This window comes from Patiria miniata, unplaced genomic scaffold (assembly GCF_015706575.1).
Source record: "Patiria miniata isolate m_02_andy unplaced genomic scaffold, ASM1570657v1 HiC_scaffold_22, whole genome shotgun sequence".
Lineage (NCBI taxonomy): Eukaryota > Metazoa > Echinodermata > Asteroidea > Valvatida > Asterinidae > Patiria > Patiria miniata.
Window position 1 is genome coordinate 18,875,927 of NW_024037061.1, and position 72,089 is coordinate 18,948,015.

At 39.7% G+C, this 72,089-nt stretch overlaps 1 protein-coding gene across 2 annotated transcripts; it reads right to left on the reverse strand.

The window, feature by feature from the left end:
• Positions 1 to 13,079: 13,079 nt before the first annotated feature.
• Positions 13,080 to 58,143, reverse strand: LOC119729938 (protein bicaudal C homolog 1-B-like). 2 transcript variants are annotated; one of them, XM_038202726.1, is made up of 18 exons: positions 57,769 to 58,143; positions 44,875 to 44,921; positions 40,281 to 40,350; positions 29,377 to 29,456; positions 28,864 to 29,076; positions 26,580 to 26,813; positions 25,091 to 25,297; positions 24,204 to 24,335; positions 23,647 to 23,815; positions 23,140 to 23,295; positions 21,478 to 22,386; positions 20,889 to 21,222; positions 19,991 to 20,211; positions 19,247 to 19,407; positions 18,619 to 18,775; positions 17,171 to 17,361; positions 16,655 to 16,754; positions 13,080 to 15,957 (listed from the first exon to the last, which is right to left on the reverse strand). In XM_038202726.1, exons 1-18 carry the CDS (start codon positions 58,004 to 58,006, stop codon positions 15,821 to 15,823), a joined length of 3,756 nt encoding a protein of 1,251 aa, XP_038058654.1. In that variant the 5' UTR covers positions 58,007 to 58,143; the 3' UTR covers positions 13,080 to 15,820. The 2 variants fall into 2 exon arrangements, with proteins under 2 accessions (XP_038058654.1, XP_038058655.1); XM_038202727.1 differs by lacking the exons at positions 40,281 to 40,350; positions 44,875 to 44,921; positions 57,769 to 58,143 and adding an exon at positions 30,281 to 31,142.
• Between the last annotated feature and the right edge of the window lie 13,946 nt (positions 58,144 to 72,089).

A 72,089-nucleotide genomic window follows, 5' to 3' on the forward strand; every position in this document is an offset into this window, starting at 1 on the left:
CCACGGAAAATGAACATACATCACGCTGGTTTCCTAATTAAAACTTGATATTAAACTCAGTATTTCATATTATTACCAACCGGCACAGTTATTAAAACAGCCATTGTGTTACATCTCGCATGCTAGCGTAATATCACTCAATTCGTCAACCACACGCTGCCTCACAGCTTATCTCAAGAACCTTATAAAATAATACCACTTCGGAGTTATTCAGTAAACGTACTGGAATTTGAGGGCCACTCGCGAACTCCACCGCTGCGATTAATTAAAACTATATACAACACCGAGCACAGTGTATGTTAGAGTCGAGACTTCCGAGTATTCAAACAATGATGTCAGGAAAAAACACAAACATTAAACTTTTGTTTAACTTACCGAATTGTCTTTGCTGTAGATGCCACGTTTCCAGTGTGTGGTGCTGATGTGGTATTTAAAAGATGCCGTGAAGTAAAGTCCTGTTCCGCCCCCGAAAAAAATTGCATCTGAAGCTTACCAGTGCAGTCTCACGGTTAATTCACATGTGAAGACAGATTTTGTGATTCAGAAAATGAAGTATTGAGTAGGCTACTCGTCCTCGTAGCAGGCTGCAATGTTTGGAACCCGCAACTGCACACCAACTCTTGGTACCACACACGGGCTATCAACATCACCAGTTTCAAACATAACTCTGGAGGAGTGGTCCGAGTGATTGAAATGCCTACAACATGTCAGTCGCTGTTTTCCAATCTTCTGTGTCCAAGTTTTGCCCAGTTGTACCTAAAGTCCATTGCAGATCACTGGTTTAACCAAACAGGCCTATCAACTGGGCAAACAGGATTAAGCAGTTCAGTACTTGTCTGAACGTTAGCTGCCCATCCCCTCCGTTAGTACAGTGCTGTATAGGCTCAGTTCACGTGTTTACTGCACGGACATAGCCTCGGAAATGCAGCCAATGCACCGTCCGTATATATACCGTATACGTTTAATAATGAAGGCTGGAGGAGCGTATCCATAATGCACGCTCGTATACGGTAGTGAAGAACAAACACTCAGTGCGCAGGAATTCCGGTGACTGCGCCTAGCAACGGCTGACTACTCCAGGTGATGGAGAACAAAAGCCGGGTTGAACTTTGCGTACACTTAGACCCAGAAAGATTATCGTCAAAGTTAAAATTACAGGTGTGTCTTTCATATCGTCAGAACAAAACATCAAACTAAATCCATATCACAGCGTCTCTTTGAAAAGTGCGAGGCATTGTAGGTGTTTCACCACTGGAATTCCGTTCATGCAGCTGTGTAGTTAAATAGCGATTTAGTTTGAATGGCACAACGTGCAGTAAGATTAAAGGGCAAAGCACGCAATGTAATTTGTTTTAATGCAACCCTTTGGACATGCACCTTTGTGCCCCATTTAACCCTGTTTTCAATTTTCATTTTACAATTTTCAAGGGTATTTTAATGCATTTTTTGATTTTATGCTAATTTCCACATTCATGAGAAAGTGAGATGTCATTTCAGGCAGAAACCTCAATCTCAACTACTTTAGTACCAACATTTTCCAGAGGTTTTGTTATATCGCTGTCCTAGATTTTTCCGGGTGATTCGTTGTTGTGTCAGTACATAGCAGTAAGCCCATGAACAAACATTTTCTCACAAATATTTTCAAAAAGCACATTTTGGGTTCACAATTTGAACAGAAAACCCCTACAGTTAATAGTGTCTCCCTGAAATGACATCACAGCAACAGCGCCCTCAGTTGTCAGGAAAAGCATTGACAATTCTAAATGTTTAAAGAAGAGCACTTTTCAATAAAATTACCCCAAAAGGGATATATCCGGATGTCAAAGAGTTTTTATAGATTTTAAGAGAAGTAGAAAGGTGCACAAAACATGTTCACTTCATGTACCCTTTAAATATTTTCGACTGTTGATACCGGACACTTGGTTTTGTGTAGGGTCATACAGGAACAATGCATCAGTGTATAGCGTATCTTCTACTGACCCGCGAAATAAGTAGGACAAAATAATGAATGAAAAAAGATTGTGATGTACATTATTATTCTTTCTGTAAGCGCGACCTAGATCGTCATCTCACTGGACAAACTACATGCTAAGAAGATCAACTTGATAAGGTACAGACCAGCTAAACGTCGCGGAGTGTTGTCAAAATCGCAATTGTCACAAACCTATATGATGTTCAATCCAGTCCACATTGAACACCATGTCTCAGATGACTGTTCCCCCTCCCCCTGTGGCGAGTGGGTAGCCGGAAACGTCCAACCTGGTTACGTTTCTATCGGGAGTGGTCTGTCGGCAATTTCTGATCCCCCCCCCCCCTCCCCTGTTTGGTCTTGTGACGCCGTGCGCGTATCTAATGCTGTAACATCAAGTTTGATTTTGTTATAGACTGAAAAAACGCGAGAAGTGTGTGCATCAATATACCTGTCTCTGCTGAATGCACGGTCGTACATTCATTAATTTTCCGACTCAGAACAATGTCTTCGAAAGAAAGGGTTCCCACTCAGAATTCTGTGAGAAAAGTGCATGGTACTATTTTATTATGTGGGTGGGTAGGACTTTTAATGTTGATGCGAGATTTTATTAAAAGTCTAATGAAGGGTAATGAGTTTACCTCCCCGTCCAATAGTGTTCCAGTCCTCACAGCATTTGGAACCTTCACCGAACATGTTTTGCTGCTTTTAAGAGCCGTTCTGTTTACCTCATACACAAACCACTCCGCCCCAAAAGGTCAAATAGAATCATTTATAAAAGTTGATTTTGGATTTTGGGTAAAACAAAACTTGTTTTGATCAAGCCCAATTTTCTGTCCAGTCCGATAAGCACAGATTATGAAGATGTAATCGGCCGTTTGGGAAAACGTGAAACGTCAGTGGATCATCTCGCCCAACTGGAAATGTTTTATAATGCCCAATTGGTAATGCACTGGAGGAGATTACAATTCCCTGAGGGTGACATTACAGGGGGAAAGAGTTGCTCTTCGGACTCGTGCTGGAGGTCTTAATGGTGCCTGAGGGTCGTTACGCGTCAAGGGGTAGCCTGGGAACCAGACCTGTGGGCAGCACCCCCGCAAGTCGCAAGACCACTTAGCTGCGTCATCAGGTTTTGTTTTAGTCCCATCTATGTTATCTCGCCCGATCAATGTATCAACCGGTGATAAAATACTTGTGTTTCAGATGGAAATGCTATAGTTGAATGTCAATGTCTTCGATCTTTAGAATAATTTTGATTGTTAATTTGCTGTCGCTGGTGAAAGCCCAGAACACAGTAGCGGATCTAGAGCGGAGGTCGAACCCCTCTCCTCGTACGTTCAACCGCTAACTAATGTTATGAAACTATTAAATAGGGCCAAAAATAATAACTGGTATGCTAAAGTTCGTAAATGTATTCTCAGATTGCTTTAAAATTAAGGAGAAGGCATCGTAGATAAAAAAAAAAAAAACCTCTATAATTATATAGCAAGGCGTGCTTTCGCGCCACCTTTGCTCAACCCACACCTTTATCAAGCTAGATCCGCCCCTGAAACAGCACAGGAAAGTCCATTTTCAAAATAATAAAATTACATGTTTCGCATTTTTAAAGTTTGGGGTTTTTTTTTCTCCTATTTTTCGGTCATATTTTCAAGCCGGGTCTCTATTTTCATGATTTTATTTTCAAGCCTTTGCAACTCTGATTGGCAGTGACATTCGGCAGACCGAAATCTGGATGCTGTACCGGTGGGAAATCGGCAGGTCTGGACTGCAAGCACTATCTTGAAAATTCGTTTTGGGACTAAATCCTTTTTTGCGCCTGCGCCGTTTGCCCAGTCGCCTTTGTATTTGTTCGTCCTGCCGTCTGTCTGTCTGTCCAGCAGTTGCGGGTTACCAGTGTGTTTTTCACGCTCCTCTCGTGTTAATTTACAGGCCATCTCTTTATTAATTTCGCGCTGGTAATATGAAGCCAGTTTTCTAAATGTCATTCGTGTTGGAATGCATTATATTTGCCCATCTTTGCCCGTTGGGCCATAAGGCAGGTGAAATCCATCGCTCAATAAAAATCAGCATACTATCTTTTTAGTCGGTTCGCTGTGTGGATATTGCAATTTCTGTATGTCGCTCTAGTTGAAAACATAATGATACACATTCACCATCTGCAAAGGGTGATTATAAGTCTAAGATGTATCGCTTCGTATTTCTTATTTTGAAAGGTTACCCTTGACACGTTTCTGTGAGATATGTTATAATGAAATTCACAGAAACAGTAAAGAGCGACATTGTATCGCTTGTAATCTATTTCAGCTAACCCACTATTTTCGTCGCTTAGCATGCAGGGCGAGTAAAAATAAAGGAAACCCAAATGGTGCCGCTTATTTTATTTTTTTTAAAAGAAGTTCTGCATGTAGCGCTTTCCAAATCTAGGATATGGAAGCCCAATTAATGAGCTTTCTTTTAGTGAAAGAATAATTCAAATCACTATTTTGAACACAAACACCTTTTTAAAATCTTGTCCACGGATCACACTTAAGGTAAGTGATATTTCAGCAAAACGAAAACTATTCACATATATCAAAATCACATCAGAACACTCTCATAACCATGTCAACTGGCACTTATCATAACATTTATTTAAAAACCTGCTGCTTCCAAAGATAAAATAGCATGATTTATAATGTCAAGAGTTTGTAGTCTTGCCCTGCCTTCTACTTGGCTACCCCGGAGACATATCTCTGATGTCATTTTCAGGATACGACATGGTTTCATTTTTACTGAAATATCACGTGCCTTAAATATGATCCGTGGACAAGGTTAAAAAACGGTGTTTGTGTTCAAATATCATAACTGGAAAATTACATGAGTGATTTGAATGATTCTTGCACTAAAAGAAAACTTATTAATTGGGCTTTCATATCCTAGATCTGGAAAGCACTACATGCAGAACTTCTTTTTAAATAGAGGGCACCATTTTTTTTTTTTACTCAACCTGTATTTCCATAAAAGTGTCTTCGTGGTTCCCGGTGTGTTAGATGAAAATCTGAGAAGATGGAACATTCCACAATGCCGGTCTGACAGAAATTAATGTCTTGTCACCATAATGGATATCAATATCCTTCTAATTTGATAAGAATACATCCTAGCAGCGCATAGCCTCCAGATTTAGGTTCCAGTGTGTTTCTCAAATAAATACCCTCAGGTCACCAAATTTAAATAAACTTTTCACTGTCAAAATTCGTCCAATTTAGGATTTCCGCTATAAAAATTATGATTTGTTCATGATATTTCCAAGAAATATAAACCTCAGGGGCAATTTTGACTATATGGCATTTCCGTGTGACGTCATGGCTGAGACCTCACCACACAGAAAGTGGTATGTAGTAAATCACGTGACTCAAGAGCCAATCGCACTGGTTGACAAGTTTGAAGATGAATATTTACTTTTAGCAAGTTGCTTCATGCATTATCCGCGGAGTCAGTGAACCGGCGATCAGTGTCCCAGTCTGTCACGTTTGCGTCGTCGTCATCGCTTTACTTTTAATCACGCGCTTGTCTGTATTTTTAAAATCAACATCATGTCTATATTTTCGTTATTTACACAACTTTTCCGTGAACTGTCACGTCTCTCTGGCGCGCACCGAGCGGCGTGCAACCGTCTTAGGTAAAGGAAGGTTATGTTTTTCCCGTCAAATGAAGAGCGAAGTGTGGTAAACGATACTCTATACGAGGTTTGAAGATATTGACAGCCTTTAGAAGAACGAAATTCTAAAGCTTTTCGAGCAAATAATTTAGGCAAACGTCGGGGAACGTCTTGACGGCTCGTGCAGTGATGGGTACTCGTTAATAAATGACAACTTGCGAATATCATCGTCATTTTGGACCGGAAATTCCGTATTCGAAGTCTCCGTGCAGAGATATGCATCCGTATTTCTTTACTCTACACGTCCGGTGTCATATGAAGTTTTTACTTCTGTGAAATCTGGTCTCTTTTACCTATGGACATTTTATCCTCTTCACGATATACCATCAATGAAACCGTATTTCATACGTCACACTACCCTTGTCTCAAAATGATGTCACATTTACGAATCTGACTGGAAGCTGTCCCGCATGGGTCAATTCAACTTTAGTCTGGTTCCCACCAAGATAACATGACCAAATGATTACATCACTATGAAGAATTCCCCCTGGTTCCGAAATTGTTCGAAATGTTTCAAACTCGTACTCATATGTTTCACATTTATAATACCTTGGGTCGGTTAACAACCGACACAAAACTTCCAAAAGATGTTCTGTACCACGATGTCCCACATACAAACAAATCAACGGTAAATTCGACAAATTATTAAAAATTCATCAGCTTCCGTATCACCACACTCAAATAATCATGCCTTTTCTTCACAGCGTCAAAAGGCCTTCGTATTTTGCCTAACCGTTTACACTGGAAAACGGGGTAGTCTTAAATCTTCGATCCATCCGTGGAATTCGAAGAGTGAAAATTTGCAGGCCCGGCTTTAAATAAAATCTCCTAAAATCCTTTGTGACATCCTCGTGGATGTCACTCACTTCTTCCGCAGTCGCTGCCGGCATTTCCTATAATCTATATACTTCACCGGATATAGGTGCTAGCTTTTGCCTGTGTCGCCGTTTGCCGTGTCCCCGCGCGCTGTTTGCTAGCCATCCACCGACAACCATCTTGCCAGGCTAGCTTTGCGGCAACCTTTTTCCAGGAGGGCTGACATTCAGCCGTGGGCGGTCCGGTGGGGAATACTGAAAAGATGCATAAAATGTGTGATTTTGAGGGTTCGTATCGGGATAATTCGCAGTTTTGCCAGCATGCCGGCGGAGCGCGGGCGAGATGTAATTGCATTCACGCCTAGGAAAACACGCCGCATTTCCCCCCCCCCCCCCAAAAAAAAATCCTTTGGTTTGCAGCAAACTGCATGGCGAAAGTAGCTTGGTTTTAAAAGTTTGGCAGGATCAGTTATGGGCCGACGTTTTGCATTTAGCATGCAACACTGCGAGCTGAGCCGTTATAAGGAAATGGTTTTGGATTCCTCCGAACTTGTGAATAAGTGGGGACGGGCTGACGTCATCCGATGAAAACATCTATTCATTTGCACACCAGTTTTCATCGGTTGCTATGTGTTACCATTCAGCACTCCAGACTCAAGAACCATCGAGTTTCAAGAAAATAGGTCTGGGAGCTAGATAAGCCAAAGTAAAACATTCCCGGATGTCAACGCCTACCTCCTTGGCTCAGTTCCAAGTCTAGATGCTCCGTTTTTGTGTTGACTAATGAATGTTGCCTCTGACACGCAATATGTCTTCTTGAATATTTTAACTGAGTACGTGTCGAGAAGGGTTGGAACCCGCCATCCATCATTCGGATGAACTTTTATCTGCAAGATCTGGGGCTGTGTATGACAGTTTCATCGTCTCGACTTGATAGGGGGAGATAAAACACAGAATCTGATCGTTCTCTTCCTTAATAGGTTTCATTCACGAGTCGACCATATTAAATTGAAAGCGAGGTAAACTTCATTTTTGGAACTTGCAAGTAGAAATGAAAGCAATGAAATAAAAGTTCATTACAAATTAATATTAGTCTGCTCTGATGAATAATTTAGAATATGTGATTAAACATAGGCCTACCTTAATGTTACCACATTTAAAAAAAAAAGAAGGAAAGTGAGGCTTGGAACACAATCCAAACATAAACTAGTCTGGCACCATCCCCTTCAACAGTTTACAATTTATAGAATAGATTCAGGGAACACGATCGAAAATGACTTCCTCGTGAATAAGGTTTATACACCATGCATGGCGAACAAAATGCTGAACACTAAAGTCTCCACTGACTGTTCTGATAGCGTTCACAATATAGTTATAATAAGTGGGCGCGGACATCCGGGAATGTTTTACATTGGCTTATCTAGCTCCCAGACCTATGTTCTTGAAACTCAATGGTTCTTGAGTCTGGAGTGCTGAATGGTTACACATAGCAACCGATGAAAACTAGTGTGCAAATGAATATATGTTTTCATGGGATGACGTCAGCCAGCCCCCACCTATACGTCTGTGTGTCTGTTCATCCGCCATTTTTTCCGGTATCTATACGAACGTTTTTTCTTTTTGACTTACTGATGATGTACATGCTGTTTTTTGAAGGTTATTATCTAGGGTATTCCATGCCTACTCTATCATACATCAGCTTCTGAAGATTTAGAAGAGGAAAAAATGAATTTTACCAACACGTAGAAGTCACGCACATCTTACGCTACGGCGCAGTTCACGTTCTGTTTTATTTCGCAAGGGGAACCATGGGTGTTTGTCGAAGGCGGCTTTAATGGGAGACAGGCATCCCTAAATGTCAGGCATCACTTCGGGTTTAGTTAGCTGTCCACGGGTCCTTCCGCGCCGCTATCTCTCCATGACCGGACGGCGGCCGTTTGCCTGGATAAACCGAGTGGGCGTGAGCCGGGCGCAGCTGATGCAAAAGTCGCCGAGACGAATGGGTCACTCGTTCTTTTTGGCGCAAAAATGACGAATTTTCTTTTAGTGTTTGTGCAAGCGTGGTCTCGTACTACGTGAAAGTGTAACGGCCCCAATATATCCCTGGTAGCCTATGGTCGAACCGACAGCATGCCGGGCTGTGCGAACCAGCGAAATGTCGCCGCCTTATTGGCGCCCTCTTTAGGCCTCCACTGAGCAAATGATCAGATACAACTTGGGAAATTAACATTATTTTCTATGATTTAATCAATGAGGTAACTTCGTAACCTTAAAATAAAGACAAAGTACCCAGCAACATTGAAATTCATTTAACATGTTAAGATGCCCGTTAATCGACTTCAGAAAGTAGGCCGTGCGATTGGGATACAACACGGCCGGCTGCTCATGCATGCAGGATCCGAGTTCGGCCTATTATCCCAAAGTGCCAACACTGCAAATTGCATTGACACCCGCATCCCGTATCCTATTTCCATGTTGTGCCAAAAACAACCGATGTGGAAACATACCGTGTGGAATGTTGCTGGGTTCATCGCATGTAGACTGCAGGCGCTATGTGCCTTCATGTGTTACTCGTCTATCGGGTGGAGACGGCTCATCATCCATCAACTCATGATCGTGTTCTTAGAGTTCCAATCACCCTTGAGATATTAAGATCAATCATTGACAAAAGCTTCTCCCAATGGTACATTAAGATGTGAGGGCGAAACGTTGCATCTAAGATCGGGATGTAGTCGAGCCCATCACAAGTCCCTGCAAGTCCATCACAAATCCTCGATTCGATTCCTGTCAAGGGCAGATTCAGCAGCACCAATCAAATATCCCATACGCAGTTATTATAATACTATTTCAAAAATCGCACTCACTGCGCATGCGTCAGACATATCACGTAACTGAAGTCAAGCACCACGTGGTTTGAGGGATAAACGTTTGTGTAATCTGATTTTGAAGACAAAGGCAAATGAGGATGCCAAAAATCATTCAATGATTGAAAACATGTGTTTTTATAGTTAGGGAAACTGGGGATTTGTAGTCGGCAGTTCGGGCGGGGCTTGCAATGTTTCTCACACCAGTTACACATCATGGAGTAAGTAAGCGGTACGGTATTAATATTCAATTACGGTCTTAAATTATTTTTTAATTACTTGTCTAGACAGAATTTCAGACAAACACAGACCTTTTTTGGTTATCACTCAGATATCATGTAAAATGCATACTATTTGCCGTTTTTACACAATATTTAACTCAATGACAAGACAAGACATGCTAAAATATTAAACATTTTGAATTTTATTGTCTAATTACCGTGTCCTTTTCCATCCTCTCGCAAATGACCGAAATTTAAACTTGATGGCTACGCTTCTCATAAAAAAAATTACCCTCAAAGTTTAACTAAAAGGAAATTTCAAGACCCCTTTAAAGCCTGATGTGACACGGGTCACTTATCTCGAGCGCTTCGCATCTGCGCTCTGAATCAAGTTAGAGCCCCGTAAACGCTCGACAACACAGACCTGGGCATCGATGATAGCTCAGCACAGCGGATCCGTTACGCGTATGGCTAGACGAAGCTTGTATATCATCAGAATAAATAGCATGTACATAACTATGCATGAGCGACGGGACAGATGGGGCCTCTTGGGGGAACATTACCAAATTTACGGTTTTGCTTTCAATCATTAGATGCAGTTTGCAGACTGATGCGAAACCTTGAATGTTACTATCAGATCATGCATTTAGGGACTGTTACAGTAATAACATCCGAGTTAGGTTCAGCGAATTATATCCCTTTATCGTCAAGTGATACGATTAAAATACAATCGTATACACACCCCCTAAATTATATTTTGTGCCTAAAGCAGAGCCCGCTATTTTTTCCCATGCGGTTCCTGCTGGACAACAGAGGGCGCCCTCTTCGCGCATGGCTTTTGAGAATTTATGAATACATTTCTTAAAATTGAGACTGGGCTTGTGTTGTCAACATTTAGATATGCGTGAAAATGGACCAATTAGAAAATGGGAAGCCCTATCGTGCCAGAATCGCATGCATGCCTGTGAAATACTGACCATCTCAACGTGATGTTGACAGGTTTCTTCCCCGGGAGCTGAATGCCCTCAGGCCCCGCCGGTCTTGCAGGGCCGAGCACGCTCCCAGTCCTCCCTCTCGTATCTGATTCACCAGCAGGGCCAAATGTAAAATCTAATCAAGATGCCTCTCTATGGAAACTGACATGCCGCGTGCGGATGGCTGAAGCCCGTTATTCGATTGCTAAGATTGTGGCTGAGGTTTTTATTAAAAGTAGACGAAACAAACTGAATACTAATTGAGGATGCTGGATACTCGCACCGCAAATGGGCCAGTTTAACGAACTTTGTCAAATTAATGAATGTCACGCCAATAGAGGGCGCTCTCTCTGTTCAAGTGTAGAGGAATAACATTTTCTGCTAGTCTGATTCCCTGTCCCCATTGTCCTTTGGACTTTAAATATAAGAGGGGGCCGGGAAACAGTCTAATTTTCTGCAACCAAGTAAAGTCCATGACCATTATGCGCATGCGTCAGAAAAGTTTAAATTTAGGACTTTAGTAAGCATGATAAAAGAGATAAAATTCACAATTGGGGGAGATTGCAACACGAAAGAAAACAAATTGCCACCCGCACGCCGATGACAAAAGTGCATCAACACTTTGACTACAATTATAAACCAGAAAAATACTTATTATTGGGCTCACAGAGTATTTTTTATTCACCAAATACTCTGCAAGATAATTATAACCTTCCATTCTCATCATCATTAAAAATTCTCAGATTTAGACATAAATTTCGTTAATCGGTGGTCCAGTGCTTTCTGCTAAGTCCAGACCGGTAATAATTTATCTTTTGCCAGTAAAATAAGTACATCGCAACAACAATATGTTTACAGGTGGGTGTTAGTTAAACAAATGAAAAGGTCTGACACTGCACAAACTTCGTTTCAGTTCGTGGGTGCTGTCAAGTTGCGTGTAAAATGTATTCCTACCCTTAAATAATATTTTTAAAATAGCACTCATATCAAGTACGTGATTTGTTTACGTTTGTCGACAGTAATAAACAAAACGGCCCCTGAAAACAAAAAACAAAAAGAAACAAACAAAAACAAATCGTCCTAAAACAAAATAAGCACTTTTCATCCAAACTTAAACACAAAAACTAAAACAAAAACCCGTCAACGTTTGAACTGAATCCTTTCCACTGTAACATTTGATTACAATTTACTTGTGGTTACGAGGTAAGGTGATAGTTGATAATGTACCAATTTAAATAGTTATGCTGCTTGCTTTTTTTTCTGGAAACAGTTTATGTTAGTGTGAGCATTATTGCTCTGTCTTTGATACGGACATGCAATTTTTTTACAACTGCTTACAAAAAATATAATAAATTAAGAAAAACAGCGATTGTCCATCAGGTTTTAAACCGATCATAAGAGTTTGAAGAGTAAGATTCTCTGGTTTTGAGTTTGGACGAAAATGCAAACTAACGTTGTTTTCCTTGTTTTCATCGTAGAATACTACATTTCGTACGGAGCTAATTTTATGACTAAAGCCACAAACATATTTAATTTATTAAGCAGATCGTAAAAGTTATTTCGGAATTCAATACAAAAAAAAATACCTGTGTTTGGGAATACAATAAAACAAAGTCCGTTATAAACATGATCAACATATTTTCAAAAAGGCGTCTTGAAAAACTGAAAAGACGACTTTTGCTTCGGTTCTCAGTTGTAATAACATTGTAAAATAACTGATCTAACTGACAATGTAGAAGTGTAAAAATATCCTTTCATTAACAAAAAAAAGAAAGATGATTTACAAAAGCAAACTATTTTACATACAAAATATATGTACAGTTCATCATATAGAAATATAACACAAATAGTACACAGAAGTTTCCTTAAAAATCTTTGATTGTTCATACAAATAAGTTGCTAAAAATGTCTATACTCAACCCCCCAAAAGTTGAGAATTGCATATATGATTTTCATCTAATGAACAAAAAATAATAAAGTTATCAATAACATTAGCACTCAAGAGTAAAGCTTGTCTACTTTAGAACGAGAAAAACTACAAAGGCATCGTTTTACTAATTCAAAATTCAGCTGGCATTCGCAAAACTAATTCTAAAGATTTCACACTTTTTTCGCATTTGGCATTTGGGCGGTTCTATATGTTCGTTGACGTCACGATTAACCTTTTGCACGTGACCACTGTCCCTAATGGTCACGTGACAATACTGTGGGAGTATTGTGTTATGTACTGTATATCGTTCAAAATAATCTTCCCAATGTTAAAGCAAAAGTATAGGCAAAAATAAAAACAAAATAAAAAGATTTGTACTTGTGAAAAGCTGTTGGTAAATTTCTCAGAGCAACGAGATAAAACATTTTTTCAAGTAGAAAGTTATAAAAAAAGACTCAAGCAATTCTCACTTGTCACCGTGGCAGGCAACAAATTGAGTTTAACTGGTAATAACTAAGTCATTATCTTAGATTTTATACCAAAAAAAGTCGTAGTCATACTCTCTCATGCCTTCATACTTCAATTACAAATGTCTTTTTTTGGGGGGGGGGGGGGGGGGGGACGATATTGTCTGGACCACGGCCAGCCGTGAAAACTAAAAACAAACTTGGGGTGCTAGCATCATTCGACACCGGGCCGCTGTCCAAAATCTACACACATGTTTAATTCGTACTGTAGAGCCGCGTTGCCGTTGCCGCGTTTTAGGTCCATTCCATGCACTTTTACTAACACAAAATAGCTAAAACTGCTGTCTTGCCCTTGGGTTTTTCCCATATTTTATTCCACTTTTTCCTTAGTCCCCTTAGGGTGCATGAAAAATCCTATTAAAATTGAAGGATTTGGGTAAATTATTCAAAAATTGTGCCACGGTTCCATCTATTTTTAAAGAATATTTCATAAATGTTTACTTATAAAACTGTTTTACTCTGCATCCTGCAGAGAAAACGGCATTTCATTTACAGTATGGAAGCGCCTGAAACTTTTCTGTAGAAATTCTTTTCTACAATTTCAGATATAAACAGGAATTTCTGTGTATTTACTAACTAATTCTACTGAGTGTGGACGACACATTGACAAGGGTGTACAAAGAATGTGTACAGAGGACGGAGAACGGACTTGAACTAATTTCAAGACTATATTCACCTTTTACAAGTATGTCCCATAATACATCAGTGCTAGGCATTTTTTTATATCTCCTATGAATAATTACATTTCCATAAATAAAATACATACTCTGCTTCAACTGTAACACTAAGAACTTCCCAGTTTTAAAGCAGGGGGAATGGTTTTCCGAGTTGGGCTTTGAATATTTAAATTTAAATATGGAGTTACTAAAAAAATGTGATGCATGTTGATGCTACTCAAATAGTCTTCTTAAATGTTTGTCCCCTCTATAAAAAATGTTTTCCAAGTATTTGTAAGTCAACTCAATCAAAAAGTGAAAAGTCACCGTCTGCAAGAACAAACCCAAGGCAATCTTTTCAAAGTTTGGTTCGATTCATACACTACTTCTGTAAGTGATGAAAAATCGGTGTTCATGGAAATGGACATGAATTGCATGTTTTCTAAAAATGATTTTTTTATTTTAATATTCGGAAGCACTTCTGTTTCAACACTTTAATAAGGCAAAATGGTTTACGTTGGTGAAAAATAGTTCTACAAAATGCATGCTGTTTCAAAAATATATGACTTTAGCTTCAGCTGAAAATATATTATTTTTTAATTAAAAAAGTGTTCAGTGAAGTACAATAGTCTGAGACTATTCGAACATTCTTAAACTGCTGCAAGTATTTCAAAGTCTTCTTAAATGTCTACTTTTGTTTCAAAATAAGGTCAATAGTGTTGCATATATTTTCCACAATGGAGGCATTTGCTCTGCACTATTTGTCTCGTAAATGTGACATAATCACATTTTTGTTTTAAATTTTCATTCTGCAAACAAGCAACTGTCGATGATTCATTCATTCATTCATTCAAATCATCCCCATCTAATTTGAAAGACACGTGGTGTATTTAAGGAGCAGTCTGTTTTGCCGTTCCTGTTGCAAAAAGTAAGCGGCGGCCATTTTTACAGTGACCATTGTCATGTGCAAACAAACAAAGGAATTAATGGTTGAAAACCAGATGCAATAAATGAACCCTGCTCCACCCCCCCCCCACAAGAATAATAATAAAAATATAAACGAAAAATTAACATTAAAAATTAATAACAATTTCGTCAAGGAAATTCCCCTTCCAATATAATTCCAATACCCTTGTCAAGTAAATTTCTTTACTTTTTTAAATTGTCTGATAGTTTAAATGTCGCCCACTCCAATTTCGGACCTTTGCTTGCAAATGAGGGTCGACAAGAATCGATCAGTCAAATGTTGAAATTTTCTAACATAAACTCTCACAAAAAGCTGCTTTTGTAAACAATTTTTTCAACAAAACTGACGCATCAGGACTGTATTGTTTTGGAATGATATTGTTTTGTGCAAATCAATATTGATGGAATTTCAAACTTTGATTTTTTTCTGCATGAACATCCTTCATCAATGACCTCAACTTGACCTCAACTTGACCCCAACATGACCCCGAAATGACCCAACACAGTACAGGTCAAAGTAAAATGACCTCGACATTTATTCATTTATTCCTCTACAAACCCTACAAAACTGTATCAACGAAGTTGTCTGGTATTGTGAAAACTATTTGAAATATACAGAATTTACAAACTTTTTTTTTGATACCGAGGGTCAATTGTTGATGTGATCATGATTTGTCATGTACGCAAGCTTTTTTGAGCTGACGGAGTGCTCTTTAAAAACACTGATGTTGACACTTGTAGAAGCTCCGTGGTGCGTGCATGTAGGGGGCAAAGTACGCACGATTTATGTACACAAACTCGTATCGTCTAGTGCGAGCCCCAGGCGTACAGCGCCAATGCGTTCAAGAAACCCTCCCAGTGGCCCCTCCAACTCTCTCTATGTGGCAGAGTGAGGGGGTACTTGTGCACGGAGTCTGTTGCAAAACTACGACTAATTCATGCTGTTTTGTCGCTTTCTATGGTATCAAGTCAAACCCATTCACGGTGGCAAAATTTGCCTCATAAAACCTACATGTAAAGGGTGTATATTTGTACTTCACGACAACCTTTTTGCTGTATTCTGAACAGAAAGTTATCTGGATGGAATCAGAATTGATTTAAAACCCGGCAGTGCTGTTAATGCAAAGGCTTGCGAAGCCATTACTTTACTTACACAATGGTACCTGTGATTTGGTGTGGTGGTAAGTGTATTTTGTGTGGTTTACCAGACGCTGGTCGGGCTTTCGTGACCGTGGGTGGAGTGGATCAGGCCGTTGGATCCGTTGGAGCCCTCGTGAAGGAGACCAGAGGTATTGGTAGCATTGAAGAGGAAGGGTGTGGTCTTACTCTTGTTCATGTCTGCCGAGAAAGACGAGAAAAACGATGATACTTAAAGGTTGCAGCGGGAAAAAAGAGGGGGGGGGGGCCGATTTGAACGACAGAACTGAAAGGGTTTGGAAGCAAGTTACCCAAGCAATTTCTGATCGCATTACAAAACCTCTTTGTATGGTTTTCTTTATAAAGCAAATGAAACCAAATTTGGTAAATTGGGGGCAGTGTTTGAAAAAGCCAAATTTTTTTTCCAACGATGGTCAGCCGACCATTGTTGGAAATACAAAAATTACACTTTTCTTGAAAATGACAGCACACCAGGTGCCATGATTTCACAGGATGCTTGGGACTATTATTCACTTGCAGTCAAGTAAGATACTTCATAATAATTTGGTAGTTTTGTTTTTTGATGTTTGCAAATGTTGTATATTACCTTTAAGTGCCCATGTGGGAACACCTTGGGTCTTTTCAACTGGCACAGCTATAAAAGTAGCGGACGGGAAGGGAAGGTACCTTTAAAAACCCTAACAATATTTCCATGGGGTAGATAGTTAAGGCTAGCCAAGTATAGAGATTTTTTTTCAACACGTAATTACATTGCAAGCAATGTTTGCATCCGAAGTAAACACATTCAGCAGGAACAGAGATCATTTGCATAGCAAATATGGAATATTTTCATCAGAATATTTTCAACCTGTCAACATCTGTGAGACGTTTTCTTTACCTGAGATGGCCAGACGCATCTTCCGTCTAGCACCGAAGGTCGTAATCCCCAGCTCCTTCAGGTCATTGTCAGTCAGGGTCAGGAAAGTTGAAAGGTCAATCTGGGGAGGGCACAATGGGAACAAAGGTCATTTTCAGAGGTATTCCTATGTGACTCTGACTATTGTGATTTCATTTGTTGATGATTGCCCCAAGATGTGACATGGGCTTGAATACAATTCTGATGGAGGAAGACCACAATGCAGTCAGTATACAAATGTAAGATCATTTACTTTTTGTGCATTTGTTGTTTGTTTGAAGCATCAAAACTTCTCAAAATGTTAAGAAGGGTGCACAACAACCTGTTGAAGTTTTCAACTCGGTAGATAAATATTTTGAGAAAACAGAGTAAAAAGCATGCCCAAGGGCACCCTATGTTGAACCAACTTTCAATGTTAGTTTTCTCTCAAACGATAGGACAAACATAAAACTTGGCCAAAGTTCTACAGGCACCGAGATCGTGTTCCGAGACCCTCACCTCTTGCTGTTGAAAGACGTCAGCGTATTTGCCCAGGCCTAGATTGATGAAGAGATCGCCTAGGTCTGGTTTAATACTAGCAGGAGACTGGGAGTTACTACTGCACTCATTGCTGGACCACAGACCTTTAGATTGTCTGGGCAAGGAAGAACCCTCGATGTAGTTACTGCAACTCAGATTAGTGTAGGTGACTGAAAATACAGATGAGACAATGCAACGTGAGTTGAAACTCTGAAAGGGTAGAGGGTGCTTGTGTTCTTAGGCAAGACACTTTACTACAATTGTCTCGCTCCACCCACAATGCAGAGTGACTTCACACCATGAAGGGGTAGACTGTTCTAGTGTTCTCATGCAAGACACTTTACTACAATTGCCTCGCTCCACCCACAATGCAAAGTGAGTTCACACTCTGAAGGAGATGAGGGTTCTTGTGTTCTTAGGCAAGACACTTTACTACAATTGTCTTGCTCCACCCACAATGCAAAGTGAGTTCACACTCTGAAGGAGATGAGGGTTCTTGTGTTCTTAGGCAAGACACTTTACTACAATTGTCTTGCTCCCTCCACAATGCACAGTGGGTATTCACTCTAAAGGGGTAGAGGGTGCTTGTGTTCTTAGGCAAGACACTTTACTACAATTGTCTCGCTCCACCCACAATGCAAAGTGACTTCACACCATGAAGGGGTAGACTGTGCTAGTGTTCTCATACAAGACACTTTACTACAATTGCCTCGCTCCACCCACAATGCAAATTGAGTTCACACTCTGAAGGAGATGAGGGTTCTTGTGTTCTTAGGCAAGACACTTTACTACAATTGCCTCGCTCCACCCACAAGCATGGGTACCTGTGAGGGTAGAACACGCACTACCGCATAAAAACTTATCGCATGGCCTGATGAACATGGTTATAATCTGTACCGCTGGGAAATGGTTAGTTCTTCAAGAACAGTTTTACTTTGACATCCATTTGCAGTTTTCCGAACCCGACTGTACCAGCTCCCAGTTAAGAGCTGCTGCAATTTCCTCAGAAAAATGAAAGTCAGCTCACATGGTGATCATGTGGGCAATTCATAAACGAGTACAATATAGGAATGCATGTCATAAACATTCCACAACTTAAGTTTGAAATTATAAATTGCGACTCAAATCCTAACACAACCTCAGTATCACAATACAGAACAGCAGTTCCAGCTTATGAAAGGGATAGTAATGTTCTTGTTAGAGCAAATTAACCACGATACCTAATTAATGATTCAGAGAAATGATGCAAAACTCCCAGGCTGTAATCTCCTTGACCAGATGGTCAGAATCTCCTAGATGATGGATGTATGAAATTTCAAAGATACAGTTTCAGGTATATTCACTGAGCTCTTACAAGCTCCGTCACGTATATTACACAAGGTTGGATTTGCCCACATCGTATCATGCGGGGAATTACGGACACACACCTTTCTTTTTCCTGTTCGCCGGGTATTCCCCGGGTGCAGCTGACGTCTGTTGCTGTTCCGACGTCTGTGATGTCATCAAATCATCTAACGGACTCGAACGATCCGGTGGCCAGCTGCTCTCATTGGTGTTACTCTCGCTTTCTTCTTTCAAAGCATTCTAACAAAGAATTTAAAAAGTAAATTTGTTATGTTGTGAGACTTGCTGAAAACAGCTACAATATCTGGTTTACTATTATGGGATGTGTCAGAAATTAAACCCTCAACGAGTCATGAAGAACCGTTTCGGTACCATCTTGTTTGTGGTACGTGAACCAGTGGGCTAGATGAGTCATTCCAGTAATAGAGGGTGTAACGCGTGACTTTTTCCTGTCCCTGTTACCTTGGTACTTTGTAAGTTGTCATTTAAGTATCATTTAGAATGACTTTACTCAATATTTAGTTGTTAGGTAGGTAGTTTGCTAATCATAAACACTCGTGGAGGACGACTGCATTAAGGAGTGCATAGAATTATAAAATCATAGATGTCAGATGTAACAGGGACAGGAAAAAAAGTGTACCCCAAATTTATCGCCTAGCTGAGGTGCTTTTGATGTTCATGTGTCTATGCACAGAATTCAAGTCTGCATACCTCGTAAGTAGTGGGCAGCTTTTCTGTATGGAACAGTGAGAATCCGTTAGGTTTGCGTTGTTCTCTAATCGCAGATTCTGGCATGGACTTGGAGAACCCTAAACCACTCCACTGATCGGTGGGCCTCCGGACTTCACTCACGATTGGTTTCTTCTTCATGGCTACCAGGTAAAAACAAGAGATTTCTGATTACTAAGTTTAAACAAATTTTCCTGCAAGAACAATCCAGCAATGATACACAGAAGCCATATCTATCATCACACATACCACAAAATGCAAGGAATACTTTTCGAAAATCACAACAAGTGGAATGCAGTGTGCCGTATTTGATTCCAAAATGCAATGTTCTTCTTCAATTTTAAGCAGGAAGAATCCATGACATGTAAGATTTTCTTCAGAGCATATACAAGCTAGTCACTGACCCAGGGATTAGTCGAGTCCTTCAAAATTCCATCACAAGTTCTTTCACAAGTACATCACACGTCCAGTCACAAGTAACAGTGGATGAACAATAACAAAAGAAACGTCTTTGACATAGCTCATTTGAATAGCTAGTGAGTTGAATGGGACTGGAGGACTTGTGATGGACCTGCAGGGATTTGTGATGGGCTCAACCTCATCCCTACATTGAACAGCGGTTTTGCCTTCACAACTTTACTCCCCATTTACAAGCAACATTTGTATTGTTTGGTGCCAGTTCACCCTCGTAATTGGCAGGGAAATCTCTCTTGTTGAAGAGCGTACCTTTATTTGCCATTAGTTTCTTCTGATCATAATCCACGCCATTATAAGACGTTGATGTGGACTGCAGGGCCAGCCTGTCCAGTTCCTCCTGTCGTTCCTGCTCTCGCCCCCTCTCCCACTCCCCTCGCTCACGCTCCCAGTCCCGTCGCTCGCACCCAGGGGCTCGCTTGTCGGAACTGTCCGAGTCACCGCCCGACTCTGACGACCTCCTGCTGTTGGCACTGAACAAAGATATCGAGGGAGTTGGTCAAAACTTGAGGCTTTATGTGTTGGAATTACAGTATTGGTATCGGTTGTGGTAACACCACACAATACAACCAATGTATTATAACATTCGTCAGGTGTTCTCTTGTCGTATACTGATAACCAGTCAGACAACAACCAGAACACACACAGGTGAAACGTTGCAAAGACCTTGACTTGGAGTGGCAAGTATTGAACCTCATGAATATTATTTTATGGCATTTCTGCAAACCGATACACATTTTCTCCAAATTTGTAAATGTCCTTGTTCTAAGCTTGCTATCTCAGAAGAAACGAAAAATCTGCATTGCTCCTTTAAAGCTAAATTAAATACATTGTCAAATGTTTAATCAACTGCACTCAAGGGGAGTGTGGCTTTGTGGTAGGGTTTGTGACTCATGATCAGAGGGTCAGGGTTTAAATCCTGCTAATGGTCATATGTTGTGTCCTTGGGCAAGCTACTTCACTCCCACTTGCCTCTCGCCACCCAGGAGTACAAATGTGTACTTGCATTAGCTGGGGAGTAACCTGCGATGGACTAGCATCCCATCCAGGGGAATTATAAATATTCTCAGTCGTTTTATGTCACTGAAACCAGAGATAAACGCTGGTCCGATTGGCCATTTTGGCTCGTGACAGATGTCACTGCACTCACTGATATGCGAGTCCCGATCCCGTCAATCCCAGGGTTCCATCTGGCAACAAGGTCAACGACCCCCTACCCCCTGACCCCATCAGCACCCCAGACAAGTTGCCATTGCTGTTGCTAGGTGAGACGTTGCTCTGCAGGTAGCCTAGATCCACCAGCTTAGGATTGTTGTTGTTGTTGCTGCTGATGCTACTGCCGCTGCTGCTAATACTACTGCTGCTTCCTTGCAAAGCGTTGATGGGAGAGGTCATCGGCATGGTGATGAGGTCAATGGGGCTGTTGCAAGGGCTCTGGGCGGGGCTGGTGCTGCTACTTGTGTTGCTATGGTTACTGCTCATCACTAATGGGAAAAGAAGAGCATTAAAGTGAAATGAATATTGAATGTTGAATTATTGGATGTTCTTTTGGGAGGGTATAGCAGGGTTCTACTGTTATAGCTTGTCCAATATGATTGAGCTAATATTTCATTAGTGTCATTATCATAACAATGAAGCATCTGTATTGGTCAAAGCTGGAGGTAGCTTGCGGTGAATTGGCATGGGAAAACAAACATTCCCAGTTTCACATCAGGGGAACTTGAGAAGACATCACTTGCCTCTGTCTTTGGTGTGGGTCGACAGGTGTCTATCAATCTGAGAGGCTCGTGCAATGTGTTCAGTCAACTCTTCACCTCCGCAGCAGCTGATCAGCCTCGCTGCCTTGGCTGCCATGTCTAACCTCTGCAGCTCCGTTGAGAGCAGGATGGGATCTGCCTTGGTCAATCCGGGGGGTGGTGACGTCGGGTGTACTCCTCTCTGTGGGGGGCTGTGTATCACCCTCTGTGTCTCTGGCTGGTGCGGGATAGGGTGTATCACCCTGTGTGGCTCAGGTTGTGATATGTTGGGTTTGGGCATGAATACCAGCTGTTCTGCCATAATGGTGTTTTGTGGTGATGCCTTTAGGGCTTCTGGTTGTGGGTTTGCACTCAATGCTGATGGGAGTATTACCCTGTGCGGGACCCCTTGTGGCAGGGTGTTCATCACAGTGTTTATTGCTTGTGCGCCAGCCGTTGGTAACATGTAGGCTCGCGTCGACTCAGCTGCTGGACGCATTGCAACCTGAAGATTGGTGGCCACGGTTTGGGATCGTTGGACAGGGGCTGACAGTGGATTTGCATGGGAAGGGGATGAGGTAGGGGAGGCTGTCGGGGCGAGACGAGGGTTGGGGGCAGGGTGAAGAGGGGGGCTCATATTGGGGTTCAGCGTAGGATTTGGAACAGGGGCCTGGGTGGGGTTGGAAACAAGGTTCCGGGCTGGAACAGGAGTTGGGTTCTGGACTTGGTTAGAGACAGACTGGACAGTGTTCTGACTCTGGAGGGCGCTGTGACTCTGGAGAGTGTTCTGACTCAGGAGGGCACTGTGATCCTGGAGAGATTTCTGACTCTGGAGGGCCCTGTGACCCTGGAGAGTGTTTTGACCCTGGAGGGCGCTGTGACCCTGCTGTACTAAAAGGACGGGAGTCACTCCTGCAGGGAAACGTGGAACGATAAACAATGAAAATTGTCATAAGGAACGATAAACAATGAAAATTGTCATAAGGAACGATGAACAATGAAAATTGTCATAAGGAACGATAGACAATGAAAATTGTCACAAGGATTATTGGATATGCATGTATGAAAATAATTAGTAGACAAATACCATGTTAGTTTGTTCGGATGGACTTTTGCGACATTTAGCATGAAGAATAAAAAACAAACTAGTATTCTGAGGTAAGTTTGCCAGGTTGTTCAATTTCCACTGATCCAGCAAAACAAGTTGTCAGGTAGATTAGTGTGTGTGTGCATCTTAGCAAGCTGTGAATTCCATGGGCTCTGTGGACAAGTACCCCCTCAACAGTAATAAAGGGAGAGTTTGTGGAGACTACTGGGAGAGATATTCAAATGCTTCGCTGACGACAACTGATACTCATGCGACAACGCCTTGACTTTGCTCACATTCAGAATAAAAATAGTCCTGCGTACCTTGCCCTATACGTGCACACACCAGTACAGGCACGTCCAGTCCCGTCCACTTGCTCTCACAAGAGGTTAAAGAGAGCCCTCTCTTGTTTGCGCATAGAGCCCAAAAGCTAATCCAGCCTAGGCTAGAAACCTGACTTCATCCATGAGAGGTCATTAGGACAATGATGTACTATCCGTTCTCTGACTGTAGATCTGAGCTAGATATTTACACAATGTTTAGACAAATTTGCATGCTGCTCCTTGTTGGTGACTTACTGTGAGTGAGTGCAGTTGACTGCTGGGATACAGCAGGCCAGGAGAGGCCGCTGGGACCGCTGATGGACGACCGAGGACTGACCCTAGAGACAGGCAGACCGTTCACAGACAGAAGACTGGTGGTGTTGACATTGATGAGGTTGGAGTTGAGGAGACCTAGGGAGAAGTGGGGATAATGTGAACATTGTAAATACATTTTCTAAAAGGGTTTTTGCCCTTCGATGACTTCATTTCATAAGCACCCTATAGACTCTGTGCACACGTACCCCCTCAACGGCTACAAAGAGAGAGTTGGAGGAGACCACTAGGAGAGACATTTGAATGCATTGCTGACGACACCTGGTGCTCACGTGAAGACACCATGGGTTGGTGCACATACATAATATAATTAGGTGTGTTTACTTTGTGCAATACGCACACGAATTGCCAAACGAGCACATGTATTGGGGCTAATGCAAAAATAAAAAACAGCAGCATAGGCAATGACAACAGCTGCAGTTTACTTACTGAGGTTTGCCACGTTGACCCCAGACAGAGGCAGCGACGTACCATTCAATCCCCGCACGCTGGTGCTGGTACAACTAGCTGCACAACTCTCGCATTCCTGGCCCAGTAACGCCTGCCTGGCTCGGTACATGCTGGGTGCATTCCTCTCGATACTCTTCACTATGACAGACTGGGTCAAACAGAGAAACATTGGCACGTTCTAAATGCTACTGCTGTGCTTTATTGATTTATTAAAGTTGCCACAAAATTATTTAAGTTGCTGCATGATTTTAAAGAGTCCGACAATACTCTTTTCAAAATGGCAAACAGAGGTGATTCAATGACTGTTTTGTGATCGAAAAGAGGTCATACAAAACAGCTGTCCTAAAAGCTGTTATTATGCACGTCAAGATTTTGAAAATCATTTTAAACGTTGCGCAGCTACACCAAGTTTTGTGAAATCAATTGTAACATTATTGCACAGCTGTGCAAGAAATGTTACGTAAATCCTACGCATGGTGTAAATTGCGCATTATTTTGTGAAATCCACTGCAGGCACTTATACAGGCATGACCTACCTTGCTGGGTTGCCTAGGCTTAGGTTTGACACTGATGAACACATCAAGTTGCTCCATCAACTGAGCTAGTTTAGTGGTATCTACCTCCACCTCATCCTTGACATCAAACATCAGAACTAGGGGGAGACATCCCTGCATGGAATGGACAAACCAACAGTCAATCATTCATTGATCACTCATCATTATGAACCATGCCATGGGAAGTCAATATGTAAACCCTGTATGTCAGTTTCAGGTGAAGAGATATGAAGTGTTAAAGTAACAGTGTCACACAGAGAGTCACCGCACACAAAAACAGCACTGTGGAGAGCAGTGAAGCGTGACTGAATCTGCCTGCTTGCCCTGAGCTTAACCACACAAAAGAATTGTGCAGGGATTTCAAGTGTTATCCATATTCCACAAAAGATTTTATAGTTACACCTCAAAAAAAAAAAGATTTGTTTTTCAATTGCTATTTTCCTAGCAATGTTGAAGTTATTCACTTTTGAATGAGATACCGTATCAAACGAAAAAAATCCACTGATTTTTACCGGTAGTTAATGAATTATTACTTCACAAAAAATTCAAATTATAAGCTGCCAGACAATAATCTGGCTCTTGCAGTGCGGTTTCATTTGGGCTCAAATTGAAAGCCCATTTTCAGGGGGTTACAGATTTCAAAAATCAGAATAAATAAGGTGTTTTGTTTTCGTTAAAACAAAACATACAATCTGAAAATTGGTTACGAGAAAACAAGTTCAATTTTTTGAAGAGCACAGGGTTTGCAGCTTTAATGAGTGCATCAGAATTATAAAATTATGTCAGATATAACAGGGACAGGAAAAATAGTGTAACCAACCTTTAAAGAATGACCGACTCCCCAAAGTCTGGCAAAAACAAAAACATACCATGAGTAGTTGCCTAGCTACGATGACGGAGTCCACCGGTCCCGAGATGAAGACGGTGCTCTTGCGCTGTGCACTGTTAGGGTCAGGGAAGTGGATGGTTGCACCGGTACCCTGCATGATCTGTTTGATGTTCAGACCTCCACGGCCGCTCATGAACTGGTGATGCTGTGGTGCAATCTCTATCTGCGTACTCACGGGACAAGTTACCTGCCAACCAAAGACAGAAAATGTATCCAAGATGCATGTGATTTTAACACCTTAATGTAGCACAACTACCGGTACCTTTGGTTGTCTTTAAAGCTATAGTCCATCATTTGCAGCCATCCGAAAAGTAACTGGCGTAATTACTGTTGAAAAACAAACTTGGTTGAAAGATAGTAAGGGAACTAAACTCCCTGTGAAATTATTCTTTCTGGGAAGCTGTCATTTTGAAGTAATCAACGAAAGGAGGCATTTCCAAGGGTGATTCTTAAGAAGCACCGTAGGAAAATTTAAATTAGTAGTTCGTTTTGTTATTCAGCGCAGCGCGCACAAGTATTGGAACGACGCACACGCGCGCGCGGTTGTTATACGTGTAATTTGTCGGATCAGTGCGCGACGCCGCGTATAGCTGCAATTCAAAACAATTCAAAACATGATTCAGTAACTTTTGATTTGAAATTGAGATCTTAGAATGCTGCTTTTCTCGGAATGTACAGCTGAAGCTTAGCTGAAACTTCATCAGGTTAGTTGCTCAGTATCCTTCATTAGATTTTGAACACTTTTGTTGCTTCAAACGAACAAAATGCACTAATTACAAATGATGGACTATAGCTTTAAAGGTATTGTGTGCGCCATTTGCGAACATTCACAAATGGAAGTGCCAAAATATTTTGAAACAGTCTACTTGACTGAAGGTAAATAAAAGTATAAAGCATCCTGTGAAATCGTTGCACCTGGTATGCCATCATTTTCAAGGAAAGAGGAATAACCATCATTTTCCAATGATGATTCAGACCGACCCATCATTTGAAATGTACGGCTTTTTTTTTTTACTATATATTTGAACAGGTACGAGCCAGCTATTGACTTGATGTATACGCTCGGTACACTATGTACATGTATGTCAGTTTCCCACAACACTAGCTATATGTAGTAATTAGGCATTCCCCTTGACTACTGGTTCTGTACACGACAGATTTGGCAGCTGCATTTTAATTAATGGTTGAAACTGAACAGCGCTTTCTTTCTTGTGTTTTTCCGGCACCAATGGACAGAACAGTGGAACAATGTCTGTTTAAAGTATGAGCCCTTATAATTGGCCCATTTCATAAAATTATGACAGAGGCAAATGGTATGAAATATCTTAAAATAACAAACTCCGGCTTTGTAATGTCCAGCATGTTAAGTTTGCACTTTGTGGTCACCCACCCATGCTAATTAGTCTTGCAATGGCCAGATGGTCTCCCCTTGTTGATGGATCCCCCCATCCTCCCTTCCTGGGACTTACCCCTAAGTTCCCAACGAGGTGCTCCATCAAGCGTAGCGTGCCTTCCTTCACCCCCGCGGCATTGCTGCTAGACCCCCTGACAGTGACCGTGGTGGAGTAGCCCCGAGCACGCTGCTTCATATTCACCCCAACGTTGTAGAGCTGGACGATCTGTTGGATGGTGGGTGAGTTGATGTCTGGAGCTGGGTTGTTGCTGATGGGAAGCTCAAAGACCAAGACCAGCGGGAGAAGCTCCTGATACAACCAAGAATGTCAAAGTCCAAAAAAACACAACAATGATTAGGCAACAACGCTCAGGGAGCTATTCCTGATCTTACGCTATCTTCGCATTGGACTTGTTTGAAGTCCACTGCTGCCAGCCGTTAAACTTCCTAAATTGTGTTGACTGTCGGTTGTATGTTTTACATTTCTTGTCAGTTTTTAAGTTTCTTGTTTTATCTAGAACACCTTTAAGCTACCGTAAATTCTTGAAACACTTTGGTGCATCATTAGGCCTGCTATAGAGTCTGAAATTGACCACAAATCAAACAAAACCTGTTAATTTGGGGGAGTAGGGAGGGCACAAGCCAAGTACCTCCAAAAGTACCTGCTGATTTAACGACAGAAAATCTGCTCTAAGGACTAGGATAGGACTGGTATCAAATACCCTGTGAAATAATTCCGTCTGAAATAGTTTGGAAGAAAATTAACATTGGAACACTTTTTGTTATCTAAAAAGGTACAGATCTACAGACCTGAAACTTTAACAAGTTGTTATGTGCCATACATAGAATTTGAGCAATTCTGTTGCATCAAACAAAATAAATGCACAAAAAGCAAATGATTCTACGCATCTTTAAAGATATACTGTACAAGGGAGCAACTTCAGCACGTCTTGAAAGTTTGGCTCGTATACACGTATCCATTGAGTACAGTAAATGTAATGAATATTTCCATTTCCAACGTAAGCTGTGAGAATTTAATGGGCCACAGCACATTCCAAATTTTGATTCAGTTTATCGTTAAAAGTTAGGTGCATTTTTCGAAAGTTCCCCCTTTCAACACTTGAAGTTTGACATTTTAGAATGAACTGACTGCATATAATACACTGACAATGATGTCTGGATCATTGTACATGTATACATGTATACATGCATTGTAACCTACAGGTGTATTGAAAAGAAATGTGCAATGTATTCATCAAGCTGTCCTTTCATTTGACTGCTTCAAAAGGGCAATGGTTTCAAATGACTCATTTCAAATACCGGTACATGTATCTGGTCTAGATGAGGATTGGGGGGGGGGGGGTGGGAGAGATAAGTGAATGACCCCAAGTGACCCATCTTCAACCACAGGGTATCATCGGGACAGAGCGTCTCTAAGCAACAATGTCAACAAACAAGTCAACAATCTTCCCAATTTAGAGTCATAATGGGTTGTTTTCCCTGCCCGTTTTTGTCAGTGTGTTGTGGTTTTTTCACAGTTGTTACTTTGTGGTTGGTGGTTTCAAGTTCCAAATTCATCATTGGAGGTTACAGATGGGCCAAGGGTTGTTTATTGCACTGTTCATGCACAGGGTAAAGGAATATTCAAAAGTTGTTAACAATCTTTGTGCCATTTTGCAGTACAGGTGGCAAAGCCAAAATTTGAAGGGATGGTTAATTTCGGGGTGAACCTCAAACCCTTTTCTACATGTACCATTCCCAAGATTTTGTTAAATCAAACATCTTCAAAGGTAGGGTAGATCATTTGTCATTTTTGCATATTTTTCGTTTGTATTTTGTATTGCGCCCGAAATCAGTATTCAGGACACGTTCTCATACTGGTACAGCCCAATCGATGCTACGCCATGTCACGCACTGAACCGAGGAATAATAACCATGCGTGCTCGTGCATCGTGGCAACACTTGCACGCACCCATTCACATATTTGCCCAATTACAAACCAACTAGTAACGGATATTTCCAAAAAAGTGTCACTTGACTCTTCTTAGGAAATGACCTTCTTTTGTTGTTTTCCTCAAAACGACAGCATGCACAGAAAGAATAATTTCACAGGGAGTTTAGTACCATAACTATCTTCAAACCAAGTATTTTGAACAATAGTTTGGTCAGTTTCTTTTTTGATAGCTGCAAATGATCTACTCTTCCTTCTAACTTATTTTCATCCCCCTTTTTTCAGTTGTAAAATAGCAGATTTTATAATTTTCAAAACTACTTTATGGAGGGAGGATTAGGGGGGATAGAGTGAGTGAAAACATGGTAGGACTAGGAGAAGGATGAAGTCTTTCAACCGGTACACTCACCCTAACTTTAGCCCGAGCCTGCTCCACTCCGCCAATCTGTCCAGCTATGGAGACCTGGTTACTCTTCTCTTGTTGAGAGCCCCGGTTGGAATCAGGGAAGTGGATGTGGCAGCCTGTGTCGTGCATGACCTTCTTGATGATGTTTCCTCCTTTGCCGATCACGTGTGAGTGCTCCGTGTAGGAGACGTCCATTTTTAAGGTGACTCTATTGCTCTGAAAGTGGAGATCAGCGGTGGCCAATAATAATTGTCAGAAAAAAGTATTTCCTCCTCCAAGATAAAAAAAACCTTCAGTATAGACCATGTTATCTGTGTCGTCATGCTGACATGCAACGGACAGGCAACCCACACATTTAAGCATCTTTTTCATGTTATTTGGCTCACATTAAATGGTATACAACACATTTAAACTGTGTCTACAACATCCAATTTTGTAAACAAAATGTGAAATAATCTATAGCTCTACATCAAAACTACAGATATTCAAGTATAGAATGTATGCTCTGTGACTCACTTTTGTATCTAGAACTGACATGATTTTATCTTTGGCTGCTGCTATGTTCTCGATTCTTCCTGTCACTTTGATGTGGGGATCTGCACATGAGTGGACAAAAGTAAAAAGAAAACATTGATAACATCAAAAGGAAAGAAAGAGTACATGTAGGATTATTTATGCACACAGAAGCAGAGAGTACTTTGTGTTTGAAATCAAAAGTTAAAAAGAAATTGAGCAATTTTAAATTTGTGCCCCATTATGTTCTTAACCAATTGCAAAGCTTCAAGGAGACGCAACTTCATGTAGTTTTTATAGCTTTTGAGAGCAAACTAAAAATCTATTGTAAAGCTGTCAGATTCAGGAAAAGATCCCAGGGAAACTTCATGTGAAGTGTAGGAGGGGAATTCAGTCTTGTACCAAAAACAGTGAGGATACTTCAGTTGTGTGATGTTACAAAATGTTTTCCGACTTTATTACAACTGTGCCACAATTACAATGTATATCTTCTCTCTTCCATCGCCAATTAAGAACCAACTCCTTCCAAAATTCTTTTTAATCACAAAAAAACGAATTTCTTTCCCAAAATATTATCATCGAAGTATTTTAGCTTACGCACGCGTGCACGCGCATGCGATGTAACGCAGCTGTTCATGTGCACTACTGTTCTTGTGTGCACTGTTCACTTGCCTTGCATACCGGTATATATATCATTACTTTTCACATCACAACAACTCTCTAATTCATGGCTCTGGAGGATTGGTTTAAAAAAGAAAAAAGTGAACTCTGAGATGTCGCACAGGATCGACTAATCATGCAATAGCATGTCTGCGTGACTGAGCGATAGTACAAATCCACCTATTGCACTCAACATACGACGAGTAAATTATTGTGTACACATGCATGCAATGTACACAAAGCCTACCTTCACTCTCACATAGTGGCATCCTTATTACTGGCTGACACATATTTCAGACAGGTTTTGTCTCTAATACTTTATTCCATCAAGGCAGCACAGCTCGTTGATAGACTCAGAGAAAAGTTTGACTATGTGTTTTCCAACCATTGCAAGTGATGTCTGCTGAAGATTCCAAATGTGGACAGAGATCCTCTCCAGTGTTAATAATCTGTGGCGGTGCTTCAACGTATGCTGACAGATGATCTGAACAAATACATGCATGCAGACAGCATATGCACAAGTTCATTTAACTTTACAAAGTCATCAGAAAGTTTCAAAAACAGCAGATTCCTCAACTACAAGTTTCTCAAGTCCAAACATTGTAACACAACACAGACATGTCCATTCGTTGACAAAGATTTCCTTCTGTCGTACTAGCTAAACACCACTGTGTGCATAAAAGAGTACATGTACACAAACAGCAAACAGTACCAAAGTTCCGATCCCCAAACCACACAAGAAGTGTTCAGCACACACACATGCGTTCCTCTAGCTACCGCCATTCACTGCGCACTGAATTCACCAAGCGTTGACTCCTTGCTTTTGTGCGCCCTGGTCGTGGTATTAAATCAGCGCTTACTGTCTCCATTCATCCTGACTTTTTTTTGTGGTTAGAGGCCGATTCTTTTTTAGGGGAGTTTGTTTGGTGAGCAGGTAAGTGAACTGCAGGAAATATAAAAAGCAGGCTCTGGCGCAGGGTTGTTGTCAGCCTAACAATAGGACAGGATTTGGAGGCCTGTGGTAAAGACTGGAAAATTGATAATGGGCATTAAGAATGGAAGAGCGACTGACACTGATGACTTGTTCACTTCGGGCACCTCAGGATAAAACAACCTTGTTGTACATGTAAGACTCGAAATCGAACTTATACAAGGGATGCTGTGGGTGTTGTTTCAAAGTGCGATAGGAGAAACATTTGAAGACTTCCTTGTTTTTTCAGGTGACTCTCTCTGACACGGCATTTCAATGGGGGTGATCAGACAAAACAGTTTTCTGTGACGCAAACGCAGGATAATTGTCGCGTCATTCAATCGGCTTTGTGCGTGTAGCAAAAGGAAGCTTAGCGTGTTCTTGTAGACGTAATAATGTAACAATAGAGTCGATCATCATCTCTCTTTAATTGCTAGTCAGCTGTGAACAAACCTGACTGTAATTGAAGGAAATGCGCACAGTGGGAGGAATCTGTTTCCTCCTCAGTGACGGCAAAAGGCGGAAGGAGTCAGTCTCTTTGGGGGGGGAGAGATGTTTTTAGAACTCAGCATCAGGAAGTAGGGACAGTATAAACCAGAAGTGGACAGGGAAAGGAATTTTTAAATGTTACTTTTTTTTATTCATCTAATTATTTGTTTGGGAGATTTATATTGTTATTTGCATGGATAGGCATGGGAGTGGTGGATGGGGGACACGCCTAATTAATTTGTTTTGTTTAAACAATTGTTAAAATAAACAGAACTGCCAACTCACAAAAAGAATGCGCTAGTTTTGTTTGCTTCGCAAAGCAGGACAAATAAATTGACTACCACACCATGATATTTAAAGTGAACTCTATACATAGTATCTACATTTAGAAGCTTCAGGTACATGTACACGTAGAAGGTACTGTACAAGCAGTAAGAATGTTTATGACCTGAAGGTTTAAATGATTGGGAAAAGAGAAAGTTTCAACTACCGTATAGGCCCCCTATTGTTTTGGTGGATATTTTGAGAAGGCGTCATTTCCAAATTTATGAAAAACTTTCAGGAAAATGTGAAAGATATTTCAAAACTTTACGGTTCTTGTTACTTTTTCTACTTGTATTTTGGAAATTCTTTTTAAAAAGCACGCTAACAGGCCTTAGACCAAAAAGAAAGTCCAAAATATTTCATTCTCCCTCAAACTTGGCAAACTTTGAGTGAGTTTATGTTCCCTTCACATCTCTTGCACCTTCCTCAATTTTGAGGTGAGATATTTCAGATTGCTTTCCACCAAATTGAATGCATTTATAATAAATATTGTTTTCTTTTTTAGGATCATTATGTACGTTTCTACATTTCAAGAGCTCATAGAAGCTTCTGAAGTCATTCAAGCAACGTACATGTACATTTCTACTGACCCAGTTAATCAGCAACGAACGTGAAATGAATACACTACACTATGATGGGCCCATCCAAAAAATCCCATAATCACAGGGAAGTAGATGATCAATTTCCGTCTATTCAGATATCGAGTCCAGGTATTAACACATTCCAGACTTCAAGGCTGTAGGAATCAACAATCCATGCAATCAACAGGTACACAACAGGAAGGAAATTAAGAGTTCTTTCACTAAGTTATGTTGGGTATTTAAGTTTTCTTACAAAGTACAGAACAGATACTAGTATTGTATGCAGCAGTTTCATATTTTCTGATGGGGGATTGACCAACTTTGCTTGTGTCCAACTGGGCCTTTAGATGTACCGTTTATGCTCTTTAACAAATAATATGGGTTTTTTTTCAAACATATTTTCTATTAACAAAAAAAGTACTTTTTTTCTATCACTTCAAACCTAAATGGCAATAATACAAAGACATACCGGTACTGCATACAAGCAGAACACAATTAAAACACCTACAATGTTCACATGCTTCAACAACAACAATAGAGAATTTTGTGCCTTAAAAGCTGGCTTATTTTAAAAATCAACCTTAGTGCAAGTGTATTGTTAATGCGCAGGTGTTACGTTAATTCTTTATCAATGTAAACAGCTTCTATTTTGTCCGCTTCCCTCAAACCACAAACGCAACCATTTTGCAGTTCACCTTTATTCATCCTTGAACCAAATAGCAAAATATAAGAAAAAAGTTGACAAATCTCCAGATGAGATTTCAGGTCAAAACACAATCCCTTTTGTTGAAGTTCATTTTTGACGCCCAGCCGTTCGTTTGGCCATAACCGCAACGTTCAAAGTGATCAATAGTAACACAATGCGCAGTAATAGCATGCCAGTTGCATGATATCACCTTCATGTACTTTATGGTGCTTATTTTTAGCAAAAAAGGGAATTACCCATCTGTGTGTTGATATGGATGGCACTGTTTATGTTAGTTACTGTTTGTGTTGATAGGGACAAAGTACAGAAAGTTGCAGATATGGATCACTCAACGGACCAATCAGTGTGACGCATGACTGAGACTTCGATGATGTATACTGATGCATTGACAAATACATACATGTACACACATTGTGTGTGCACACATGAATGCGTACAAGTGTACATGCAGTCCGGTTGTATGTTATGTATGCATTCATTGTACACTATTGAACTGTATCAACCCAAAAAGGCAAAACTGAACTTAACATGTACTGTGCATACTTTATGTACAATTCTTGTTTTACTGCAAATGAAAACCAACATTTCTATTGGAGTATTTGGTACCAACTTTAAAAGCATTTTCTGTGTCACGAAATTAAAAAAAGAGTAATGTATTGCATTTATTCTAATCATAAATCAGATACATTTGGGAGCAGCATCATCAGGCATGATTCGGGGATGGGGGGGGGGGGGGGGGAGGAGGAGAGAGAGAAGGGGGTATGAAGGGGAACCAGTCTTGTCAAAAAGCCTCAACTGCCTTTAATCCTCGACCAAAACAAAAATATAATGTCCTTTTGAAATAAGGTTTTACTTTTCAAAAATAAAAAAAACAATCAAGATCAAGCAAAAGCCAAACTTCACTTAAATATCTGAAATATTCTACAATTGTATAAAAATTCCAACCATAGGCAAAGAAAATGTATATTTCCCCATTCTCTCAGTACCCACGATTGCTGGTGTGTAAAGTTTTACTTTTCAAAAATGTAATAAATAAGACTCAGTTTTTATACAATTGTATAAATATTTCAACCAAAGGTAAGAAAACTTTATACATTGTATTTCCCCATTCTTTCAGTACCCCATTGTTGGTGTGTAAAGTTTTACTTTTCAAAACTTAAGACTCCATGTTTGGAACTTAAATATCTGAAATATTCTGCAATTTCAATTCCAAAGGTAGGAAACATTTTCCCCATTTTTTGGGTGCCCACGATTGTTGGCGTATAACTCTACATCAGCAATTTCCTCCACGCACCCTCCATATTTCTTTTTGCTCCGCCCACTCTTGCAACCCCTTTACAATTTTTTGCTCGCAAATCGTGCCATATTTCCAAATCTTGTCCCCAACTCCACATGAGCTGATAGTCCATTCCTGATGAAACCATACAATGCAATGACTCATCCTTTTATCAAGAAGGCCATTATCTCTCTCTTGAATGAGCCTGAAAGCCCTACACCATAAAAAAAAACTGTTAAGGGGTGACTTTTAAGAACTACAATCTTTAATGAGTGCATCAACTAGACTAGCATCAATTACTCGTACAACAACAGTTTATCAAAACCCACACAAATGGAACCTTGACTGGTAAAGTGTTCATACTTCATTAAAGGGAATATACATCATTTGCTTTTGCTGTAATTTTCAGAAATGGATGGAATTGGGGGTTGGAAATATAAAGCAAATATAGTTACACTGACTTTTTGGAGGTTTTGGGTTCGAAAATGCTATAAAAACCAAGAAAAACGATCATTTTCCTGTAGTCTGGTTCCCTGACTCCATATAAGAAGAAACAGAGCAGTTTACATACATTGGGGAATTGTAAGGTCAGGGAACCAGTCTAGCTGGCTCGTACCCGTTCATAGATTTGTAATCGATTGCAAACAAGTGCAATGGTCAATTGGGGCCAGTATTTGAAAAAAAGCCAGTTGTTTCCAACGCTGATCGGCCGATCAGCGTTGGAAATTGATACAAAAATACCACTTTTCTTGAAAATGACAGTATACCAGGTGCCATAATTTTACAGGATGCTTTAGACTGTCATTTACCAACATCCTATTAAGGTATTTCGTAAAAACTTGGTAATTTTATTTTTCGATGTTTGCAAATGTTGTATATTCCCTTTAAAAGTGGTTTACAAGGAAAAGTCTGAAAGGACCAGACCGAGTGGAAAGGGACACGGTTTAAGGAGAAAGAGACGGAGGTCCGTGACAAATTGGCATTCAGGCTTGGCTAATCAGGCCACACAGTGCCAATACCAATGGTGTGGAAAGTAGGCAACTATTACATGCGTCACTCTCAAACATTGACTGCCAAGTTTTGCTCTGAAAAGCATGAGAACTGTGGATTACACTCCGTGATTCTCTCTTCTGTGAAGATGTTTTGATTGTGAGGAAGTGCAATGATGCACAGCGCTTTCAGGATAAACACGCTTTCTTCACTGACGAGATTAAAGATCTAGATTTTACTTTTACCTTGCTATTTTCTAGCATTACAAAAGTATTCATGTTTGAATGAAACATCAATGATCAATAATGTAGGGATCCATCTATTCCCAAACTTGCTAATTTAAAATGTTTTGAACGTAAGAAACATTGATTAAGGCCAGCTAAAATTCATTGTAAGGTTTTCATCACTCAGATTGAAAAAAAAATTGTGGGGAGGGGAAGTTATATTCCTGTTTCATAATTCCACTTCTTCACATCCAAAGTAAATTGAGAGGACCAAAGTCTGATATGGTACTAAACCTAGAAGAGGATACAACAAAAATGAAAACTACAAAATACTAAATACCAGTCAAAGGTTATATGACCTCAGACCGACAAATTTTTGATAAATCAGAGTTTTTACTCACCAACCAACATTGCTTTTCCAACACTATCTGACTATGAATGTTGTACACACACTTGATGTGATCGCCTGCATGCAGTAACATTATTTTGTGCTGCGGCTCGACCATTTTCTGAAGAGGGGGATTATATCCCTTTTTTTTCAGAGCACACAATGGCGATATATATCGGTATGGCTGGTGCGCTTTGAAGAAAGATATATGTACATTGTAATCTCCTCTTTACAAAATAGTCGAGTCGACCCTCAAAATAACGTTACTGCAAGCAGGTGACTGCATCAAGTATGTGTGCAACGTTTGCCGTGTTGAAAAAGCGATGTTTTGCTGTTTGCGTGCAAGTCAACAGGACCCTGCCTGTGGATTTGGTGAGGATTTTGTCTGGAAAATACACTTTATCGGATAAAAAGTACACTTTCACAAAAAATATACAATATTAAAAAAATATATCTACACGGGCATGAAAACCTGAGCAGGCGGTACTGAAAACCTGAAAATTAAATTTGAACTGGCCTAAAGACGGTCACTAAAGTGTACGAATACTACGGTGACTGCTCTACACATGTACATGTACGTGTACGTATGTTCCGACACCCCTATGTTCTGACAACCCGTACACATGTATGTAAGATGGTGTTACTCCCGGTTAGAGTTTGGTTAGGGATAGGAATAGGAATATGAGCAGTTGGAACAGGGGTGTCGGAACATAGGTGTGTCAGAAAATACCGGTAGGTGTACAAAATGTATGTAACCGAATACTACATGTACCTCCTCATATCATACACTTACCTACATAGATGCTTCACAATGCCACAGAGCCAGAAATAAAAAAAAAAAAATTGGCAAAATATACAGGAAGTAAGGACACAAAAGACTATTGAACCGCGGAAACCCACAACTACTTCAACAGGGAGACAAACAATAGGGCCAGCTCCACTCCAGTCAACAATCAGGGTATTCATTCACAGCTCCGTCCTATGACTCAACCATCATTGACAATCAGGCACTTGGTGAAAAAATCAACTTTTTACACAAAAGACTGTTGACTTTGTTGGATGATGCTAGAGTGGCCATGATTATGTCATGCAGCTGGGAGCTTACTCAATAGACCATAATCTACTTGACATTTTGACAGAAGAAATTATAGGGTGGTGGGGGTGGGAGCAGGGGTCTAGGGTGGTGGGGGGTGGGAGCAGGGGTCTAGGGTGGTGAGGGGTGGGAGCTGGGGTCTAGGGTGGTGAGGGGGTGGGAGCTGGGGTCTAGGGTGGTGAGGGGTGGGAGCAGGGGTCTAGGGTGGTGAGGGGTGAGAGCAGGGGTCTAGGGTGGTGAGGTGGTGGGAGCTGGGGTCTAGGGTGGTGAGGGGTGGGAGCAGGGGTATAGGGTGGTGAGGGGTGGGAGCAGGGGTCTAGGGTGGTGAGGGGGTGGGAGCTGGGGTCTAGGGTGGTGAGGGGTGGGAGCAGGGGTCTAGGGTGGTGAGGGGTGGGAGCAGGGGTCTAGGGTGGTGAGGGGGTGGGAGCTGGGGTCTAGGGTGGTGAGGGGTTAGGATTTGGGGTCTAGGGTGGTGAGGGGTGGGAGCAGGGGTCTAGGGTGGTGAGGGGGTGGGAGCTGGGGTCTAGGGTGGTGAGGGGTGGGAGCAGGGGTATAGGGTGGTGAGGGGTGGGAGCAGGGGTCTAGGGTGGTGAGGGGGTGGGAGCTGGGGTCTAGGGTGGTGAGGGGTGGGAGCTGGGGTCTAGGGTGGTGAGGGGGTGGGAGCTGGGGTCTAGGGTGGTGAGGGGTGGGAGCTGGGGTCTAGGGTGGTGTGGGGGTGGGAGCAGGGGTCTAGGGTGGTGAGGGGGTGGGAGCTGGGGTCTAGGGTGGTGAGGGGGTGGGAGCTGGGGTCTAGGGTGGTGAGGGGGTGGGAGCAGGGGTCTAGGGTGGTGAGGGGGTGGGAGCTGGGGTCTAGGGTGGTGAGGGGGTGGGAGCTAGGGTCTAGGGTGGTGTGGGGGTGGGAGCTGGGGTCTAGGGTGGTGTGGGGGTGGGAGCTGGGGTCTAGGGTGGTGAGGGGGTGGGAGCTGGGGTCTAGGGTGGTGAGGGGGTGGGAGCAGGGGGTCCTCTCTTTGCAGCAGACTGAGGATGAGGAACGTCATGGAGGTTTTTCGGGCAAACACTCTGGACCACAAACTGTCCAAATTATTGGCAACAACATTACTCTCTTATTTTCAAATTGGGGTTTTTATAGTCGATGAAATCGTCGACAAAATCATGTCTGTCGGTATAATAATAATAATAATAATAACAATAATCATCTTTTATATAGAGCATAATACACACACACAAAATTCTCTATGCGCTTCTGAAAGCATTTAACAAGAGTGTCTTAGGCAGTGATTGGAAATTTTCGAAATATTCGATAAAAAATGTTCAGGAGCAAGAGCCCAGGGCTCTTTTGAGAAATCCTTGGATTCAGCACCACAAAGAAATAAAATAAAATAAAAAATATAATAACCTAAAAATGGAAATATTGTTAGTCTTCGCAGACTGAGAAGCTAAACATCCACTGCCATGCTGGACAGCGACAAACTTGTCCTGAAAAGGTTTTATACATGTACTACTTAAAAAAAAAAAAAAAAACCACAATAAATTTCTCATCTTTTTGACTGGTAGGGGCAAGAGCGCATCCAATCAATTACAATGGACACAAATGCCTCCTGGTTCAACAATACAGCAAAACAGGCATTATCAGCAGGCTCTCACTACCACAATGGAAACGATAGAATCAAAACCATTACACCAATGTTCAGGAATTCGACTGGGTGCCTCGATGAGGGTAAACTCAAGCAGTGGAACTGAGTGACAAAGCCAGGACAATAGAAGAAAATTTCAATTAGACTAAAAAAAGAAAGGCGTCTCTGACTCTGAAAGTAAAAATGGAGGCAAAAGGCATGAAATTGATTTCGCTCAAAGAGTCGTGTTTGGACAGGTGGACTTTTTCAATACAGTTAAAAAAAAACTGAAGTCACTATGGAAATAATGAGATTTTGGCATGAAGAGCGATTGGGGTTGTATACAAACTTGGAAACAACAATGAACAATGAGTACAATGCTTTTCCTTAAGTTGAAATATATTTTGCAACTTTTTAGAGATTTTTTCCCACTTTTTACTTTTGTTCTGAAGAGAAATTGTGTACTTGGCGACAAGTGGGGTGTGGCTGCTTTGGAAATATTCAGAGAATTTTTTTTCTATTGCAAGGTTTGTTTGTCACAAAGTTGTTTTCTATCACTTCTTGAAGTGTGCAAAAATGAAACTTGTTTGTGGCTTATTTTCTTTTTTTTTAATTCCCTTTTCTTCAAACAAACTGGAGGTAATTCTGTTTAGGCCAAGTAAAAAAAAAAAGTAGTTTCTCGTCCGGCCTTTTGGAAAATATGAAGGAGGCGGGTGCTTTTTTCTTTCTTGCTTTTTTCCCCCCGAGATGGCAGATTTTCCAAGATGACGGATGCATTCTTCAATTTTCTTGACTATTTTTCTGGTACAAAATTGTGTCAAAAGGAGCCACAACCCTTTCTACCCGTATACATGTAGCTACAATTTTGTTGGAAAGAAATAAAAAGACATTACAATGACATGTGCAAAAGATATTGCAAAATGTATGAATTACAAAACAAAACAAGAGGGGGCCGGGAAAAATAGGAAGCAGCAGGGACGAGAAACTGGTTCTTTTTTTTTTTATTTGGCCTAAGGCCAAAAAGAAATAATAGTTCTGCTTCCAGTTTCCCTACCTACCCTATTCTGACAGCCCCTACCCTAATTTTTTTTATTGAAAAAATGAAGGGAAAAAAAACAAAACCATCAATTTCTACCTTTTACCCTTGACTACACACAGACACCTCCATATGATCGTACACAAACAAACTGGCCAAAAAAATTAATTCCCTACCAGTACCTACCCTATTTTCGAATGCCATGTAATTGGAAGCAGAACTACAATGTACCGGTACATTGTATAATTTTGGGGGGGCCTAACATAAGAACATGCGTATTACACTGTTCACACCTAAAAAAAAAGTATAGTCTTTGTTCTCCTCATATTCTGTTGTTATGATCAAGTTCTAAAGAAGCACTGAAAAATTATTATTAAAACTGAAAAATATTATTACCCCGGCTTCTGCATTCGCACTGGACTCGAGCATAAATTCTTACTACTACATGTATTTATAACCATTTCTCCCTTGGATACAAGAACAAACTGTGATAAAGTACATTGCTCAAGAACATACATGTAACATAATGATCTGCTGGGTGTGAACCTAATGCTTACCTTTTTTAGATTTCGCTCCGATTTTTAACTTGGAAGGCCACGTGATGCGTGTGTCAGTTTCTTGCATTATCTGAAATGCCAATGAAAAAATAACTTGTTCTTAAATAAACATAAATATTTAATTAATTGATACATGTATGTAAGCATGTTTTGGTGCAGTTTTGTGTGTGTTTGCATGGACTACATGTACCGGTACATGAACAATGGAGCTTAGGGCATATAGAATTAGAAAAGCATCAAGCACTAATGTGATCTTCATTCACCAACAGAGGGCCTCCTTCAAACCCTCTGTACTGTGACTGTGAATGTAACAAACAAACTTTCTAACCATGCAACAGTAGGACTATTTCTTCCATTGATACTGCACACATCTTACTCCTTTGTAACAAGGACAGAACTACATTGTATAGATGTGAACATGTTTAGCAGGGGGGGGGGATTTCAAATATTGTAAAGATGGATAGATTAAATCAAACATTGTTTCAACAACAGTAAAAACTGTCTTTGTTCACTTCACTAAGTAGAGACTAAAAAGTTAAAAGAATGTGGCTTGGTCCTTTCCAAGAAGAAAATCCGCAAATTTGTTATATAAGCTCTCTGAGTTTGCAAACAGCCAATGAGAGTGGTGAGAGTATCATGTATCTTGTACTCATGTTCCATGTACAAGAGACTCCATAGTGGACTGGGAATTAGGGAGAGACTCCCTAGGGGGACTAGGAATTAACCAAGTTATGGGGTCATGTAAGGACAAGCATTCATGTCAAGGCCAGCTAACCAGGTGTTGAATTCTGCACAACGAATAGTAAATTTGATAACATTCTTTGAACATTCTTTTAGTGCATACATAATGGAATTGAACATAAAAATATATTCATGGTTCAGTTATCGTAACTTTCTCAAAGAACATTTCGTTGAAAAATACACTTTGAGGCCAGAATTTGAGCCAAAAAATCTCTCTTATCTTATAGTGAAATACTTTGAGGAAGATTTTACTCAAGTGGAAACTTGTGTAAAAACTTTATTTATTCAATTGAATAAAATACACCATTAATTGTCTTGTCTCCTAGATTCAGTTGAAGGGAGTGGAATTTCACTCAATTTTTAACTCTTTGTAGACAAGAAAATATTGCTTCCTACAGTTTTATGTACTAAAATCCTCGCTGCTAACGTTTTCCAAAATATTCTGGCATTGATAACAGCAGCACGTGTGAACCAGAAACACAGTGCAGTATCACAGGCATTAGTGTCATTGAACGTCGCCAAGTTGAATGTGCCATGGTTTCAAGTTCCCTTCAGCTTCACACTGAGCTGGTCAAATTGGTAGCGACTACCAACGGTGTTAAAAGGTGAAATACTGGAAATGTAAATTCTGAATATGTGACCCAAAATGTCCCGTACAATACTGCATAGTGTGATGAACTGAGGTGGGCCAAATGTGTGTATACGTTTACTGATTTATGCGCTGTTTATTTACATGTTATGAACGTTCACCTTTCTTTTTGTCTGGGGTTCCTATTGAAATACACAATTCAGAAAACTACTGTTAGAGTTAAAATACAATTGATATCAGGACAGATTTTATAATGCCTATATTAATTAGAATAAAAGAATGGATTTTATAAAGTACTTTAAACGGTACATACATATTTCATTTCATTTCTATCAAGTTTGGATTTCTTTTGGACACCAGTACGAAAGTATAGAATATATTTGAGTTTGGTATTAATTATGTAGGCCTATTTCTCCAGGGTAGCCATTTCAGGTGTCAACAAAATTGTATTCTTTGGGGCCTATTTGTAGAGTTACAATGTACATACAGTATAATGTTATAGGTACATGTATTTCATCACCAAAAGTTGCCAGAATTTGTTAACTTTTTCTTTCTTTGGTGTTTTGTTTTGTGTCAGAGTTTGTGTCAGAGTAACACAATAAGAAATGTTTCTCACAAACGTTGTCAATGAGAAAATATGAGGTTCAAGATTTGAACAGAAAACCCTTTAAACTGAACAGTGTCTTCCTGAAATGACATCACAGCAACAGCGCCCTGAGTTGTCATGAAAGCATGCAAATGTTTTAATGTTTAAAAAAGTGCAGTTTTCAATAAATTTAACCAAAAAAGGGATGTCCAATACCGTTAGTTTTCATACATTTAAGAGTAGAAAGTTCCACAAAATATGTTCCTGAGAACGATTTACTTCATGAATCCTTTAACATTTTTATCACAAATGCAAATAAAAAAATATGAAAGCAGTGTATTAAAAGAGGATTAAAGTACAATTATAGGAAAATGGCGCCCTCATTTGGCAAAACTCAGAAATTGGGTTGGCTAATTTCAGTCAAACTTTTCCTTTTCACATTTTTTTCTTCTTTTTTTGTGTCTACTACTAAAATCTACTGTCTGGTAGTTGAGGATTCTGAAATGAGGCTGTGCTGACAAAACAAATTTCACATTTTTTACTGTTTTTTAGTGTGGTCACACACTTATGGCAAAATGATATGTACAGTAATTTAGTGTTGAAAGCAGCACAATTGTAACAGGCGATAATGACATCACAACCCAGATGTGCAAGCCATCCAGACTTGGGAATAAAAGCTTGCAAGACCTGGAGGAATAGTCAACTATCAAATGGTCATTGTACTTTCTATCTTTGCTCCTTATCCAGAAATTTGTTCCATCAATTTGTATGAAAGGCTACTTTCATCATGCATTTATGGTTAACGCAGACGGCAGACTATAGATCTCCAAGTATGTTTTTTACATCCAAAATACACTGTATGAAAACGTGTACATGTTCACTGTATCAAAGAGCAGCGCCCTCTTAAACTTGAGGCAGGAGATGTTTTTGAATGAGACAGAGTCTGGCAACATGACTGCTTGAGACAAAAAAAGGTCTACGTGCAATTTCAGAATTAGATCTGGGAAACGAATACATGTATGTACGCCAGCATTCCAGTATCACTCAAGAATAAGACAACAGCCACTGGTGATGAATGGCATGTTATTATGCTATCATCCCACTCTGGCTCCATCTCGTGACCTCTACGTGACCTCGTGACCTCTGCGTGACCTCTGGAGCAAGTACTCCATCTTTCTCAGCACACCCAACACTCAGTAATCTGTTTATCGCTTAAGTTTTTCTTTTCTTCCTAACTCTGGATAAACAAGTTTCATTTTACTTCAACAGATTCTTCCGTTTTGTGATAATAATGTTCTTTAACCGGTATGTTGTTGTTGTTACCCGTGTGTCCACATTCGAATGCCTTAAACATATTTTTTTCATCAGCTGTAATATTTTCTGTATATGTTTATGTTATTGTAACATTTCTTTTTGGGGGGGGGAGGGGTTGGGGAGTTGGAAGGGAGGGTAATTTTTAACAGTTCTTCAAAGTTCCTCACTTTTTTGCAATTGGTAAAACCTAAAGAAGGTGTTGTTGACTGAAATTCACTTCATTTCACTTGATGACCGCAACAACGTTCAGGCATTTTCCTATAAACAATATATAATAGCCCTAAACTGCCGTATTTTGAATGGCAAATAACAACAGAGCAACAAAGGCAAACGGTCTTCGCCAGTCATTGGCTAGTTTCCCAAGATGACCCCAGTTCTTTCTTTTCCGCTTTTCATTCCACTTTCACAGTGGCCTCTCTAACTTAAACACTAACATTCCTATATAAAAGTGAAAAATACTCCAGTTTTTAGCATTTAGCAAAGTATTACTTTTTAAGACCATTTTACGGCTGCCTCTTTAAATAAAATCTTGGAGAAAAAGGGATTTTGTTATCTAAATGGTTGGTATTTCGGTTTCATATACCGGTAGTTGAGTTGATATCCTTTCTTATCATTGAGTACATGTAGTCCCCCCAACTGTAAAAACTCTTCCCAACACTCCAAAATAAACACTAGCACCTCTCCCTGTCAGGGTGTCATGTCCCCTGGGGAGGGGGGGGGGGGGGGAAGGTCCCTTAAGCACCCCCTTGGGATGTGATTGCAATGACAGCTAACCTAGATCAAGCTACTGTAGGAAGCACCATTGACCTCATTGCTAAGGGGGCGATGAACATTTTGTGGTAGACAGGTGTCAAAATAGAGGCAAGTACTCTGCACACTGATTTACCACATTCTGTGGCACCCAAATATTCTTAAAATGAGAAGTTTCTCAACATGTGTAAATTCTGTTTGCAAAAGAATAAACTTTATGTCTGACACATTAAGCCTAAGTATTATTCAGGTTTTTATTTTTGGTCTCTTTCATATCAGCTTGGAGAAGATTAAAGGTTGACATGCATCCAGATTTGGGGAAAAATTTCATGTTTTAGATAAATTCACCTTATTTCAAGGGTCTGGTTCACAGAAACATGTAATGTCCACAGACATGTAATTTATGCCATGAAAAAGTTTCATGCCTTAGCGAAAAAAGTTTCTACCAGGTGGATATTCTTTTTGCAAAGGCAAACGTTAATTTATTTGTCGGAGTATAGTAAACATGTGAAGGGGGCGTAAGTTGATTGCGTGTTAATATAATATTAAGATGTTAATCTCAGCCAAATGAAAATTGATTAAAATGGAGGAAAATTACTGATGCATGTACTTACTCTTTGGAAAAATTCTTCCCCCGTTTCAGCTTTTCCATCTTGCGCAGCTGAGATAAAAAAAAAAGACAAAGAACTCCTTCAAAAAATGAACAGTTATCGATATAATATCTGGTTGTCGGTATCCAATAGTCTTTTTAAAAACATGTTTATTGTAAATTGACACAGAGTTGTTGACTTTGGAAAATGACTTTAACCTCATCTTCACATCAACGGATTACAAATTTTCTAAATCAAACTGATTTCCCCACAATTTTAGTTCTGAATGATCTATGCAGCAACTGACAAACTGCTCCTTGGAGCTTCAACTTTGCTGTGGTTTTGGACAACTTTTGACATTAGACCCCTGCTCTAACACAAAAGAAAAGTACACCCTGCATTGAAGGGACTTTTGGAGTGGACATTATGAAGTGAGCCCTCTAGCAGTTAATCTTGTCCAGGCTCTTGCCCAATCACTAGGTTAGAGAGACCCCAAACTCTAAATATATTGAGAATACAATGTTCTCAGTCTTTTCCCAACTTAAAAAATGTGTCAATGAAATTTTGAGTTACGTGAATATGAGTGCCATAATATATAAAATTGATGGTAGCTATTTGTACACTGTACATGTGTATTTATGAGGGGTAAGGGTTTGCTGTTAACTTTGGCCACTGTTATGCTCCATTCAATGTCAATCTAATATTGTGAGAGAGATGCTTAGTCGTTTAAGTTGCGTTTTATTTCCTCTATAAGGTATAACTTGTACAAAGGTTTAAAACAAAAATTGGCAAAGTTTGTACCTCATAATTCGCTTTATTTCTTTTTTCTGTATTTCAGATTTACCGTACATGTACCTTGTAAGATATGAGAAACAAAAACATACACAGATGAAATTTAAGCCGTCCCATGTGGGTCAGGGTTTATGTAAGGTTCAATGTGTTGTATATCATTCTCAACAACACAGCTATATCATTCTCAACAACACAGCCTTTTGACGTGGTTGTGAATAGTGCATACATGTACATGCAAACCACAATGTAAGGGTGTGGAGATTCCTGCCCACAGGGGGTAAGTGTGTTAGGCGGAATTCTCAAGGGGGAGGCAACAGTTCTACATGTATGTGTTCATGTATTCCTTTGTCAAGAATTCATGATCCACCCACCAGAGACTTGCAGTACTGATTCTTGCACAAGTTGATAACTTTTGTTTGATGTTATGAAATATGGTACAGTATATATTGTGGGTTTACATATTTGTGACATTTACATGTATTATGTAGAGGCGATTTGGTGGGTTTTTTTTTTCTGTGGCCATTATGTTTAATCAATATTCTTACTTACTGACAAAAATTAAAAATGCATCAGAAATCAAACATTCTTCCAATTACCGGAATCATGTTTTTTTCTATTGACACTTCTGAAAAACAGAAGTGTGAGAATATTGAGGTGACGGTGTTTCCATCAGCCTTTCCCAAATTGCCAGGTTCTCCGGAAAAAAAAATCAGCTTTTCTTAATCTTTTTCCCTTTCTGAGACTTTTCTGTAGAAACAGGCTTAAAGTTACTGAGAAGCCCCCAAAGCCAAAAAAGTAAACCATGGCAGCCCCTGTTGCGTAACCTTCCCTTCAACAGTAGATGCAAAGAGCACTTCAGAACCCCTTCACCTTTCCAACGTCATTGATTACTACTAATATTTGCAAATGTACCTCTGGGTAGCTTAGAATGCTAAGCGCAGTTTTGAAGGGATTCCAGTAAGCTCAAGATATTGTTTCAGAGAAATTCTCTCTTCTGACTAATCATAGCCTGCAGATCTTCATTTGTATCTTTTGTTTACATAAGCTTATGAGGTTGAATCATGAGGTTGTCATTTACGCTTTAGCCCTTAGTCTACATGTAGTTTAAAACCTAAATTCCAGAGCCATATTGAAAAACAAACCACCCCGCCCCCTTCAAACCAGGTCATCTCAATTTTAATGTTTTAATGTTTTTAAACATTCATTTGCATTTCTCTGCAGCAAAAACTTGCTGAATTTCTGTTATGTAAGTACTGTTGTTTTAACACCAACGTAAATACTTGCAGGATTTTGTAGGAAGTGGTACTGGGGGTTTTTGCACCGAGTTATCTCAGTTTTCTGTGGAGGCACTGAAATACTGGATGTTGCCAGATTTACATTTAACAGTATTTCTGACTGAGAAAAAATTAACTATTTGTGTTTCTCTACAAGTACTTAGAATGCACACAGCATATGTTTACATTCTAACTTAACAAACTTCCCAAGGACACGACTCTTCAATCCCTCACCGTGTACCCGTGTAACGCAAGTCACAACAAAGTTGTAAATAGTCCTCCGTCTATTGAACACTATTGATCCTTAATGATTGGCCAAGTAGGGTTGGAATGCTGTCGTAAAAGTAATTGAGCAGAATTAATAATTCAGAGGAGAAGTAAGACCACTCATACTGGTACCTGTAGGTACATCTTGGGAGTGATAAAATGTTAGCTTTTAAAAAAATAAGGGCCTACGTCTTGTTGACACCTCATTAATTTCAAGGTTAGCGACTTCGTGAGACATACATTGTAAAGGTGTAGATCATGAGGAATTTATAAAGAATTATAATTGCCCGTTTCCAGATTTCCAAGTTAACGAGAACAGTACTTGTTCAAAAATACCTAGACAGAAATATAATGGGCCATGTTGTTAGTATCCACTGTTTATCAATGTTTTGACACTGATAAATTTGTCAAAGAATGAAGAAAGGAAAATATTTGTTTCCTAATTGTGAAAATCATAGTTTCTACATGTAGTTAATTCACAGAATTACAACATGCCATGAAGTTGTTGTTGTTAATTACAGGTGTAACAAACTGCTCGTCATATCAACTACAAAATAACAATGCAGAAGTCATTGCAACGTTTTTTTAGAGTGTGTACAAACTCATCAAAAGTTAATTCAATACTCAAATGTTTTTCAAAGAATTTATCTATTTTTGATTACATGTAAAATAGACCAATTTTTAACTTGTACCTCAAAGCATGTATAATTCTGTCTTTTGTATCCCACCCAGAACGGTGTACTGATCAGAGGTGCAGGGCGTTGCCAACAGAAATTGCAAATTAACAGAGTTCTGGTTTCTGAGCAAGTATTGTGACCACAAATGAGTTGTGAAGGCTTCACAAAAGGCCCGCTATATGCTAAACAGGTGACAAATCCCACAGGTTAAAAAGGCTAAGCCGTGGATCCATTCTGCTGCCCATGAAGAGGTTTCCCTGTATTATGCCCAGGAAGAGAACTTACCAAACAAACGCGCTCAGGATTTTTTTCTTTCATTTAGGTCAAAATTCCTGAGGGTAAGTAGTAGTTTTGAGGATTTCGCAGGTTTAGGTTCTTTTGAGGGGAAAAGGAAGCTGTCAGGGGTCAGTAGAATTGGGTTGTTTGTTCTCTTGTGAATTTTACTCCCAAGAGATGATTTTCGTTTTGTTTGATAAACATAGTTACACATACATGTACAATGCATTTGTTTTGGTTTTATCACAAGTATGGGTCATGTTCGGCTATGTTTTTCTGAGGGGAAAATCTGTTCAGCGAGAACCACCAAGTACCAGAACGCAAAGAACACACTAAACAGATTGGGAGAAATTTAATAAATTTACCCTTCCTCGATCCCAAGGCATTGGGATTAAATAGAACTTTACTAAAACCTCCAAAATCATCCAGAATGCTAGCTACCTTCATGGATCCTACAATATCCAAAGCTGGTGGATTTTGTAGGATCTTTGGGTATTAATTATCAGTGATGTCCATTGTGTTGGGTTTGGTCTCAAGACAAAGCATTTGGGACAATTCAGGAAAACTTTAACATAAACCTCAAAAACTTGGCCCGACTTGTCAAATTATTCCATCTGATTGATGGAACTTCCAAAAACTAAGTTACTGTTTGCTGTTTGTTCTTCACAATCCATTTCATCTCCCAAACACCTAGTCCTGTGGTGTCCCGTATCAGACACTTTCTATTGGATTCCATCAATATGGGCAGTGAATTTTATTCTAGTTGTACAGTCTGTGGGATTCAGTCAAGTGTTGATAGAACAGTTGTACATGTAAGTGGCTTTTGGTTTAAGAAGTGTGCACTACCACACTGTATGCAAGTTATCTAAAAGAAAAGAAGTGTGCTACAGAAAAATCACACTTTTTCACAAAACCTTGTTCTGCGTTATAAATGAACAAACTATAGTTTTCATGTTGTAAACTCTGGAGTACAAATCCCTACAACAAACACACCACTGTGCGCTGTCACCTAATGAAGGCCAGAGACCACTTCTTACAGTGAAAAAATCTCTTTCTATCCTACGTTTGCTTTCTTTTTCTTCAGTTGAAAATCCGTCTTCAAGGGTGTGTGGCCCCTGCACATGTAAAGCTGAACCTTGCTTCGGGTGTTGGTGAAGTGTCACTTCTATTGTGACAACTTTGGTGGCTTGATAAACGGGAGATTACCACGCACCGCAATCTTTCAAATGTACCGTAAAACCTTTTTTTGAAAGTTTCTGCGATTCCTTTTTTTAGTATTGTTCACAGGAAATGCTGTCCTCCAATGGATTATCCCCCAGATTATCCTAATGCCGCCCCACGCTAATCCTAAAACACAAGGGGTACCGAAATCTCAGTCAGAATATATTGAAAGCTGTTGGGATTTTGTAGGCTAGCAACAGGGCTGTGGTACTTACCGGTACATGTAGTATGTACATGTATGTATGAGCAGTTTGACAAAAAGAAACATTCAGCGACTCTGGCCTGCGTTTAATAGTGGCCTTACCGGTACATGGGATTATATTAGGAATCCATGTCGTAAAGTATGGACCTAGCCTACCGGTATTTTATACACATACATGTATTCACCTTGAAAATGTACTACCTAGATACCGGTACTTTCCCCTTCCCCCCCCCCCCCCCAAAAAAAATTGTTTAAAATCCAATAGACTTTTTCAGGTACATGTAAGTATGTATCTGTTGATTATCCAAAATTCCAAATTTCACATATAAATTGTCACCAATTCTTAACATGTATTGAACACACACTAACAGACCTATAAAACATTATAAATTCATGTCAGGCTTACATTATCCCTCTAAGAACATTTTCTTCAGGGGCAATGGTGTGGCAAGAAAAGCAGCCAAACTTGTACAAGTGCTGGACCCACAATAACCTGGGGTATAATGAGGTCACGGGGTCAGGGGTCATGCCGGGCCAGAATCAGTCAGTAGGGTGTCCCCAAAACCAGGCCACTCCAGGTCACACCCTGGGATCACGTTTTGACAGCAATAATACTCCCTGGTGAGATACAGGCAGGTGATGGGGTTTAACAGGGTCAGGTGTGCCCAAATGTACCAATTATCTGGCATGTTTCCAGCTTAAAGAGGTCAATGACAGGCCTCTAAAATAAGGCAGAAGGCCATGATCAAATATTCTTTGTGGAAGACTTGATTAGGTTTTGTTTACCTCATGCAGCTGGACCTGGCATTACATGCATTAAGCACAGTCAGGCTACTGCTGCCATTGAGTGGAATGGGTGGCTATAGTGCGTACAGTTCTTGCCTTTCACCACTGTGGCCCGGGTTCGATTCCCGGCTTGGACCATATGAGTAGCGTTGTACGTTGAGTCTCTCTTGTGCCACAAGGGTTTTTCTCCGGGCCCTCCGGTTTGACTCCCTCCGCAAAAATCAAACACTTTTGATCTCTGGCTGTGCTCCCTGGTCACATATACCGGTTGGTCTTATGGCAGCTACCAAAGGCACCTTTACATGCCTGTGGCTTGACCACGTTGTAGCTGCGTCCTTTGCAATTCAGCTTCTCACCTGTGAGTAAGGATGCTTAGCTCCCCATTTTATTTTATTGAGGTGTTATCAATAAAATGAATCAAACTCAGTCCTGGAAATTTCGGTATTCGGACCAACGAAATTCAAAGCAACTACCGGTACCAACGCGCTATATTCACGCATAGAGCAATGACCAAGCTCTACGATTTAAGCTATGGCGCAGGTGGGGTACATTTAGAATTTTTCTGGGTTCAAGTGCCAGATTTCTCAAGACTGAGTGCGATTCATTTTGTTTATAGCGCCCTCTAGTGCTGCAGTGGTTTGATCACGCTTGCCTGGGCTCGAGACCCACTGCATTGCATTCTTGGAAAACAATCCAAATCCAGTCTTGGGCCAAGACTATGTTTCTAAGCTAGTCTCTACATTCAGACTGATAAGGAGTCTACACAATACAGTTTTGTTATTGATCTAGGGTTAGGATTTATTCACAATACATTTGAGTATGGTGACAATTTCTACACGCAAGTGTGCACAAAAAGTGATTCCTAAACACTAAGGTGAAATGTGTACGCCTTGAAGACTATGGGCCTACATGGACTGCAAACTTTATGACCACCCACAGAATGTTCCCTTCCCCGAACTCCGCATCCTGAGCAAATGTTTGGATGCAATTCAGTGGTCATTCACTTCTCCTCTACTCTCTCAGTCTCACCAACTTGCTAGTGTTTGCTCAACGTGTGGGCAGGGGTTTACTTCTAATATTTACTGCCTGGAAAGCTTTTTTATTTTTTTGAGGATGAGGGTTATTGTCCTGTTTGTTGGTGGATATTTTATATAGAACTATATGGGAAGTACATGTACACCTACCTCCACACTTGATGAAAGGGATTTTGGAGGATACTTGAGACATGTTTGACTTAGAAAGAAGTAGTTGAGCAAACTCTTCAGATTGTGTAGAGCTGTAAATGTGGCACCGTGGCAGACATTCGCCCAGACATATTCCATTTTCTTAGAATGGAAATCCTGACAGCATTACATGAAGGATGCCGATGCTTTAATTAATGAGGGGTACTTTTAACAGAATGCACCATTTGAGGCTCTAAAACACATTTCTCACAAAACGATAAAAGTTTGTATGAACTTTAAATAGTATAATGCAATCAACATTTTTCTGTATTAAATGTAAAGCATTCTGTGGTTCACCTTTGAATGTGGCTAGTATAGATAGCAATATGAACAAAATTTTGACTTTCATACAAAAGGTAGTCTTCAACATGTACATGTATGTCAAGAATATCTCCCCCCCCCCCCCATCCCCTCCACAGTAGACCAGCAAAGACTAACAAAAGAAAGTTTATTGATCGTAAACATAAAACAACTAGAGTACACTGTACAAATGACAACGGTGTGACCCACAATAACAATCACGTCATCAATCACTACCCCTCAACAAAAGGGAAAAAATGAAACCTGTCTTGGGAACGAAAACCTCTGCTTTATGTAACCCTGAGGGAGGACTGAAGAACATGATGATATCCAAGACCCAACGCCTCCAGAGATCTACAAGTAGGTGAATGGGGGCTGTGTTTTGTTATTCTTCCATTCCACTACTCTTCTTTTCTTATAATAGGACAAGAACGACTGCCCAAAATAATGTGGGTCTTTGGAGAATGCAAACCCTAACACTGTTTGTACAGTCTTTGTACAATCCCCTTGTAAACACTGCTGTTCTTGCTTTCTGTGGGATTATTCAACAGCACTTAAAATACCCTACTGTACTACATGTAGGTTTGGCATAACGAAATTTTAAATTGAATTGGTATTTTTGTAAGCATTACCAAGTTAATGAGCTTTTCAATAAAATAACGGTTTCTGAATGCTTGGCCAAATGAATGTACATGTACGGTATTTTTCCCCAAAGAAATACCGGTAAAGTCCCAAATAAAGGCTTAAAAATATCACAAACATAGAAAACATTGTACTCAATACCTTGAAAATCTCTTTTCGTCAAGTGTTTTACCATATTCTCCATGTACAGATGGATGTAATCAATCTCTAATTTTTTTCTTACATGCCAAACACCTACCCCTACTGAGCATAGTGTTTTTGTTATTCACAGCTTTCATACTCCCATTGTTTGGGGACAGGACTTTTGAAGTAAACAGCCATGCAGGGAAAGGGGTCATAAAGACTATCAAGACTACAGAGATGGATGTGATCCTGTTATGATCCGAGACCATAGTGACTGAGTGACACCTAAGCACCTCTATCAGTTTGAAATTCCGACATGTTGCCATTGTTTGGCATTTATCAGGGAGAAGGGTCTCGGATTACTTTTGTGTGGGTCAACAATGTCAGTATCATAACTTTTCCACTATGCCGAGATGAGATATTTCAAAACACAACATCCCGGTACATGTATAGATGAGATGCCAGAACGTGTCTCTCATACCCTAGGCCAATTTCTACAATGTACATGTAGGCCTACAACAGGCCTGTTATAAAATTACATGTTGGTGGGATGGTGTAAATAAATTAACTACATGTATAACTGCCGGTACATGTTAACAGTAATGACTTGCTTAAATTTATCAATTTTGTTTTTTCATAAATTTGTGATACATGTATACACATTGTACAAATGAATGGGAAGACCCTTACATGTTGAAGATGGTGAAATATGGGGGGGGGGACCCCTTTGGGTTTTTTTTGGGGGGGGGGGCCTTTGGGGGCAGGGGACAGAACTGTTTATCCAAATCCAAGGGGATAAAAAAATGATTACCTCCCATTATACATCAAGTTGCAAACTATTACAAAAATATCTGTTCATTAACAATCTGCTTCTCTCCAAATCATGTTTTATCCTGCAAGCAGAGTTTCGTCAAAACAAAGAGCTAACCGAGCATGACCTTTGACCTCAAACTATCCACATCACCCCTCTCAAACACCAAGCATGTCCATCTCCACCTCAATATTTTACCGATCTCGTTCACTTCAGGGGAATGATTCGGCCATGAACTTGGCCGAGCTACTTGGCAAGTCAGTGGTGTCCTATCAAAACAAACAGGGAACCCGTGAAGGAATGTTTGTGATCCAACAATGCCCAAAAAACTCCGAAAACAAGAAAGTTGGAAAACAATTTTCTTTTCACATTTCCACACTGGGACTAAAACCCACTGACGTGTTTTTCCAATTTAGAAGTGGTAAGGCGGGTCAAGTTGTTAAGATTTTGGAATTTTGCAACCACCTTATCGTTCATTGCCATTTTTGAGTACTGAAGTGGGTTTCAGGGACCTCATAGTTATAGGCTTTATAATGTTTACTGTGTTTTAGCCAAAAAAATATGTACTTCCTTTCATTGGACTTTTTCCAAGCTTTGAAACAAAAGGCTGTTTTGCATTATCTGAGACTGACATGTTTAATTCCATCTCGACAATTCTGATAGCCAATACACGTGAATAGATTGCGTTAAGACGGAGTTAAAGGGCAATGGTTTTGTATTGTGTGGATAGGCATGAGTCAATCTTTTGTGCATTCATTGTTACTAGATTAAAATAACAAAGAGCACCCTCTGAGCTATACAATGTACATGTACCCCCAATGCATAAGGTCTATAGCCAAAACAACTTTTCCCTCAACTGGTTTGCCACAGAATTTTCTTTTAATAATTAATAAACACAGACACAAAATTCAACTGCTTTTTTGAAATGAAAATGTTTTAAAGAGTTACGAGATTTCCTTTAATACACACGTTAAATCGGGTTTAGTATAAAACCAAATTCTGCTTCAAAACTTTGTAAGTGCAGCTTTTAATAGAAATACTACCAGGGGTACTTGCATATATTTTGATGCTTTGAAATGACAGTAACTTGAAGGGCGTACCGGTACTTCAGATATCAACATTCCAATAAGAATTCCACAGTTAACAATTTGCATTTTGTGTGCCCATACAAACTACCATAAAGTGACGATAACTAATAGAGACAACTGGACAAGAACACGGACTGACCTAAAATGAGGAATTCTAACGAGTGTTAGATTTTTTTCTGCATTTTAATGCTTTTCTCATCATTCTTTCACCCACAAAGAGCTCACGCTCCACGGTTACTGCACAATCTGCCAGGACCTGACTCATTACACACTCTGTATGGGTACATTGCACTTTTGTATGGTAACGCTTTTTTTTGTCTCCACAAAAGTGTGAAAAGTGGTAAAAGGGTTGAATAGGCTGAAATGGGGAATTTATGGGTGCACAGGGTCAGTCACCTTCAGCACACGGTTTGATGTTCAGTTTTATTAGTCAGATTAAAATTTCTGCCTGCATTTGGGGTCTCCTAAAAATCACCTACATACATGTACAACTGTAGGCCTACATTGTATCTTTCAGTGATTATGGTAAAAGTACATTTGTGACTTGTGAGGCGAGTTGAATGTATGTGTCCAGGAATACACAAACATTTGAGGATCCGAGAACGGTTTATGTATAGGATTTTCTAATTTCTTCAGTAGTAAAAATAAAATCTAAGGCGAATCAAAGAACTACATGTACCTAAATGACTTCATTCAACAGCATGCACACGTCATTTACAACATCGCACAGATGCACTGCACTGTCATCATAGTCTGTACTTTTTTCAAGTGATCATCCCGAAAACCTGATTAATTTCATAACTTGATACTGATCTGGTACCACAAAAGTTATTTCCTACAAGTTACGGAATCTTTACTTTACAAATTCAGAATTACATTTTATAATTTGCGACCTGACAATAATTAAGTGTTCGCAGGGTAGACTGGTTCCTGCCCCTATCAGATTTGATAATGTGTGGACCACGGACCAGTCCATTCTCAGGCCAGCAGGTCAAGTGCACAAAAGCCACCCAAAATGCAGCCTTTTCCAGAGGGTTGCAGACGCATTTAAAAAAAAAAAAAAAGGAGTTTTCCGTCGAATAAAACAAGTTGAAAATTCATCAGGGAAACAATAAAATGTCCTGTCAAAAAAATATAACATTTAGAAACAGCTACCGTACACAATGTATGTTCATCGTATCTGCCTTGTCATCCACTTCTACGGTTTCAGAATTTTGAAAATACCAGAACTTCTTCTCGTGTCAATTGAACAAAAAAAATAAAAAGGTAATACATGTACCATCAAAGGAAAGCTTAACGCCCTGTGAAGACTTCTTACTGTCTTGAAACATCTCTGTAGGGAGCATCTCTAGACTGGGTCTACACAGCCTCTAGGTACAGTACCTAAAGACGGATTCCCATTCAATACCCACCCAAAAATAACCTAGGGAAATCACACCTCCCTACAAATTAAGACCATTTGCGGAGGTCACTCTTCAGTTTAGCTCCTTCTGAAGCCATACCAGTAAATAACCAAACTCTAAATTCACCAGCACGTATTGTATTCAATGGGAGTACGGATCAGCCGAACTCGTAGAAATTATAAGTAAACTTTTCCAATGATCCATACACTGTCTAGTTTTAGCCGCCTTTTCTTGCGTGGTCTGAATGGGAAATTTTAAGTCTCGCCTGTGGACATGAGTTTTTTGTCCAGGTTTTTGTTACCCAATGTTGTGAACTGTGGGTTCCATGGGTAAATTCTCGGGCATTTGTAAGAAGGGAATAATGGTTGTTCGCTGCTGTAAATTTAGTTACCGGTATTAGGGGCCTACTTGTACAATTTTGTATGTAGGCCTACTATTAAATGTATATCTGCATTCAGGATACAAGGGGGAAAATGCAAATATCCAGAAACAGGGCAAACAGTTTGCAGTTGGGAGGAACATGACTTACCGGTAACTTTGCACTTGACTCAATGTTGGTATTTAATATATTTGGTAAACTGGAAATTAGGAGCACTTGTTTTGGTTAGGAATTTTTTTTGGGGGGGGGGGCTTATTTTTTTTCCCCTTTTCTTTTGCATTTTTTTTTGGAAGGGGGGGGGGCCAGGGGTTCTGTTTTTATTTTTAGTTTTTACTTTTTGGGGGGGGGGGCATTGCTTTGTGACAGCTTCGAACCCCAAGACACACAGGGTGAGGTTGACAGTGACAGATTTCCTAGTGGTCTGAGGGGTGAGAATAAAGTCTTATCTTATCAAGAAAAACTTAAAAATGGCGCAACAAAATACTGCTTATCACACGTTTGACATCAACTGGGATAGCCTGCATAAGCGCACACAATGAAGGCATCTGGGGTGGATTTCGGGGAAACATCATGAGAAGGATAATGAGAAAGATGAAAAATGCAGTCACTGACTGATCGCATGCTGCTGACAACATGGCATAGTTCACAAACTCACATTTTTAGTTGCGTAGGCCTACATGATTTAGGACACTGGCCAACCAGGCAAAATTGTAACGTGTTAACTTATAATTATAAACAAACGTACATGTAGTCAGCAAACAAAAAGATTAAACACAAGAAAGTTATAAAAATTAAACTGGAATATTTTGAAGAACTGGTGGATATTTTTTTCCTCATAATTTCAGATAGTTCTCACAATTATTTGTACCATCTTGGCCTAGCAATTATTAATTATGCATGCAACATGACGACAGAAATTGTGGTAAATCATTTTTTTTAAATTGTTTCAAATTGTTATTACCATATTTTGTTAAATAATAGCCCTACAAACAGGGATGAGGGATGAATGTAATTGGCTCTCGTTTGTCTTATAATCTGTCATCATTACAGATTAAGACCAAAGGCAAAAGAGAGCCAAAATTACAGCCCTATTTGTAGTAATAATAATATATTGTCAACACATAATGATAATTCGTTATCATCATGTACACGTACATGTACATTGTACAAATGGGGTAATTGCATCCAAAAACTTAACGCTGAGGCCAAAACCAGACCAACCTTCGTAATAATACTGGGAAAGTCTGGTTTCTGCCACGTAGGCCTACATGTACGTAATAAGACGGGCTCCTTTCTTGGACATTTTGTATCAAAAAAAGATCAAACTGTTTACAAACACAAACAAATGTCACACGAAATAATCACATCAGATTGTCTGAAAACCTTTTCACTTTCTGGCTCCAAAAGAACAGTCTTGATCCAAAACCTCACGGGCTAAGATTTATGTTCAATACCTTGCAACATTTCTTCCAGTTTCTTGCGGTCGACTCGGAATCTTTCCTCCATGTGCTCAGGGTCGCAGACGCCGGCGCGGCCCGGCGGCGAATCCTCCTGATCGTCGCCTTCCTCGTCTTCCATGGTTCGCCCAGGATCGGAACTGTTGTCGGAACTGAAGCCACTATTGTTGCTACTCACTGCTATGCCGAGGTCCCGTACATCAGAGACCGTGTCCACGTCCATGGGGTCCGCCATATGAATATTAGTACATCGAGCAAAGGTGTTTTTGGAGAATTTCTTGACCGCAGCCTTCGCTGCACATTCTCGCACCTAGGATCTAACGCACAGTTTTTGCCTACTGAATTTTGCGTTGCATTACAATGCAGTGTGAATGTGTGTACAGCTAGCTCTCTGTGCACAAGGCGAATAACTCAGTGTTCGTCCGCATAACTGCGGCTAGAGCCTTGATTTTCAAAATTTAATTTGAGTTTTCCGCCAAAATCGTAATCAACACATTTATATTTTGAAGGTGGATTATATATTCTGCAAATCTGTCCATTCAAAAGGGAAATTTAAAAGAAAACAAAATAATTATTTATACAATGTATTCCAACTATAAACTTTGACACTGAGTAAATTGGCATAAATTCGAAAACTATATGAAGGTTTGAAACAATCTCTTCTTTTTTTTAAAGGCCCAAAGTTCCCAGTTTAAGACACGACATTCGACGTGTATTATTTAATTTAGCTTATTCGAAAATTTTGTTACGTGTAATTTGTGTAAAGTTACAATTCAAAAGAAACTAAGACTAGAGCATTGTCATAGCAGGTGGCGCGGAATAATATATGTTTTCAGCAGTGATGCTATTCGGCTAAAGTTAGATGATGTGGGTTTTTTTCTGATCGTCTGCAAAATTTCTTATTATAGTAAACAAATCGATGATACGGAAACGCTTATAGCCGTATCTGTTTACGGCTTTAATTTCTCCGTTTCCTTGCTCTGTCTTTGGGTAAATCAACGATTTTTCCCCCCTGACCTTTATTCAACTTTCGTTTAAGCCAAAAAACAACGTTTCTTTTTTTCTATTTTTGGCGCCTAACCCCCCCCCCCCAAAAAAAATCAATTGGTTTAAATATATATTGGTTGCTTTGTTTTGCGTATAGGTCCATCCGTCCTGCTAGTAAAGTGGTTTTCGGTCGATACATTACCGATTCCGACAGGGGCAGGAACCAGTCTATACTGCGACAACTTAATTTTTGTCTGGCTGTAATTAAGCTAATTTTTCCATTACAAAAATTGGGCCGATTTTCTTTTGATGTCTCATGCAAGAACGATTAAATTTTTGTAGTGTTCGATAAATACCAAGTAAATAAAACCAGTTTTCGCGATGAAACTGTAAAACAGCACATACGGCTGCAGTACACCTTTAAGTTTTAATCCAATTCCATAAAAAAATAGTATAGGCCGACATGCATCAACCCCAAGAGAGTATAGATTGTACATGTACATCCCCAAAATCTTCAGGCGCATTTTGTAGCGCCGCACCTTCGAAGCCACACTTTCGATTTCTCCGAATTAGTAAGAACTGACTCACAGGGGGGCTACCCAGCCTGATCGTGTTTGGGGTCACGGGATCGACGGCTGTTTGCCCATGGTCGAGACTGAACGACCGGGCAGCCTTGCTACAGGAGAACCACCGCGCACTCAACCCGTCAACTGAACCGATGTCGCACCCACGCAGCGACGCGACCGGCCTGGTCAGTCTGTGGTCACCGTGGAGGGAGGAATTTAGCCTACGGTGGTTGGTGGTGCAGTTTATTACCACAAAGTTGAAACAAAGCTCATCAAGGGATGGATTGTGGTCGACAATCATTGCTCATAGACATGCTCCCCCCCCCCCTTTTTAGGGGGGTGGGGAGTTCAACATCGTTCCTAAGGCGACGAGCAGTTACGCGCTCAGCCCTCCCCTCATGGTACGAGTTCACTCGGTTGCAGACCATGTAGGCCACCATAGACCACAGTGCCCCCCCCCCCTCCAAAATTCAGGAAAAATACTCACAACTCACTAAGGTGTTTGAGACACACATCAAATTAAAGCTTATTTCATCATCTTCCATTTTCTGCGTTACATGTACTTTGTTTGGGGTTAGCCAATGACTTTTGGGAGAAACTTCCATCCATGATCCAAAGACAATCACCCCTAAAACTAAAGTCGTCTGAAGCACATCGCCCTTTTGAAAAATGATGCCTGGGCACTCCCCCCCCCCCCCCCCCCGTCCTTTTTACAAACCCTCAAGTTCAGGGCCCACAAAATGCACCAATAATAAGCAGAATATGAGAGGGCATGCAAATCGTGCTATGGCTTGTGTAGGCAATTTCCGGCCTATCGCCTGCAACCTCAAGAATTATTTTTTGTCAACACCGAAATGCCTAAGGCCAAAAAAAAAATCTCCGGTTTCTGGTATGCGCGCGCGTCGCCGTAGCCATGCTCGTCGGCGCAAATGAAAAAGTTTTTTTTTTTCAATGAAAGATGATGTCCCAAAACCGCCAAACTCACTGGTTTGACTGGAATCCTGCTGCTGCACAATTTCAACGTGTTTTTAGATTGGGTTATGGTCGAGAATAAGCTTAATGTGGCCTCTCTGGACTCCCATATATTTGCACTATTAATCGGGCACCATTTGCAGTCATCAGCCGACATTTGAAGCAAAAAAATCAGATAAAAAAAATAAGCCGCGTCACCGCACCACTTTTGGGGCAAGCTCCATACCAGAAACCGGATACTTTTTTTTGGCCTTAGGATTGTATTTGTCTCAAATACGACCCTGAATTGTTACGGTCATAATAACTTGATTTTTGACGTTTTTTAATGAAATTAAATCGAGTTTGGTGGTAGAGATCGAGACCACTATAATAGAGGGCGCGCCACATAAATAGTGGTCTCGACAACGCATCAACACGGATGCTGCACAATTGAACGAAAAGAACAACCTCGTTTCCGATGAACTACTCAAGAAATACAAGATGGATAAAATTGGAGTTTCATGCAATTCGTTTTCACGATGTGTAGCATAAGTAGTTTGAATGGCGTGAGAAACTGTTGAGCTATAAATATAATATGATCGTAACAATCTAGTGTTTAAAACGTTAAAAATCCATGTTGACTTCCATTAGGATTGTATTTGTCACAATTAAAACCCTGTATTGTTACGATCATAATAGCTTGATTATTTGACGTTTTTTATGAAATTAATTTTGTTTGAATGTCAAACATCATGACGAATGAGTGTACGAAAGTTCATTTTAATGTAACGTGTTTTTCTTGAGTTGTTGGCCCCAAATCGAGTTTGGTGGTGGAGATCGAGACCTTTATTATAGAGGGCGCGCCACATAAATAGTGGTCTCGACAACGCATCAACACGGATGCTGCACAATTGAACAAAAAGAACAACCTCGTTTCCGATGAAATACTCAAGAAATACAAAATGGATAAAATTGAAATTTCGTGCAATTCGTTTTCACGATGTGTAGCATAAGTGGTTTGAATGACGTGAGAAACCGTTGCGCTATAAATATAATATGATCGTAACAATCTAGTGTTTTAAACGTTAAAAATTCATGTTGACTTCCATTAGGATTGTATTTGTCACAATTAAAACCCCTGTATTGTTACGATCATAATAGCTTGATTATTTGACGTTTTTTATGAAATTAATTTTATTTGAATGTCAAACATCATGACGAGTGAGTGTACGAAAGTTAATTTTAATGTAAAGTGTTTTTCTTGAGTTGTTGGCCCCAAATCGAGTTTGGTGGTGGAGATCGAGACCACTATTATAGAGGGCGCGCCACATAAATAGTGGTCTCGACAACGCATCAACACGGATGCTGCACAATTGAACAAAAAGAACAACCTCGTTTCCGATGAAATACTCAAGAAATACAAAAGGTATTAAATTGAAATTTCGTGCAATTCGTTTTCACGATGTGTAGCATAAGTGGTTTGAATGACGTGAGAAACCGTTGCGCTATAAATATAATATGATCGTAACAATCTAGTGTTTTAAACGTTAAAAATTCATGTTGACTTCCATTAGGATTGTATTTGTCACAATTAAAACCCCTGTATTGTTACGATCATAATAGCTTGATTATTTGACGTTTTTTATGAAATTAATTTTATTTGAATGTCAAACATCATGACGAGTGAGTGTACGAAAGTTAATTTTAATGTAAAGTGTTTTGCTTGAGTTGTTGGCCCCAAATCGAGTTTGGTGGTGGAGATCGAGACCTTTATTATAGAGGGCGCGCCACATAAATAGTGGTCTCGACAACGCATCAACACGGATGCTGCACAATTGAACAAAAAGAACAACCTCGTTTCCGATGAACTACTCAAGAAATACAAAATGGATAAAATTGAAATTTCGTGCAATTCGTTTTCACGATGTGTAGCATAAGTGGTTTGAATGGCGTGAGAAACCGTTGAGCTATAAATATAATATGATCGTAACAATCTAGTGTTTAAAACGTTAAAAATTCATGTTGACTTCCATTAGGATTGTATTTGTCACAATTAAAACCCTGTATTGTTACGGTCATAATAGCTTGATTATTTGACGTTTTTTATGAAATTATTTTTTTTTGAATGTCAAACATCATGACGAATGAGTGTACGAAAGTTCATTTGAATGTAAAGTGTTTTGCTTGAGTTGTTGGCCCCAAATCGAGTTTGGTGGTGGAGATCGAGACCACTATTATAGAGGGCGCGCCAGTAGTGGTCTCGACAACGCATCAACACAGATGCTGCACAATTGAACAAAAAGAACAACCTCGTTTCCGATGAACTACTCAAGAAATACAAAATGGATAAAATTGAAATTTCGTGCAATTCGTTTTCACGATGTGTAGCATAAGTGGTTTGAATGGCGTGAGAAACCGTTGAGCTATAAATATAATATGATCGTAACAATCTAGTGTTTAAAACGTTAAAAATTCATGTTGACTTCCATTAGGATTGTATTTGTCACAATTAAAACACTGTATTGTTACGATCATAATAGCTTGATTATTTGACGTTTTTTATGAAATTATTTTTTTTTGAATGTCAAACATCATGACAAATGAGTGTGCGAAAGTTCATTTGAATGTAAAGTGTTTTGCTTGAGTTGTTGGCCCCAAATCGAGTTTGGTGGTGGAGATCGAGACCTTTATTATAGAGGGCGCGCCACATAAATAGTGGTCTCGACAACGCATCAACACGGATGCTGCACAACTGAACAAAAAGAACAACCTCGTTTCCGATGAACTACTCAAGAAATACAAAATTGATAAAATTGAAATTTCGTGCAATTCGTTTTCACGATGTGTAGCATAAGTGGTTTGAATGGCGTGAGAAACCGTTGAGCTATAAATATAATATGATCGTAACAATCTAGTGTTTAAAACGTTAAAAATTCATGTTGACTTCCATTAGGATTGTATTTGTCACAATTAAATACCTGTATTGTTACGATCATAATAGCATGATTATTTGACGTTTTTTATGAATTTTTTTTTTTTTAATGTCAAACATCATGACAAATGAGTGTGCGAAAGTTCATTTGAATGTAAAGTGTTTTGCTTGAGTTGTTGGCCCCAAATCGAGTTTGGTGGTGGAGATCGAGGCAACTATAGAGAGGGCGCGCCACATAAACAGCGGTCTCGACAACGCATCAACACGGATGCTGCACAATTGAACAAAAAGAACAACCTCGTTTCCGATGAACTACTCAAGAAATACAAAATAGATAAAATTGAAATTTCGTGCAATTCGTTTTCACGATGTGTAGCATAAGTGGTTGAATGGCGTGAGAAACCGTTGAGCTATAAATATAATATGATCGTAACAATCTAGTGTTTAAAACGTTAAAAATTCATGTTGACTTCCATTAGGATTGTATTTGTCACAATTAAAACCCTGTATTGTTACGGTCATAATAGCTTGATTATTTGACGTTTTTTATGAAATTAATTTCTTTTGAATGTCAAACATCATGACGAATGAGTGTACGAAAGTTCATTTTAATATAAAGTGTTTTGCTTGAGTTGTTGGCCCCAAATGAGTTTGGTGGTGGAGATCGAGACCTTTATTATAGAGGGCGCGCCACATAAATAGTGGTCTCGACAACGCATCAACACGAATCCTGCACAATTGAACAAAAAGAACAACCTCGTTTCCGATGAACTACTCAAGAAATACAAAATGGATAAAATTGAAATTTCGTGCAATTCGTTTTCACGATGTGTAGCATAAGTGGTTTGAATGGCGTGAGAAACCGTTGCGCTATAAATATAATATGATCGTAACAATCTAGTGTTTAAAACGTTAAAAATTCATGTTGACTTCCATTAGGATTGTATTTGTCACAATTAAAACCCTGTATTGTTACGGTCATAATAGCTTGATTATTTGACATTTTTTTATGAAATTAATTTCTTTTGAATGTCAAACATCATGACAAATGAGTGTACGAAAGTTCATTTTAATATAACGTGTTTTGCTTGAGTTGTTGGCCCCAAATCGAGTTTGGTGGTGGAGATCGAGACCACTATTATAGAGGGCGCGCCACATAAATAGTGGTCTCGACAACGCATCAACACGGATGCTGCACAATTGAACAAAAAGAACAACCTCGTTTCCGATGAACTACTCAAGAAATACAAAAGGAAATAAAATTGAAATTTCGTGCAATTCGTTTTCACGATGTGTAGCATAAATGGTTTGAATGGCGTGAGAAACCGTTGAGCTATAAATATAATATGATCGTAACAATCTAGTGTTTTAAACGTTAAAAATCCATGTTGACTTCCATTAGGATTGTATTTGTCACAATTAAAACCCTGTATTGTTACGGTCATAATAGCTTGATTATTTGACGTTTTTTATGAAATTAATTTCTTTTGAATGTCAAACATCATGACGAATGAGTGTACGAAAGTTCATTTTAATATAAAGTGTTTTGCTTGAGTTGTTGGCCCCAAATGAGTTTGGTGGTGGAGATCGAGACCTTTATTATAGAGGGCGCGCCACATAAATAGTGGTCTCGACAACGCATCAACACGAATCCTGCACAATTGAACAAAAAGAACAACCTCGTTTCCGATGAACTACTCAAGAAATACAAAATGGATAAAATTGAAATTTCGTGCAATTCGTTTTCACGATGTGTAGCATAAGTGGTTTGAATGGCGTGAGAAACCGTTGCGCTATAAATATAATATGATCGTAACAATCTAGTGTTTAAAACGTTAAAAATTCATGTTGACTTCCATTAGGATTGTATTTGTCACAATTAAAACCCTGTATTGTTACGGTCATAATAGCTTGATTATTTGACATTTTTTTATGAAATTAATTTCTTTTGAATGTCAAACATCATGACAAATGAGTGTACGAAAGTTCATTTTAATATAACGTGTTTTGCTTGAGTTGTTGGCCCCAAATCGAGTTTGGTGGTGGAGATCGAGACCACTATTATAGAGGGCGCGCCACATAAATAGTGGTCTCGACAACGCATCAACACGGATGCTGCACAATTGAACAAAAAGAACAACCTCGTTTCCGATGAACTACTCAAGAAATACAAAAGGAAATAAAATTGAAATTTCGTGCAATTCGTTTTCACGATGTGTAGCATAAATGGTTTGAATGGCGTGAGAAACCGTTGAGCTATAAATATAATATGATCGTAACAATCTAGTGTTTTAAACGTTAAAAATCCATGTTGACTTCCATTAGGATTGTATTTGTCACAATTAAAACCCTGTATTGTTACGATCATAATAGCTTGATTATTTGACGTTTTTTATGAAATTAATTTTATTTGAATGTCAAACATCATGACGAATGAGTGTACAAAAGTTAATTTTAATGTAAAGTGTTTTGCTTGAGTTGTTGGCCCCAAATCGAGTTTGGTGGTGGAGATCGAGACCTATATTATAGAGGGCGCGCCACATAAATAGTGGTCTCGACAACGCATCCACACGGATCCTGCACAATTGAACAAAAAGAACAACCTCGTTTCCGATGAACTACTCAAGAAATACAAAATGGATAAAATTGAAATTTCGTGCAATTCGTTTTCACGATGTGTAGCATAAGTGGTTTGAATGGCGTGAGAAACCGTTGAGCTATAAATATAATATGATCGTAACAATCTAGTGTTTAAAACGTTAACAATTCATGTTGACTTCCATTAGGATTGTATTTGTCACAATTAAAAACATGTATTGTTACGGTCATAATAGCTTGATTATTTGACGTTTTTTTATGAAATTGTTTTTTTGTTTGAATGTCAAACATCATGACAAATGAGTGTGCGAAAGTTCATTTGAATGTAAAGTGTTTTGCTTGAGTTGTTGGCCCCAAATCGAGTTTGGTGGTGGAGATCGAGGCCCTATAATAGAGGGCGCGCCACATAAATAGCGGTCTCGACAACGCATCAACACGGATGCTGCACAATTGAACAAAAAGAACAACCTCGTTTCCGATGAACTACTCAAGAAATACAAAATGGATAAAATTGAAATTTCGTGCAATTCGTTTTCACGATGTGTAGCATAAGTGGTTTGAATGGCGTGAGAAACCGTTGAGCTATAAATATAATAATATGATCGTAACGATCCAGTGTTTAAAACGTTAAAAATTCATGTTGACTTCCATTGGGATTGTATTTGTCACAATTAAAACCCTGTATTGTTACGATCATCATAATAGCTTGATTATTTGACGTTTTTTTATGAAATTAATTTCTTTTGAATGTCAAACATCATGACAAATGAGTGTACGAAAGTTCATTTTAATATAACGTGTTTTTCTTGAGTTGTTGGCCCCAAATCGAGTTTGGTGGTGGAGATCGAGACCACTATTATAGAGGGCGCGCCACATAAATAGTGGTCTCGACAACGCATCAACACGGATGCTGCACAATTGAACAAAAAGAACAACCTCGTTTCCGATGAAATACTCAAGAAATACAAAAGGTGCATTTCGTTTTCACGATGTGTAGCATAAGTGGTTTGAATGGCGTGAGAAACCGTTGAGCTATAAATATAATAATATGATCGTAACGATCCAGTGTTTAAAACGTTAAAAATTCATGTTGACTTCCATTGGGATTGTATTTGTCACAATTAAAACCCTGTATTGTTACGATCATCATAATAGCTTGATTATTTGACGTTTTTTTATGAAATTAATTTCTTTTGAATGTCAAACATCATGACAAATGAGTGTACGAAAGTTCATTTTAATATAACGTGTTTTTCTTGAGTTGTTGGCCCCAAATCGAGTTTGGTGGTGGAGATCGAGACCACTATTATAGAGGGCGCGCCACATAAATAGTGGTCTCGACAACGCATCAACACGGATGCTGCACAATTGAACAAAAAGAACAACCTCGTTTCCGATGAAATACTCAAGAAATACAAAAGGTATTAAATTGAAATTTCGTGCAATTCGTTTTCACGATGTGTAGCATAAGTGGTTTGAATGACGTGAGAAACCGTTGCGCTATAAATATAATATGATCGTAACAATCTAGTGTTTTAAACGTTAAAAATTCATGTTGACTTCCATTAGGATTGTATTTGTCACAATTAAAACCCCTGTATTGTTACGATCATAATAGCTTGATTATTTGACGTTTTTTATGAAATTAATTTTATTTGAATGTCAAACATCATGACGAGTGAGTGTACGAAAGTTAATTTTAATGTAAAGTGTTTTGCTTGAGTTGTTGGCCCCAAATCGAGTTTGGTGGTGGAGATCGAGACCTTTATTATAGAGGGCGCGCCACATAAATAGTGGTCTCGACAACGCATCATCACGGATGCTGCACAATTGAACAAAAAGAACAACCTCGTTTCCGATGAACTACTCAAGAAATACAAAATGGATAAAATTGAAATTTCGTGCAATTCGTTTTCACGATGTGTAGCATAAGTAGTTTGAATGGCGTGAGAAACCGTTGAGCTATAATTACGATCGTAACAATCTAGTGTTTAAAACGTTAAAAATCCATGTTGACTTCCATTAGGATTGTATTTGTCACAATTAAAACCCTGTATTGTTACGATCATAATAGCTTGATTATTTGACGTTTTTTATGAAATTATTATTTTTTTGAATGTCAAACATCATGACAAATGAGTGTACGAAAGTTCATTTTAATGTAAAGTGTTTTGCTTGAGTTGTTGGCCCCAAATCGAGTTTGGTGGTGGAGATCGAGACCACTATAATAGAGGGCGCGCCACATAAATAGTGGTCTCGACAACGCACCAACACGGATGCTGCACAATTGAACAAAAAGAACAACCTCGTTTCCGATGAACTACTCAAGAAATACAAAATGGATAAAATTGAAATTTCGTGCAATTCGTTTTCACGATGTGTAGCATAAGTAGTTTGAATGGCGTGAGAAACATTAATGCTATAAATTTAATATGATCGTAACAATCTTGTATTTTAAACGTTAAAAATCCATGTTGACTTCCATTTAAACTGAAGTCAACTTTAATTTTCTTTCAAAAGAGGGCGCGCTACATAAATAGTGGTCACCGCCTCTATGGCGCGCCGTAATAAATTGTTGTCAATACGGAGAAAACCAACATAACTGATTAAGTAAACTTTCATGTAACATAAGCAACACACTCGTATTCTGGACGATAACTCAAGAAATACCTGTTGTAATGACTTGAAATTTCGTCTAGTGATTATCTGTGATATTTGACACTAGAGTCTTGAATTTAAAGAGGAATCACGGAATAATATAATTGATAATGACAAAAAAATAATGGTATGTTTAGCGCGAAAATTACTATCCGAATGAATGTCAACTTTCATGCATCAAAAGCAACACCTACACTCGTCTTCCAGACGATAACTCAAAAAATACACATTGTAACGATTTGAAGTATTGTCCAGTGCTTTGGCCGTGATATATAATACAAGGCTGTTGAATTTCAAGAAGAATCGTCAAATAATAAACTAATAATAACAAAAACAAGGTGCATGTTTAGTGTGAAAAAAAAAATCTTTTTGGGGGATTAAAAAAAATTTTTTTTAAAAGAGGGCGCGCTACACAAATGGCGGTCACGACCGTGAAGACTGTTTTCACGACACTAACCTTCAGCATCTTGGGACTTGGTCGCCGCCCTCCACTCTTAACCAGCATGAGGGTCCTTAGCTCCCCCGTATCACTGAGACCAACGTCCCACCGCAGCGTGGCTCGCCTACGCCCCCCTCCGCAGTTCCTCAGCTAGGCTCCCACAGGATGGTGTCATGGGCCGCTAGCTCCGGGTGGCGGACGCAATGTCCTGCCAGAGCCATCCTTCATCTCCCTGATGTTGTCTGAGATGTGTGGAAGGCCTCCACATAGATCGATATTGCTGACATTACCACCACGTTGTCGTAAAATTTGGTACCTTGATCTTAACTTTTTTTTCAAATGGGGCTTGCGGTCGCTGCCGAAGTTAATTGAACGTGATGGGGAGTAATAAATAACCGTCTGATATTTTCCACTCAAACCCCCCGGGTGTAGGGGGTTTTGCATAGACATTTTCGGATACCAACTTTTACGACAATGTGTTAGTAATGGATGCGGTCTCACTAGGAGACATCCAGCGCCACTCGCAGCATTCTGGTGTAGACGCCAATCAAGTGACTTGTCCTGCTTTACAGTGAGGGTCAACGATTTAGCAAAAGAAATTGTCGTGTCTTTCTGTTGGATAGTTGGTTAGTTGGTTAGTAGATCGTGCACACGATGCAGTTGTGGCCAAGTTCGGGCAAGGACCATTAGTCGACTAGTGGTTGATTTGTGACGTACCTTACGCCTGCGCATTGATGGCAACGTGCGAACGTCTCTAGTCAATCGCTGGTCAAAATGTCATCGCAAAACGTCTGGATCCTGGCTCTCTGCTAACGTTATAAACGCGCGCGGCTATTGATTACCAGCGAAGCAACCAACCCCAGTAGGCTGGTTGCAAATAGTCGACTAGCGTAGTCAACCATCGTCGACTAGACAGAGTTCGGGCAAACGTTAGTTAACCATTGGTCAACTATAGTCCTTGCGCGAACTTGGCCTGTGTGTGCAGTGTATGATGAAGGCGTGACACACGACGTGCACGCTGAGCGTGTTAACTTGAAATTACGTCCAGTGAAAGCCCCTGCCTAAGCTATAAAGTCAACTTTAATTTTCTTTTAAAAGAGGGCGCACTACACAAATAGTGGTCACCACCGTTATGATTTTTTTGTCAACCTTCCTTAACTGAAGTCTACTTGAATTGGACGAAAACAACACACTCGTTTTTCGGACGATAACCCAAGAAGTACCTCTTGTATTTAATTCAAATTTCATTTAGTGATTGACCGTGGTATATAAAACAGGTCTGTTGAATTTCAAGAAGAATCGTCAAGTAATAAAATGATAGTGACAAAAACAAGGTGGTGTGTTTAGCGCAGAAGTCTGTTTACGGTCTGTCAAGAACTCGGCCATTTTACAGTTGCAGTAGACATCCGCAGAAAAAAATGTCTCTTAGTCTTAGATCAGGCTTTACAGGGTTCATGACATGACTTTTTACTCTGGAACATTTTTGTGCAAATGTCTATTCCTATGAAATGTATGGAAACTATGTGACATCCCTTTTTGGTTAATATTCTTTTTTGAAAAGTGCACTTTTTTTAACATTTAAAATGTGCCATGCTTTTCCTTACAACTGACGGCGCTGTTGCTGTGATGTCATTGTAGACACACACGCTTTAGTTTATAGGGGTATAATGTTCAAATTGTGAACCCCAAAAAGTGCTTATTGAAAACGTTTTGTGAGAAAGGTTTGCTCATCGACGCGACTTACTGTCATGTACCGAAACAACAATGAATTACCAATATCAAAATGAACTGTATCACCCAAATATCCAGAATTCTGGCACTTTTTAGTGCTGAAATAGCTGAAACACGGAGGTCTCTGCCTAAAATTACATCACACTTTTGCTCATGAATAAGGAAATGCATTAGCATGAAAACAAATAGGAAAAAATACTCTTGAAATGGCAAAATGAAATTTGAAAATGAAGTTAAATGGGGCACAATATTCAAGGATTACATTAAGAAAAATATGAGCCATTTAAACTTGTCACAATAAAAGGCAATGGCGGTGACATTGAGGAGACGGGGCCTGCATACATGCATATTAAATAGATTAATAATCATGATCCTTCCAAAAACAATGTAGGCCTGCTCTTTCAGTTTTAGTAACAGTTACGATTTAACGTAATAAAGTTCGTTGGGGAAATTAAGGAAAGAGCGAGTAGAAAATATTTAAATAGCATTTCCAAGCTTATTTTAAGCAACCCGCTATACTCATCAAATGTAACTTTTTCCAACAGGATTTCGCTAAAATGAAGTTTTTGCTGAAAATGTGTTTGTTACTAGGGCCAAGTTCGCGCAAGGACTATAGTTGACCAATGGTTAACTAACGTTTGCCCGAACTCTGTCTAGTCGACGATGGTTGACTACGCTAGTCGACTATTTGGAACCAGCCTACTGGGGCTGTTTGCTTCGCTGGTAACCAATAGCCGCGCGCATTCATAACGCTAGCAGAGAGCCAGGATCCAGAAGTTTTGCGATGACATTTTGACCAGCGTTTGACTAGAGACGTTCGCACGTTGCTACCAGTGCGCAGGCGAAAGGTACGTCACAAATCAACCACTAGTCGACTAATGGTCCTTGCCCGAACTTGGCCTATACTGCAATATCCCATCTTGATTGAAATTCCAAGACACCAAAAACAGGAAAACGGAACATGTTCATTTATGCGTTCATTTATCTGTACATCAGGATCTGTCTCATGTTTCATGAGTAAGGGTGGGAAATTTCTTTGCTTGGAAATATTAATTCTTAATTTTGTTTTGTTTTGACCAGTGATGTAGTGCCTTGATGCTGGGCCTTGGCCTTAAGGCTGCCTTAAGGCTGGATTTTAGGGCCTTGGCCTTGGCCTCGAGGCTTGAGGTCAAAAGCCTTGGCCTTGGCCTTGGCCTTGAGGGTTCAGGGCCTTGCAATTTTGAGTCAAGGCTCTTCAAGGCCCATAGATTTTTGCATTTTCCTGATACATCTGTTCGAAATTTTGCTGTTATCATTTTAATCGTATTACCATGGAGGAGGGAAGCACCCTATAGATTTGTGTGTTGGGCACACTTCCACTTTTGTAGCATCACATTTTGTTACCATTGTAGTAGATTTGCTGCAAAACTATTCCGTACACTTGTGGGGCTAATGAGATGATCACTTAAATTGCACA

Excerpts from the sequence above, each read along its gene's own strand:
- LOC119729938 (XM_038202726.1), bottom strand. The coding sequence starts at position 58,006 with ATGGCGGACCCCATGGACGTGGACACGGTCTCTGATGTACGGGACCTC. Across the intron at positions 44,922-57,768 it reads ACTGGAAGAAATGTTGCAAG|CTGCGCAAGATGGAAAAGCT; the intron begins GTATTGAACATA and ends TTTTTATCTCAG. Across the intron at positions 17,362-18,618 it reads GGCGAACAGGAAAAAGAAAG|TCACCTACACTAATCTGAGT; the intron begins GTGTGTGTCCGT and ends CTGTATTTTCAG.